Source organism: Theropithecus gelada, chromosome 1 (genome assembly GCF_003255815.1).
Source record: "Theropithecus gelada isolate Dixy chromosome 1, Tgel_1.0, whole genome shotgun sequence".
In the NCBI taxonomy this organism is placed as follows: Eukaryota; Metazoa; Chordata; class Mammalia; order Primates; family Cercopithecidae; genus Theropithecus; species Theropithecus gelada.
In genome coordinates this window covers 222,569,339-222,630,695 of record NC_037668.1, presented here as the reverse complement: position 1 = coordinate 222,630,695, position 61,357 = coordinate 222,569,339, and the positions used below count along the sequence as shown (strand labels likewise).

Sequence of the window (61,357 nt, the reverse complement as noted above, 5' to 3'; positions counted from 1 at the left end):
GAAAATGTGGCACATATACACCATGGAATACTATGCAGCCATAAAAAAGGATGAGTTTGCGTCCTTTGTAGGGACATGGATGCAGCTGGAAACCATCATTCTTAGCAAACTATCACAAGAACAGAAAACCAAACACCGCATGTTCTCACTCATAGGTGGGAACTGAACAATGAGATCACTTGGACTCAGGAAGGGGAACATCACACACCGGGGCCTATCATGGGGAGGGGGGAGGGGGGAGGGATTGCATTGGGAGTTATACCTGATGTAAATGACGAGTTGATGGGTGCTGACGAGTTGATGGGTGCAGCACAGCAACATGGCACAAGTATACATATGTAACAAACCTGCACGTTATGCGTTATACCCTAGAACTTAAAGTATAATAAAAAATAAATAAATAAATAAATAAACAAAAACAATATTCCCTCTTTCTTGGAACATACAGGGCAAAGGACTGATGATAAATAAAAACATATACAATTATGAAGAATCTAACATTTTTTCTCAGTAAATGAGCCAGAGAAAAATACATTTTTGCCTATGACTCCAACACGGAGGCAACTGTAAGAATAAGAACGACTTTGAAAAAGATTAATGAAATCAGTTACTAGTATTAAAATGAGTTACAAGAATGTTTGTATGTGTATACATGTGTGTTTGGGTATGTATTAAAATGGCTTAAAATAATGAAACAAAAAAAAAGGTATAACAGCACAGGAAATTAAAACGAAGCATATAGTGAAATGAGATAGAAAACAAGTATGTTAATCATGGCTACAATATCATTCAGAGTAAACATCCCCTTTTAAAGTGTAGATTTACTCTTCAAAGAAAATAAAACAAAATGTACAAATGGAAACGAAAACTAAAAGATGCAAAAAGAAATGGCATAAGTATATATAAACTATGATATAAGGCAATATTATCAATGGAACAAAGAGAACAATCCTGTAATTTGAATTTTAAATGGAAATGCATTTTGTGCTTAATATATTCAGTTAGCTTCCATAGGACAATCTCTTTTTTTGTTGTTGTTATTTGTTTTTTGTTTTTTGTTTTTTTTTACTAAAATATATTAGAATTCTAAAATCATCATAACAGGTTCACATCTAAATCAGAGAATTTGAACTACTTTAACATATGCCTAAAACACTACTTAGGCCAAAGGAAGTTCAAACTCTCATTAAATTAACTATATTATGTATGGAAGCCTATAGGATATAGCTCAAGATGTATCCAGACAAAACTTTATAACCTCTAATAATGTAATTCTTATAAAAAATATGGATGTTAATAAAGATTCAACCCAATACATTAGAAAAATATCCACAGAGTACATTTAAATAAGAGAAAGAGCATTAAATACTTAAAGATATATTAATGGATTTTAAAATAAGCAGACTGAACATTTAAAGTTGATTCTTTAAAACTGAAACGAAATATACCTGTTTCTGGCCATGCTAATGACACTTGAGGGCAGAAAGGATGGCACAAAGCATCATTAAAAGTAAGAAAAATGATTCAACTACAGACATGAGAAGAGTGATAAAATATTTATAGTATGGGAAGTTATTTTAACATTATATGGATATAGTTTGAAATTTTAGGGATGAAGACGATTTTAAAGTATGGTTTTGTATGAGTGTGTGCATACACATAATATGCATATATAGTTATAAGTAGATATAATGCATACACACATAGTCAAAATTCTTAATATGCATCTGTCATTATAAGTAGATATAATGCATACACACACACATAGTCAAAATTCTAAGAGAATGCCAAAGAAGATCTCTAAATTTGGAACAATTTAAAAGTTTTAATGGAACTCTGCTTTCCCAAAATTCCTAGTTCAGAAAGCATCCCATAAAAATCTTCTAAGGACAGAAAATTTAAAAATCTTTGTATACAGAAAAATATGGAATTAATTAATCATTTATTTTAGAAATATATAAAGCCTTCAAGACAGAAAACTCTCATAATTATAAACCAAGTTCACATATATATATATTTCCCAAGTGAATATTAATTATTAAACTCAGAATTACATTAATAATAACACATCTTCAAACCCATTCATATAAACTCCCTCTTTTGCCATTCTAATACCCTTCAAAGATTGTTGGTTGTTTGTGAGCTGAAGATCAAGTTTTGATTGTGGTTCATATGTCCCTGAGTGACCTGGATACTCAGCTCTCTGCAGTGCTCTGTCAATTCCTGGCACCTCTCTCCCAGAAAATAGCCTGACTCAGGAGCTCTCTCCGCCTAGAGCACAATTGTCTCTTCATCTGGTTACTGTAGCCCCAGGTCTCAGGTCACTTATACTTCTTGCAGGAATCCACTCTGGTTTTAATAAGAATGTCAAATGCCCCAGCATACATGAACAAGTAGTTACTCATAATATCAACAACATATCAACAAAATATTTCTTATTCTTTTCCTTTTTGAGACAGGATCTTGCTCTGTTCCTCAGGCTGACGCACAGTGGCATGACCACAGCTCATTGCAGCCTCAACCTTCTGGGCTCAAGCAATTCTCCTACCTCAGCCTCCTGCATAGCTGGGGCTATAGGCACAGACCACCATATCCAGCTTACGTTTTTGTATTTTCTGTAGAGACAGGATCTTGCCATGTTGTCCAGGCTGGTCTTGAACTTCTGGCCTGAAGAAATCTTCCTGTCTTGGTCTCTCAAAGTGTTAGGATTACAGATATTGCTAAATTATTCTAGAGGAATTTGTCAAAATGATTACAAATTTTATCTGAAAGGACAAGCACATATTAATTGTCCAGCACATTTAATGTTAAAAATTGACTTTGACCTCTGTAGGACCAATGTGAAATGTAAAGGATAAGTAACTGAACAGAAAAAAACAAGGCTCAACAACTGAGAGATATTAAACAGAAGAGTATCTAGAAATAAACCCTGCTATCTCCCCCCAAAATACAAAAAACCCACATACATGCCAATGTTTCATATAAGTAAGATGAGAATTCAGAGAACTGGGAAAGGTAGTGTTTATATATATGAAGAAAACAAAATTGTAACTTAGAGAGTTAGACTTTAAAATGCACACTCCAGATCAAGTGGCTCAAAAAACTTGAGAAATAAATACATTTCTTTATGAAAACTTTTTTATGATGTTTGAGTCTCTTTAATGAAGAGGTATGTTATTTGTATTCTGAAAAAATGCTGAAGTAATGATAATAAATTAGGATTTTCATTGTGAAGAAGTGGGCAACATCACACACTGCTAGTGTAAGTACAGACTGAAACCATTTTTTTTTCTGGAAGTGTCTGGCATTTAGCAAACTTAAAAAATCCGTGTGTTAGCCATTTTCATCAGTTTATTCTGAGGAAATAAATAGTGTGAAGTGGGAGTCATATGTGAAGACCTTAAATAAATTATTGCTATTGATTGTGAAAATAAACTGGAAACAATCTTAATGATCAACATAAATAGGTTGAGTAAATCAAACATTGCTCAATTTACAGTATACACATTGATAATGATGTAGGTTAGCTGTCTTTTCATGTAAAGATATGCATAATATATTTTTAAGTAGGAAACATAGCACTGCCTGTTTACAAACATATATGTGCATAGATAAATTACAATCACTTGTAGTTGGCCTGGAAAGTTTTGGATTGGGCTAGGAAAAAAATATGCCCAAAGACAGAAATAAAGCTCAAGGTAGAGCAATCAGGAGATTTTGCTGAATTGCATGGAGATTGAAGAATCAGGAATACACTTGACCAGAGCATCCTAGAACCTGATGATTTATTTCACTCATCACGTACTATGAACTTTGTATTTTGTGCCTTTCCGAATAACATGGACCACACTCGGATGGTTATCAGAGTTTAAGGAAGACTTCCTGAGTCTTTCTGTGATGCGCTCTGACACGGGCTAGCCTCATGCTGCCCTTGCCCTCATGACACCTCTTCAACTTGTTTCTACAACTCTCTTTGTTGTTTTTATTTGCTGCACGCTTCTGCCTTCTCAAATATAATATGAGCTGTTTGAGGGTAGAGTCATCCTCTAAATAGTCCTTATATCCACAGCCATTGGCACAGCCTTGTATATATTGGGTGGTCTATACATCAATTGATTACTCCTAGAACACTTTATCTTTTCCCATTCCAAACTCGTACTATTAATTTGAGAGCACAAATGGTAGAAAGATTTGCTTTGATATCTTCTATGATATTGCATTGTGACAAGTGGCTAACTTTGAAGACCACTCAAATGTGAATAAAACTGATCTTTGGAAAAGAAAGCAAGCTAATGACGCAGTCCAGAAGGCAATGGGAATACGTAGGCCACTTGGTTCCTTCTAACCTCACAGGAAGTGTTACGCCCGTGCCTTCAACAGAGCCTGACTGACGACATCTGACCCACCAACCACCACACGATAGCAAGAATGTTCCTGTCAGAGACTGTCTCTTAGTATGTCCAAAATGGGTCATAAAAAGCAATCAATAAAGTAAGTTCACAAAAGAGTGACTGAATCTATCAAAATGCGAGCAGGGTAGTTGACCATTGTTAAACATTTTTTCAAGAAAGTGATGTTTGCTTTAAGTAAGTGAGTGGCACTTATGAATAGGAGCTCAACATTTATATACTCATGGAATAAAGACAGCAGCAATAGAAAATAGAGGTGGCTGGAAGAAGGAAGATAGAGGGGCAAGGATCAAAACTAACTATTGGGTATATGCTAGGTGCCTGGGTGACGGGACCATTTACACCCCAAACCTCGCCATCACTTATGAATAGGAGCTCAACATTTATATACTCATGGAATAAAGACAGCAGCAATAGAAAATAGAGGTGGCTGGAAGAAGGAAGATAGAGGGGCAAGGATCAAAACTAACTATTGGGTATATGCTAGGTGCCTGGGTGACGGGACCATTTACACCCCAAACCTTGCCATCAGAAAATATTACCAGGTAACAAACCTGCACATGTACCACCGGAATCTAAAATAAAAGTAGAAGAAAAATTAAAAATTTTAAAAAATTAAATACATACATAAGTGGGTATTTTATAGATGAAACAACAGAAAATGGACAGCCTTCCTCAAGTGTTTCCATGGTTATTTATGCCAAACTGGTGACTCCATTTAATTGTAAAGGTTCCACTTTTCCCTGAAAAATGAATCTTTAAGTGTGCTGAATGAAGAGTTTGACGGTACTCAGGAATAGTTCAACAGTAACCTGTTTTTAGTTTTGACAACTAGGTTTTTGTCTAGTTTTTCCTTCGTTAGTTCAGTAAAAGTATTTGCCTCTGTACTCCTGGATTATGCTTATTTCATTTTCTTCAATCCAATCCTCTTAAAGTAAACATGCCAGTTACTCATACCTCTACCAAAATTCCTACTTTCCAATCTCATTTGATTTAATTATTTTGATCATCTTACCTAATTCCCTGTCACTTAGAAGATATCACGTTTGTGGGAACTGAACACGCACAAAACATCTGAATTATCTCAAATGAGTGAACTTCCCTGTTTTTCTCCAATCACACACATTATCTGAGAGAGCCAAATGGCTTTCTTCCCCTGAGAATGGAGATAGCAGTTGATGATAGTGGATCACTTACAGATATAATATATATCCAGAGAGAAGAATATTAGGTAAAGACAAAATGGGTTATAAACAACTTCACAAGAGGTGAGACCTTAGAAACAAGAGATAAAAGGGAACCTTCTTGATCTTCTTGTTTTCTGTCTTCATATTAGTGTCTTTCCTTGAAAAGATGAGAGGAGATCCAGGTTAAACGGCCCAAGCTTCCAAAAAAGAGAGTGCCAGTTAGAGGTATTTGGAGATGACCATTTAACTGAAGGCATGGATTTCACACTTCAGCACCGTGCACACAGCTCCAGGAACCAAAGAGAGAAGAGTTTAAGTAATCTAGCATATGACATCATAAACGTCCTGAGATTTCTCACGGAGAAAACTCCTTCTAATAATCCAGAAGGAATATCAATTAAACTGGTTCTGGTTGGTACTGAAAACTTTACTCAAAACATGTAAATGGCAAGCAGAGAATGTGTTCCAAAACCAAGGCTTGGGCTGCCTCCTCTGCAGTTTGTTTGTTTGTTTTGTTTTTAATTAACAGCTTGAGAACAGCTGTTTAATGCATGTTTCATCACCAAACTCTGTTGTTTGTTTCCCTAGAGGGCAAATGAGTAAAAATTACCCAAGGAAGAGAAGAGAAGTTTTTCATGTGGTCATTTAATTTCTCACTTTTCCTAACAATAGTCATGATCTAATCCTTTCATTTTTCTCTTCCATTAAGCAGCTTCCCAATAAACATCACTCATTTACTAAATGTCACTAAGAAAAACTTTTAAATTGCCAATTCAGTAAAGGTACTAAACAATCTGTTAAGAACATTGTCAGGCAGGCTTTTGCAGAACAGTTTGGTGTAAAAATCCAACTTATGGAAACTGTTGCTACAAAACCCTTTTGGACACATGATGGGAGATGAAGTTGATGAAAATCACTTTATACTCGATGGGTGGTTCTCATTCTCCTGAGCTCAGGTGCCCTGCCGGGCTCGGCCCCCGAATCTGCTGGCATTACAGGCGTCAGCCACTGTGCCCGGCCTGGCGGCATTCTCTTGATCCACAAGGTGCACTGTTATGAATCATTTTTGTTTAGTCTTCTCATAGAAATATATATGAATGCAAATTATGTTGTATTACCTGATGTATCAACTTTAAATGACAAATCTATGCCTGGCTCAAAAGATGAAATTAACATGTACAGATGTGTTGTTTTCCAACATTCTATTTCTTCGCCTGCTAAGTTTTGTTGGTTATATTTTGCTACTTATATTGTGACACATCATAACATACATATTCAATTTTTAACTGTAAAGACATCAACTGGGCTTTAAATGCATTTAATTGTAATACCTAAAGAAAACTAAACAGTGTGTAAAATAGCTTGTGTAAACGTTAGTTCCAAGAAAAGGAAACAATGTGATTAAAGGTTTAATGGATTATTAACTCTTTTCTATTTCAGATTGCTTCTCTCTGCCCCTTTCACCACCCACCTCAGGTTTCTTTATTCATATACATGCCAACTTCTATCAGTTTTTTTATGGGATACTACTCATGCGAAAATGCCTACATCTTAGTTTTAGCACACACACACACATATATATGTAACAAGTATTTATATGTACATAAATGTATATTTGTGTGTGTGTATAGAGAGAAAGAGAGAATATGAGTTGTAAAGTAAAAATAAATGCCAACATAGACAATGACAATTTTAGGTAGCCATAAACTGGAAATACTTTGTACGTACAAAAGACAATCATTACAGGCATAATAAGCCCAGTTATGTTATTTTAAAGAAATCAAAATTTGGAAGGAGGAGGAAGAAGATGGCAGAATAGAAGGCTCCACCAATTGTTCCCATGGCAAGGACACCAATTTATTAACTGCCCACACACAAAAGCACCTTTATACACACAAAAATCAGATGAGCACTCACTGTACCTGACCTTAGCTTTATATTGCTGAGAGAGGCACTGACGTGACAGAAAAATAATTGTGAGTTGCAAATGCACCCTTGCTTCATCCCCCAGCCGCATCAGCTCGGTGCAGAGAGCAGTTCTGTGCTCTGGGGAGAGGGAGCGCAGTAATTGGGAGGCATCGAACTCAGCCCTGCTAGAGCGGAAAACAAAGCTGGACCAAACTCAGCCAATGCCCATCCGTGGAGGGAGCATTTAACCTAGCCCTAGCCCAAGGGCAGTTGCCAATCCCAGCAGTTTGAACTTGGGTTCCTGCAAACCTTTCCACCATGGACTAAAGTGCTCTGGGGCCTTAAAAGAAAACCATGAAAAAGAAACCAGGTCACAGTGACCGCAACTCCTGAGTGAGTCCGAGTGCTGACCTGGCCCAGAGCCTGTGGACTATGGGGGGACACAACCTACTGAGACACCAGCCAGGACAACTAAGGGAGTGCTGGAACAACTGCCCTAGCCCCAGGCTGCACAGTTTGTGGCTCCAAAAACCCCCTTCCCTCCGATGGGAAGATAAGAAAGAGTGAGGACTTTTTCTTGCATCTTGGAATCAACCCAGCCATAGCAGGAGAGGGCACCAATCAGAGTCATCAGAAATCGCTACAAGTAATCAGTACCACTGTGCCAAGGCTTTGAGACTTTCATCATTGATCTAATCATTGCCCCACCCCCCAGTTCCAGGCCCTAGATTGTGGACATTTCTAGACACTCCATGGGCCATGTGGACATTTCTAGACACTCTGTGGGCCAGGAGGGAACCTGCTGTCATGAAGGGAAGGACCCAATCCTGGCAGCATTCATCACCTGCTAACTGAAAGGCCCTTGGGCCCTGAATAACCAGCAGTGATACCCAGGTACCATGCTGAGGACCTTAGGTGAGCCTGAGATTACTGGCTCACAGACGAGACTTAACATATTCCCAGATGTGGTGGCTATGGGGGTGAAATTCCTTCTGCTTTAAAAAAAAAGGTGGAGAAAAGAGTAAAGGAGACTTTGTAGTATGTGGTGTGTTAGTGTGGTGATTGCCACGGGGGTGCTTGTGTAACTCCACTCTTAGCTCCAAGTGGCTCAGAACACAGACAAAGATTTTGTTTGTTTGGGAGAAAGTAAGGGAAGAAAACAAGAGTCTTTGTCTGGTAATCTGTATAATTCATCCAGATCTTGTTCAAGAATATCAAGGTGATACCTCAATGAATCTACAAGAACTACAGCATTACTGGGCTTGGTGTGCCCCCTAAAGTAGACACAGCTTAGATCACAACACACGTGTACTTTTGAATATCTTGAATGCTTTCCCAAGTAGGATGTGTACAAAAAGCCCAGATAGTGAAGACTACAATAAATACGTAACTCTTCAATGCCCAGACACTAAACATCTACTAGCATCAATACCATTCAACAAAACATGACCTCACCAAATAAACTAAATAGCCAACAGGTAACAGTCCTGGAGATAGAGATACGTGACCTTTCAGACAGGGAATTCAAAGTAGCTGTTTTGAGGAAACTCAGAGAAATCGAAGATAACACAGAGAGGGTATTCAGAATTAGATAAATTTAACAAAGAGATTGAAATCATTAAAAAGAATCAAGCAGAAATTCTAGAGCTGGAGAATACAATTGGCATGCAATACATTAGAAAGATCACTCATCATGACCAAGTGGGATTTATCCCTGAGATGCAAGAATGGTTCAACATATGCAAATTTATCAATGTGATGAATCATATTAACAGATGAAGGACAAAAGCCATATGATCATTTAAATTGATGCTAAACAAAGCACTTGATAAAATTCAACATCCTGTCATGATAAAAACCACTAAAAAACTGAAGATAGAAGGAACATAACTCAACATAATAAAAACTATATATGACAGACACACAGCTAGTATACTGAATGGGGAAAAACTAAAGCCCTTTCCTCTAAGATACAGATCATGACAAAGATGCCCACTTTCTCTACTGTTATTTAATATAGCACTGGAAGTCCTAGCTGGAGTAATTAGACAAGAGAATGAGATAAAGGGCATCCAAATTGGAATGGAAGAAGTAAAATTATTCTTGTTTGCCAATGATATCACCTTATATTTGGAAAAACCTAAAGATGTGACCAAAACCTCTTGGAATTGATGAACAAATTCAGTAAAGTTGCAGGATGCAAAATTAACATTTAAAAGTCAGAAACATTTCTATATGTCAACAGTGAACTGTTGGGGTCCGTGCCGGGGGTGGTGGAGAATGAAAGAACACACAAAAGACAAAGACACACAGAGAACATGGCGGCCGCGCTCAGAGCCTCTGCCTCACTTTATTTATACTCCATAAACCCCATGTCAGCAGAAAGAATGCAATGCAAAACAAACTTTCTTTTCCCAGATGTAACCTTCTACTCAGTTCCTTGTTTCTATGCTCTTCCTTATCTACCCACCTTCTTGGCGCCTACGGGAGTTCATTAAAAGTTCAATTGGAGATACTGTCCTTGAGCCCTATCTATTCTCAGCATACTGTTTTCAAAAGCCCCTGCATTTCCCCCTTTTTTTTTTGTTTTGCCTCAATCCTAAAAAGGTAGCCCATATTTGTTCCTGTGTTTTCTTTTGTTTTTGGAGGCGACGGAAGGAGCATCGAATCACCAAAAGAAGTAGACCCAATCCAAGTGCCCAAAGCAATATACTTCCAGAGATTGTAGAAATCCATGTTTTCATCTGGGTCCATGGGTTAAAGGCAGCAAGGCGTTGACCCAGCTCCTGAAGGGTTACAGTTCCGGACAACACATGTAATTGTTGTCGAAATGCTTCGGAAATGTTCTGAGTGAGCTCTTGGATGTCCAAACTAATATTTTTATGGCCTATTAATAATTTTTGGATTACGGTCCAATTTTGAGAGATATTAAAAGGCACAGGCGTTACACAAAATTGAGTGGCGTTCCAATCACATTGTAATGTTATCCGAGTACTGAGTACAGTGAGCTGATCTCCAAGCCATATCAAGGCTTGCTCCATGTTGTCCAATCTTTCAGCAAGTTGAGAATCAATGTTTCGTTGTTGAAGCCATAACCGGTGAGATTGTTCGTGCCATTGCTGCACAAATTCAGCATTTTGTATGCTTTGATGAAGAGCGAGCCCTGCTACGGCCGCAGTGGAGATGATGGCGACAAGGCTCATCACCGAGGCAATTATAAGTCCAAGGGCACAGAGGGTTCGCTGGAGAGAAGTCCAAATATAAGTCTCAAGAGGTGATGCCCTCCACGGTCGCGTAAGATTAACAGGTAGCCAAATTTCTTTGCGAGCCCTGAGGATATAAATATCCCTGGTAAAGTTGTGCCACCAGGAATGATTGAGGCAAGACAAAAATGTACATGTATCTGTACAATTAACAATCCCCATATCATTATCCCATGTCAAATTCCCTGCTAATAATAGGTAGGGCTTACGGACATAAGCAATAATATATCAGGAGTTATTTCGATATAACTGAATATGAAAGGAGTTATTTGGGTTAGAAAGATTAAGGGACATATTCCCCACAAAAATGCTAATGGCATCGCCTGCAGCTAACAACTTCCAAAGATGACTCTGTACTTCAGGCCTCCTTCATGCCATACCAAGGTTTCATTATTGTTAGCGGCAATACTTTTATTTACCTGGTGCCATTTCAAAGGTATGTGACTAAATTTTGTTTGAAAATCACCGTGTACACTCCAATCAGTTATTTGCATCTCACTGCATTCTAATGAAATCCGGGGTTTAGTTCCCCGACATTGTTGCCACTCCAGCACCTCAATATTAGGAGAAACCTCTGGAATAGGACAAAAAGGTAAAGAACTAGGAATAGTTTCATTACTATATACAGTATGATTATAATAACAGTATTAGCAGCCACATGACTATGATTATAGCGAACAGCTCAGGCTTCATGTGATTTTCGGAGACAATGAGAACTATTTCCCATGCATATTGGAAGTTCTTCCACTCCAAATTGATATGTGCTGTTTATGATTCCTGTTTCCCGTTCTATGTTGTCCTTGTCCATATAGGGGGATGGCATCCAAGTAGTGTCATTGGTGAAAACCTTAATTTCTGCCTCCCCCCAGGTGATTCCCTGATACAAGGGTGGAAAGGGAATATAAGTCCAATATTCATACAAAGCCTCACTAAGGGAAATAAGTCCCCCGCCGAGGCACATCCAACAAAGGAAGAAATGCATGCTGAATCCAGTTTTCTTTTCAACAGGGTTTCAATCATCTTGTAGAAAACCACTCAGGTCCGCTCCCTATAAGGACAAGAGCATAGCCCCGTCCCTGTTTTAGAACTTGCCCTTGAACATACTTACCTTCTTCATTAGGATACCAAACCTTTAAATTGTCAGCGGGGACTATCACCGAGGGAGGTGAGGAAAGATGGGTTACGACAGCGGAGTCTTGCAATTGTCTCCATTGATTCAAAAAATAATTAAGGTAAAAAGAACCTTCAAAATCTGGTTTCTGGGGGGCTCATTTCCCCCCCCTTTTTTTTGTTTTAGCAGTTGAGTTTTTAAGGTTAAATTTGCGCGCTTAATGATGGCTTGACCTTGATTGTTGCCCGGGATACCGGTGACATGTTGAATATTGTAGTGCTGTAAGAAAACTTGTAATTTATGAGAGACATAGGCAGGGGCATTATTAGTTTTAAGTATAAGAGGAATGCCCATGATGGCGAAACAAGCTAAGAGATGAGTAACAACAGAATCAGTTTTTTTAGATTGAAAATTAGAAAAGGTATCAATGGTATGATGAACATACTTTAATCATCCAAAAGAAGGGACATCTCATGGATTAAACCCAGGATGGAAGGATGGAATGTTCAAAGGAGCACAGGAAAGACAAGCTCGAATAAGAGAACGAGCTTGTTTATGAGTTAAATGAAACCGTCGTTGAAGGCCAGAACTATTAGTGTGATGTAGAGTATATTTTTGTTCTGCAGCATGTAGGTGGCCGATTAAAAGCAAATCAATCTGAGTATTACCATGAACTAATGGTCCAGAAAGTTGAGAATGAGAACGAAGATGAGTGATGAATAAAGGAGCTCGACGTTGGCTCAAAGTAAAGGATAACAAAGAAAAGAATTTCTGAAGAGAAGAAGTAGCACAAAGAGGTAAAGTGGCCTGAGAAATATAAGAAGTAACATAAACGGCGTATTGAGAATCACTAACAATGTTACAACCAGTAGTAGGGAAATCAAGTAAGACCATGAGAATAGCAAACAATTCTCCCTGTTGCACCGAGGGATAAGGGTAAACTGTAACTCGAGATTGATAAACACTCCAACATCCAGCCTTACCATTGCTACTAGCATCAGTAAAAAAGGTAGGACCTTGAACAGGAAATATAGAAGTTGGTGAGAAAGACAACACAGAATGTTGTCTAAAAAATGAAAAGATCGGAGACTTAGGATATTGGGTAGAAAATTGACCAACAAATGAAGCACAAGCAACTTGTCAAGAATCAGAAGTTGCAAGAAGATAAGTAATCTGACTATGAGTGAATTGAGAGATAATTAAGGAAAGATCTCCTCCCCAAAGTTGTCGACAACGATGTCGTCCTTTGATGATCAGTTTAGCTAAACGATCGATATAAGTAGCCAAGCGTTTAGATATTTTATTGGACAAAAAGATCCATTCTAGCGGCCGATTGGTCTGATGAATCATTCCTGTAGGAGAATGTAAAGTATGAAATAAACAAAAGGAAAGGGGAACATCAGGAAGGGGCCTTTTGAAGTTGCTCTTCTACAAGCTGGAGTTCCTGTAAAGCCAAAGGAGTTAAATGGCATGAGTTGTCCAAGTGACTGTCTCCTTCTAGAATAGAAAAAAGATGTTATATTCCTAAAACAGGACGCATCTTTTGAAAGTCATTTAATATTTTGAAATGATCACGTCGAATTTGAGGGGTTTTTTGTTGTTGTTGTTGTTGTTTTGTTTTGTTTTTTTTTTTTGGTCGAATATTTTGTGCTCCTAAGGTATAACTTAAATATTGAATAGGAAAATCCAGTTGAATTTTTTCTGGGGCAATATTAAGTGAATAGAAAGAAAGCTGAGTTTGTAATGATGCAAAAGGACAAGTTCTTGACACAAGGTAGGGCTGTTTAACATACCTTGAGGTAAAACTTTCCATTGATATCGAGAAAGTGGCTGAGAATTATTAAAAACAGGGACAGAGAAGATCCATACAATAATAAATTAACACAGTTGGAAACTGATTTTTTACAGGATTTAAAGTCCTATGTACGAATTTTTGAAATATAGTAGGGCTATTAAGTATACCCTGAGGAAGAAGCTTCTGCTGATATTTTTGAATGGGTTGTCCACTATTATATTTAGGAATAATAAAGGCAAACTTTTTACAATCTTAAGGTTGTAACGGAATAGAGAAAAAACAATTTTTGAGATCTATGACCATTAATTTTTAACTTTGTGGGATAAGGGCAGGATTAGGAAGACCAGGCTGTAAACTTCCCCTAGGTTTAATGTAAACATTTATAGTTTTAAGACAAGACAAAGACGGGAATTCCATGCAGAAATACGTGGCTTTATATTCCTCTCGGCCATTTGTTTTTTGACTTACTGTTTTAGAGTCCTAAGTATTTTTTTAGATAATGGTCACTGTTTCACCTAAATAGGAGTGGTGGCTATGAGTTTAAAGGATTGTAGCCCATTTTGAACATCATTTTTTTGGCAGCTGAGGAAATATGAGGAATGTTTTAAAAAGCAGCAAATTGTTGTGAAAGATCTTGTTCCCAAAAATTAATATTGATAGGAACAATATAAAAAAACACTTGACCTTGTTGACCTTTAGGACCGACACAGGTTAAAGGTTCTACATCTTGATAAACCACAGAAGCAGCACCCAAGCCAATGAGTATAACTGAAACTTGTCTTTTTTCCCATTGTATAGGCCACTAATTTAAACAAATAATAGACATATTCACCACCGTATCAATTAACCCTTTAAAAACTATTTCATTAATGTGCAATGAACATAAGGGCTTTTGATTAGAAACTAAAGTTTCCCAAAAAACAGTTTTTTCTGTGCTACCAAACCCTCCCTATTGAGAATACGTTCCCCTGCCTCTAGGCATATAAATTGTAAGACTTGAACCATAATAAGAATTTTATTAGTAACATCATGTCCTTTTGGCAAAGGGCCACACACTCTAATAGCTAATTTATATACTCCTCTATTAGGAGACAAAGTATAAGGCTGAGTAATAGCTAAGTCAGCAGCGGCGCTCTGCTTAGTTGCCACATAAAGCTGAGAAACTGGGGTAAGGTGTGAGATCCTTAAGGAGGACTTGAATTTATTCCTTGATGTTGTAGGCCATTGCTCACTAGGTATTGTATGCAGATTCAGTCAATAACAAATATTTGTAAACAAATAAAGTGATTACAGGTACAGAAATTCAGTTCGTAGCTTACTATTCACTAGAGTATCTGCTTTGTAAAAGATGGTGGACCACAAAATACTCAACGGATTTTGGTTTTCAAAACACAGTGATGCTATCCAAGGCTAAATGGATACTTGAAATTGGGATTGGATCTGGTGCTGAGATACAACTTTTACTTAGTTATTTATTTTTCTTTCCTCCGATTATTCCAAGGAGGGTGACTACCATTTTTGTACTTTATAGAGCAGTCTAGAGGAAAGGGTTAAGCATGTAAGCTCTGGGGACAGAAAGTCATATTTTCAAAATATAATAGCTATATGACCTTGGATACATTTATAAAACTGTCTTAACTCTGTTTTCCTGTCTACAAAATGGTAATAATTATAAAATTTGTCAGTCTTAAAGGGATGTTGGAAGAACTAAATGCAAGTGAAGATTTTTTCACAGTAGTAGACACATAGTAAGTACTCAGTATACTATGGCTATTATTACTGTTATTATTGTTAATATTACGTCTATTTATTTTAGCTCTTTAATGTAACAAGTGCAGAACCATAATCTCACATCCCTCAGAGTCACGCTGATCTTGTATTTTTTGGTCCTTTGACTAGTTTAGTGATTTATTACAAGAAACCTAGTTAGTTTGTGCATTCTTTTCCTTTCTTATATTTATCATTTGTAAAGACTGATAAACCAACTACACTTTCAGACCTGGTGACATAAATTGTTGGGGCCCCAAGCCTGTGGGCCCCGGCTCCTGTTTCCCAGGAGAGGAGACAATAAATTTCCACTTTTATCAGTTTTGGAACGACATTTATTTGTCCAATGTCGACCTTTACCACAACATCTGTACACCTCTGAAGGCAGCTTTCGGCCTTGAGGGATAAAAGTGTTCAATTTTTATGACATTCTTTTTGAAATGTCTAGGTTTACCACACTGAAAGCAAACACCTTGTTTGTTATTTCCTTGTAAGCCTTTAGACAAAGCTCCAGCAAATAATTGAGCATTATAAATAGCCCCTCCAACACTAACACAAGTTTTAATATATTTATCTAAATTGGCCCCATTGGCCTTTAACGATTATAACAATTTTTGACAGCAAAAGCATTTTTAAAAGACAATGTTTGTAACAAAATTTTTGAAGCAAGGTCAGCACCCACAATTTTCAAGACAGCATCCTGAAGATGGGCTACGAAATCTGGATATTGTTCATTTGTGCCCTGTAAAATCTTCATAGAGGAAAGGGAAGATTTTCCTGTTATCTCTACCTTATTTTAGGCCCTTAAAAACAAAGTCTTGATTTGAGTAAAGGCAACATCATCTAGACCAGCCTGAGCATTAAGAGTAGCATATTGGCCCGTGCCTGTGAGTTGTTCCTCAGTGGGTCCTGGGGGATCACACATAACATTTTTTCTAGCCTGTACATGCACCTTGTTCATTTACCAGCTGTGCAATTGTAACCACTGAGAACAATCAAGAAAAGCCTTCCCCAAAGTCTTCCAGTCTATAGGAATTATCAAATTTTCTGATGAAAAAATATCAAGAAGACCAAGGATAGGGGTCCATAGTTAGAAATGGCAGCTTTCATTTCTTTTAAAAATTTAATTTGTAAGACATTAAATTGGACATTATTGCCACCATTTGAAAACTGAGCATTAGGAGCAAAAGAAGCACAAATAATTGGAAACAGATCCAGCTCCTTAAATTTTTTTAATCTTTTCCTTTTCTCCCTCCCCCAATGGCGGGCAAGGCACTGAGAAAACTTTGCCAAACAAAGGTAAAGATAAGGAAGCCGGGGGGTTGGAGGCACTGGAAAATCCTCTTTTAACAGGGCAGAAGGAAAAGAAACAGAGAAAGCTCGCAAAGGTGAATTAGAAGAATGTATCTGTAATATTTGTTGAAGCATTTCCATAATACACTGCATGTCAGAATTTCCCTTAGAAGAAGGAAGAGCTGGCTTTTTCTCTTCTTCCCCTTTTGCTACCCCCCCAACCTCTGTTACCTGGGCACAAATGGGCTCCATCTCAGATTTATTTTTTCCCAAGTCCTCAGATACCTTTGTTCCTGTGGCTACATTACCACACTCTGAATCAGTCTCAAGTAACTCTAATGTCTGAGTGATAGAGTTACACAAGGTCCACAATTTTAGAGGCATAATATCCCCTAACTGGAGAGCTCTAAGCAGAGCTTTTACAACCTGTAACCATTTTATCCCATTCAGCTGCGCTTTAGTCTGATACTGAAACCAGTAACAATGTTGTTCAACATGGGCAAACAATCGCTTCAAAGTCTTTTTCTTTCACTTCTACTCCTATAGACAGCAACAGTCCTTGAAACAGCCATAAATATTCTGAGGCCAGAGAGATGGAATTCCCATAATGAAAGCTTAAGAGGCTTAACCTTAACAATATCCGAGCCTTACCTGCTCCTAGGGGGTTCCCCTTCTTGTTCTCCCCTACTCACCCGTGCTGACCCTGCTCGCTGCGCCACTTGTTGGGGTCCGTGCCGGGGGATGGTGGAGAATGAAAGAACACACAAAAGACAAAGACACACAGAGAACATGGCGGCCGCACTCAGAGCCTCCGCCTCACTTTATTTATACTCCATAAACCCCACGTCAGCAGAAAGAATGCAATGCAAAACAAACTTTCTTTTCCCAGATGTAACCTTCTACTCAGTTCCTTGTTTCTATGCTCTTCCTATCTACCCGCCTTCTTGGCGCCTACGGGAGTTCTTTAAAAGTTCAATTGGAGATACTGTCCTTGAGCCCTATCTATTCTCAGCATACTGTTTTCAAAGGCCCCTGCAGTGAACAATATGAAAAAAAATGTAGTCTCATTTATAGTAGCCATGAATAACATTAAATACCCAGGAGTTAATGTCAGAAGAGAAAGATCTCTGTAATAAAAACTATAAAACACTGATAAAACCAATTGAAGAGGAAACAAAAAAATGGAAAGAAATTCCACGTTCATGAATGGGAAAAATGAATATTCTTAAAATGTCCATACTATCGAAAGCAGTATACAGAGTCAATGCAGTCCCTATCAATATCCCAATGCCATTCTTTACAGGAATAGAAAAAACAACCCTAAAATTTATAAGGAACCATAAAAGACCCTGAATAGACAAAGCTATCCTTAGCAAAAACCAGAACTGGAGGAATCACATTAATTGACTTCAAATTATACCACAGAGCTATGCAACCAAAATAGCAAGATCCTGGCACAAAAACAGACACATAGACCAATGGAACAGCATAAAGAACCCCAAAACAAATCCACACACCTACAGTGAGCTCATTTGCAACCAAAGGTGCCAAATCACACACTGGGGAAAAGACAGTCTCTTCTATACATTTTCTGGGAAAACTGGATATTCACATGCAGGAGAATGAAAGCACACCCCTATCTCTTGCCATATACAAAAATCAAATCAAAATGGATTAAAGACTTAAATCTAACACCTTAAATTATGAAACTACTACAAGAAAACATTGGGAAAAGTCTCCAGGACATTGGTCTGGGCAAAGATGTCTTAAGTAACACCCCACAAGCACAGACAACAGAGCAAAAATGAACAAATGGGATCACATCAAGTTGAAAAGCTGTACAGCAAAGGAAACAATCAATCAACGAAATGAATAAACAATCCACAGAATGGGAGAAAATATTTGCAAACTACCCATCTGACAAGGATTAATAACCAGAATATATAAGGAGCTCAAACAACTGTCTAGAAAAAAATCTAATAATTATAAAATGGGCAAAAAATCTGAATACACATTTCTCCAAAGAAGACATACAAATTGCAAACATGCATAAAAAAGGTGCTCAACATCATTGATTATAAAAGAAATGCAAATAAAAATTACAATGAGATATAATCTCACCCCAGTTAAAATGCCTTATATCCAAAAGACAACAACAAATGCTGGCAAGGATGTGGAGAAAAGAAAACCATGGTGCACTCTTGGTGAAAATGTAAATTAGAACAACCACTATGAAGAATGGTTTGGAGGTTCCTTAAGAAACTAAAAACAAGGAACCTTGGCAACGCGAGGCATGCTAACCCCCAAAGGGAAGGCTGTTTCTATAAAAACTAAATCACACACACACACACACACACACAAAGAAACTAAAAACAGAGCCATCATATGATCCATCAATCCCCCTGGATATACCCAAAATAAAGGAAAACAGTATCAAAAGATATCTGCACTCCTAATAGGTCTGTTGTGGACCTTTTCACAATGGCTGAGATTTTGAAGCAACCTAAGTATCCATCAACAGATAAATGGATAAAGAAAATGTGGTGCTTATACACAATGGAGCACTATTCAGCTCTAAAAAGTAATGAGGTCCTTTAATTTGCAGCAACATGGGTGGAACTGGAGGTCACTACGTTAAGTGAAGTAAGTCAGCCACAGAAAGATAACCATTGCTTGCTCTCACTTATTTGTGAGATCTAAAAGGATAATTAATTTGTTTCAGAATGGAAGAGCAGTTTCTTCTTCCATTTAATAAACCCTGACATTGAGATGCACTCAAGGGCCTGGGGTAGAAGTGGAGAAATGACCCTCATGACCTCTGCCCCCCCAAAGCCTGGAGCCCGCAGAGCAGGTCACTCTAGGTGCAAAGAACACTCAGGAGTGGATGGAGCAGGCAATGTGCCCTTTAAGAGGAGCATGGCAGAAGGCTTCAAGGAATGATAAAATGATTGATCAAAAGTTATGAATTTCCTATACAATATAAAATGTTCTTAGCCACATAAGAAAACTCAAGAGAATTCTACAAAGTTTGAAATATGCAGCCCATATCCCTAAGCCATATTGAATTAAACCAAGAAAACAACTTAACAAAAATGTATACATTAATGACCACAGTGATGATCAATAATTACAGCAATAGGCCAGACTCAGCGGCTCACACCTGTAATCCTAACACTTTTGGAAGCCGAGGTGGGTGGATCACTTGAGACTAGGAATTCAAGACCAGCCTGGCCAACACAGAAAAACCCTGTCTCTACTGAAAATACAGAAATTAGCTGGGTGTGGTGGCCCACGCCTGTAATCCCAGCTACTCTGAAAACTGATGGATGAGAATCCCTTGAAGCCAGGAGGTGGAGGTTGCAGTGAGCTGAGACGCATCACTGCACTCCAGCCTGGGCAACAGAGCAAGACCCTGTTAAAAAAAATCACAGCAATGTCCAGATGCACAGGTTCCTTGTACAGTCTCTCTAGTTCAAGAAAATTGTATTAGCATTCATATATTCTGATTTGAAACTTTTATTTAAATTCATTTCACTTATGTTTTACAAATGATTTTCTTTTTTTTTTTTCTGAGACAGAGTCGTACTCTGTTGCCCAGGCTGGAATGTAGTGGTGTGATCATGGCTCACTACACCCTCAACCTTCTGGGCTCAACTGATCCTCCCACATCAGCCTCCCAAGTAGCTTGGACTATAGATACATGCTACCATGCGAGGATAATTTTTTTATTTTTTGTAGAGATGGGGTCTCAGTATGTTGCCCAGGTTAGTCTTGAACTCCTGGACTTAAGCAATACTTCCACCTCTGCCTCCCAGAGTGTTGGGATTACAGGTGTGATCCACCATGCCTGGCCCCAAATGATTCTGATTTCCCTTTTCCTCTGTGTTAGTTTACCTCACTGTCCTTATTCTTCCATGTAATTTTTATTCCACTAGCCATTCCCTAAGTTTTTCTTTTCAATATTAAATGGTGTTTTCAAAATATAAATTTCACTGTTAAGTATTTTGGACAAATCTTATCTGTATGACTTTATGGTAGACATTTACTTAATATAATTTTTCCTATTTCCCTCCCACCCCCATAAGGCAGGGAGTGATCCTTCACTTGGTGAGGACCCTACAAGACCCATTCTCATTTGTTTTAAAAATACATGGTGGGGATTGGGTTCCAGGACACCTTGTAGGTACCAAAATCTGAGGATCCTTAAGTGCCTTATATAAAATGCTGTAGTATGTGCATGTAAGCTATGCACATCCTGTCACATACTTTAAATCATCTTTTGATTACTTACTATACCTCATGCAAGGTCTATATATCGCTTCATTGGAATTGATTCAACATAGCGCTCAGAACACGGCAAGTTTTGCTTTTTGGAACTTTGCAACATTTTTTTTGGAATATTTTTCATTTGCAGTTGATTGAATCCACAGATGCAGAACTTGGATAAAGAGGGCTGACCGTATTTACTAAAAGCTTTTGTAATTCATCTCTGCTTACTTGACCACTGACGTAATCCATTCTCAACATATCTTATTGTGAAATTTGTTGATCAGTATCTGTGGAATGGGAATAGCCATAGCTATTAGAACGTGTACCTTCCACACCCCGGTAGCTCTGTTACCATCAGAGGAGTCATTGGTTTACTGGAGGTACGTGTCTCCTGTTGCACTCGAATGATCATTGTTCTTTTTCCTTCCTTTACCGAAATATAATTGCAAAATTAAATAAATATGTTTTGAAGCAATTAAGCCTAAATTGAACAAGTATTCTGAAAAACAAAATAAGAGGTAAGTTTTACAAAAACTGAGTAAAATGCAGATGGTAACAACATTCTTAAAAATTATCATGCAGGCTGCGCATGGTGGGTCATGCCTGTAATCCCAGCACTTTGGGAGGTCAAGGTGGGTGGATCACCTGAGGTCAAGTGTTCGAGACCAGCCTGGCCAACATGGTGACGCCCGATCTCTACTAAAAATGCAAAAAATTATCCGGGCATTGTGGCAGGCGCCTAAAATCCCAGCTACTGAGGAGGATGAGGCAGGAGAATCGCTTGAACCCAGGAGGCAGAGGTTGCAGTGAGCCGAGATTGTGCCATTGTACTCGAGCCTGGGTAACAAGAGTAAAACTCAAAAAAAGATATAGTTTTTAAAATTATCATGCAATTTTATTATAATAGGAACTCTAAATGATTTTTAAACATTTTTGAATTTACAGGTCACATTTTAAAACTGTAAATCTTTTGACTATTTATTTTAGTACATAAGAGAGCTAATGAAAATCTTCTATGAAAAGAAACTGACTCTAAATAAAATGTATGATTCTTTTTAACATACACACACACACACACACTGCCCTGTGGAAATATTTTGAAGCACATTTAAAATGTTATTTCATAAAAATAAAATTTAGAAATAAAGAGGACTTATAACTAATAAAATAAATTATACACTTACCCTATGAAAAATGAGCTAAAATTATTCTCAAATGAACATGCATGCTATTCAAAGCTTTTTTTTTAATTGTTTATTTTTTATTATACTTTAAGTTTTAGGGTACATGTGTATAACATGCAGGTTTGTTACATATGTATACTTGTGCCATGTTGGTGTGCTACACCCATCAACTCGTCAGCACAATGCAAATATGTTGGAAACAGACAACTAAAAATTCTTTTAAGTCAAAGACAATTTCATCAATTAAAAAGCAAGAGTCTGAAATACAGCTTTAGACAGGACATTTTCTCCCAGCCAAAAATGAAACTTAAAATCATGTTTTAAAATAAGAAACACTGAAAGAGTCAAAGCATCAACCAAGAACAGACCAGGCTCATTATGTTACATGTTTTTAGAGAAGTTGTCTTCTTGGAATAAGTTGAAAAGTTACTGTGAATTATTTGGAAATACTATTTCTCAAGATTTGCCTAGTTCCATGGGATAACCCTATGTTAAAATAAATTTCTCTCATAGTCTGCCAGACAAAAAGTGCCACTTAAAAATAATTTATTCAAGTGAACTTCATGCAACATAAAAGTAACCATTTTAAAGTGAACAATTCAATGGAATCTGATACATTCACAATATTGGGCAACAACAATCTCTAGTTCCAAAACATTTCCATGATCCCAAGTTGTAAAACCTCTTACTCATTAAGCAGTAATAAGTGTTGGTGAGAAGACGGAGAAATTAAGCCTCATGCATTGCTGGTGGAAATGCAAAATGGTTCAGCCATAGTTGAAAACAGTCTGACAGCTTTTCAAAAAACAAAGTATAGAATTATTATATTACCCTGCTATTCCACTCCTAGTTATATATGTAAAAAGTACCACTTTTAAATTAATACTCCGATATTCAACCCAATAGATATACATTTATAGAAATTATACATTCACAACAGTTAGCAATTGTAACAGTAAGTTAAAATGTGTACATGAATTATTTTCAGAGTAAATGCAAGTTAACATTTTGAAGTCCCCAGATAGAAAGAACCAGTTATATAAAACCAATTTTTAAAAAATCTAAGCAGTAACTGACTCATCAGCAAATTTGTTGGAAGCTGAAAGACAAAAATTTTTCAACTATTGACAAAGGAGTGTAACTCAAGAAGTTGATATGCAGCAAAGTGTCAAGAGAAATACAATTATAAGTTGCAGGAAAGAATAAATCAATCAAATAAAGAAGAAAAGAAACTATAGAGGGCACACACCTTTGTCATGTCTGTTTACCATAGAGATGGTCTGTATATGTGTATACTATTTCCAAAGAGCAAATGTCTTCAAGTTACAGGCAGAAAAGAACTTTGAGGTTTCATTCAAATACCTATTCAAGCCATGAGGTTTTTTCAACCTTCCTAGACTTTCAAATGACCTCCCAGCACATTCAGTTCAGAATCAGTCATTACTAACATGCCTAGATCCCACTCACAGCTAAAGCTCTCAATCAAGGTAAAGCTTCGTGGCCTCATCTGCTCTGCCTGTGTCAGGTCAAGGAGTCTGCCTGGAGAATGGGGAGTCAGGACCCAATGTCCTCTGCCTCCACCAGCTCATGCATTCTTCAGTTCAGCCCATTGTACCCTCAAAGTTGGAGGTGGGAGGGAGGGAAGTTGTCTCCATGTCCTCATCAACATTTGTTATCTTTTGTGTCTTTGATAACAGCTATTCTAACAAGAGTGAAGTGATATCTCATTGTGGTTTTGTTTTGTGTTTCCCTGATGATTAGTGATAATAAGCATTATTTTTCATATACCTGTTGGCCATCTGTCTGTCTTCTTTCCAGAAATGTCTATTCAGGTCTTATGCCCATTTTTAAATTGTGTTATTTATTTTCTTACTATTGAGTTTTTTGAGGTCCTGATATATTTTTTTCTATTAATCCCTTATCAGATATATAGTTTGCAAATACTTTATTTGATTCTGTGGGTTGTCTCTTCACTCTATTGATTGTTTCCTTTACTGTGCAGAACCTTTTCAGTTTTGCATAATCTCATTTGTTTATTTGTGTTTTTGTTCCATGGGAGTTTGAGTTTATATCCACAAAAACATTGCCCAAACCAATGTCATGGAGCTTTTCCCTATATTTTCTTCTAGTAGCTTTACAGTTTCAGGTCTTATATCCAAGTTTAATTCATTTTGAATTGATTTTTGTATATGGTGTGAGAAAAGGGTTCAATTTTGTTCTTTTGCATGTGGATATCCAATTTTTCCAATATCATTTATTGAAGGGACAGTCCTTTCCTCAGGTGTCTTTTTGGCACATTTGTCAAAAATCAATTGACTGTAAATGTGTGGGTTTATTTCTGGGCTCTAAATCCTGTTCCACAGGTCAGTGTGGCTTGTATAATGCCTGTACCATGCTGTTTTGAGTGTCATAGCTTTGTAATATATTTAGAAAAAGGTAGTGTAAAGCTCCCCTTTTATTCTTACTGTTCATATAAATCATTTTATCTCTAGTTCTGGTAAAAATGACATTGAAATTTGACAGGAATGCATTAAATGTGTAAACCCCTTTGGCTAATATGAAAATTTTAACAATGTTAATTCTTCCAATTCATGAATATGGGATAGCTTTCCATTTATTGGTGTCTTCTTTAGTTTCCTACATCAATATTTTATGTTTTTCAGTGTAGATATTTAACTCTTTTGGTCAAATTTATTCCAAAGATTTGTTTGTTTGATTTGACACTGTTATAAATAAAATTATTTTAAAATTTCTTTTTCAGGTAGTTAGTTGTTAGTGCATATAGAAATTACTGATGTATGTTGATTTTGATTTCTGTGACTTCATGTGAAGTCTTTCATTTGTTCTAACACAGTTTTTGTGGAGATTTTAGGTTTTACATGTTTAGGATCATATTGTCAAGAGGAAAGCAGAATCTGTAAATTTGAAGCCACTTGATTCTTCACAAGTTGGACACAACCAATTGGAAAATGATACACCTGCAACCAGGTCTGCAATTATAATCCAACTGGTTTGACAAAGCCTCACATCCCTGCATACCCCAAACATTTCCTCTCCCTAAGTCTCTCCTGGTGGTAGGGTACACGTCATTCCACTTAGATCAACACCATGCCGTTCACCATCCTCACTCATCTGGTCTCCTTGCCACCAGGTTTGCACTTCTCCAATCTATTTTCACCAAAGTAATATTTCTAAAATGCAAGACTGATCATTTTCTACTGTTTGTGAAAATCTGGGTCACAGAAAGCAAGGAATTATTCTACAAAATAAAACAGGAAAGAAGACATGATTAGAATATTTACCACTCCTGCTTGGTCAATTGTCTGACCTTTGCTCTTACTGTGCTATTTCCCTGGCATCATCGCATCCCTGACAAAGTCCCTCCCCCTTTGCTAGCCACATGTAGTTATCTGAGGGTAACAGCTAGTCACCATTTAACACTGAGCTCCCAGGGCTGCTCTCAGCATCTTCTGCTTGATTCAATGTGCACAGTACAGGAAGAAGTGAGGTATCAAAATGAGCTATATCCTTTCCACATGTGCATCAAGGCATATCATACACTTTATAGCACCTATTTGCACACATAATTACTAGTTCAAATTCCTTGGGGAAAGCAGTGTGTAGTATTCATATTTGAATTTTATTTAGTGAATATTTTAGATGTAATATAGCATAACAAGTATTCACTGGATAAATGAACAATTGAATATTTGATACTCTACCTCTTCTTATTTGTCTAATAAATTACATACTTCAAAACTCAGCTCAGATGTCACTTTGTGCTGGAAATTTTCCCTAAAGCTTCTTTTCATCCCAGGCTAATATGTTTTCCACAGTCTCTTATGGAATTCTGGATTCAAAACCTACCACTTGGTGGAGACTGTTAATCCTCAATAACAGACCTTAGTCTTTCAGGAACCAACCATGTGGGCCAGGACAGCTTCCAATAAGGGTGGACAAATGGCTGGACTGTCTCAGCAGTGAATAGCTACGTTGAAATCAGCAAGTTTTCTAAGATATTATATCGTGTACTGCTCAAAAAAGGTGGGAGAGAGGGGACATATTTTAATTATTTATTTAAAATTAATTTCAATTTTACAGAAAACTGGCATAAATAAAAGTAGTACAAAGAATGTCTATATAACTATGAACCTTTTTCTTACTCATTTCTCCGTCTCTCTCAATTTTATATCTTATACCATTTATCCTCTAAGTGGTATCATTATTTATTTCCAGAATATGAAAATCTCCTATAGAATTAGAAAGTAGTTATGAACTTCAGTAACTGTAACATCAATATAATATGACTGAATAATGCATTTTGAAGCGAGATGGAGTATAAATTGAAAAACTTTCTAGTACAGGGAAGCGGTTTCTAAAAGAGGTGTGAAAATGAGATCAAACACCATGGCAGTCTTGGAGTCTGGGAAAGAACACTGGTATAACATTCCCACATCTGATGAGCTAGGGAAGGAGGAGTAAATTACTCTCAAAATGGTCTACTCCATAGTTTTTTGAAAGGCAGGTCCCACTGTTAACATTTTCTTCAGAGCCCCCATGACATCCTTATTCCTAAGACTATAGATTAAAGGGTTCAGCACTGGAGTGAGGATGGTATAGAAGACAGATACCATCATGTCCTTCTCAGGGGTGTGGTAGGAGCTGGGGAGCATGTAGGTGTAGATGGCAGCCCCGTAGAAGAGGATGACCACAGTCAGGTGGGAGAAGCAGGTGGCAAAGGCCTTCTTCCGGCCCTCTGCTGAGTTCATCCTGTGGATGGTGAGGAGGATGAGTAAATAGGAGCTTGAAATGACTGTCACAGGGATGAGGAGCATGAGGATACAGCATAGGTACATGAGGGTCTCATAGAGGGAGGTGTCTGAGCAGGAGAGTTTCAATACAGCAGGGACTTCACAGAAGAAATGATGAATCTCCGGGGATCTGCAGAACGGAAAGGTCATGGTGATGGGAGTGAGCATGAAGCCATCCGCTGAGCCCAGGAACCAGCAGCCTGATGCCAGGAACAAACACGCCTTATAGGTCATGAGGACAGGGTAACGAAGAGGATGGCAGATGGCCACGTAGCGGTCATAGGCCATGGCGGCTAGAAGGAAACATTCTGAACCTGCTAGTGTCACATAGAGGAACATCTGCATCCCACACTCAGGGGCTGAGATCTGATTCACACCCATGACCTGGTCCAGGAGCATCTTGGGCACAGTGACAGAAATGTACACCATGTCCATGAGAGACAATTGACTGATGAAAAAGTACATGGGGGTGTGGAGGTGGGCGTCACAGTGTATCAGAAGGAGCAGGACAGCATTTTCAGACAATGCCATCAGGAAAACCACAAAAATGACCACACAAAGTACAGCTGGATGTTTGGATTGTCTGAAGAGTCCCATCAGGATGAAATCCGACCATCCAGTGTGGTTGGCCATCCAGGTGGTGTTGGCCATGAGGTTTCACCTAGGCCACCAAGGAGAGTTTTGGAGTTAGTGTAATGCATCCCTTTGTAACGAGTGTTTAGTGAGTACTCACATTCATGTATGCTGATTGTGCTAACCTAAGTCCCGTGGGTTTGGGGAGTTGAGTATATAAATGATATGTAACATAACAAATTTACAAAAGAAACTAAGAATTCACAACTATAGGCCAAAAGAATTGGTAACTGATAGTAAGGTTGTCACGGTTCAAATTCATAAACTTTGCTGATAGTGTCATTTATCAACAAGTACTGCAAATTTGCAGAACCACCCTCCTCTGCTAACACAAATGTGACTCATTGAAAGATAAATCAAACTCGTTATTTCTAGAGTTTTTGTCGTAGAAGGCTGGATTGAATGAACATCTCTGGTTTAAGAAAATAGGCATCTTCAAAATACTCTGAGGTATAGTTGATATAAGAAAGATGTAGCAAGTAACTAAAGCGTAACTTGGAAAAGTTATACCAGATGTTTGAAACTCCCCCCCCACAGGATCGGGCCATGCTGTGAGGCTCTGTGATTGCATGAAGCGAGCCTCACATTCTCGTGAGCAGGGAAGGATCCTCACACACGACTGACCCTTTAGACATTGAGGGATATGAGTAAGGAGCACACACACAGACCCCAGCCATAGGTCCATCTTTTTCTCTATCTGCCATTCCTTTCTCCAGTCTACATCAAAAAGAAAAAATACCATGTTTGAGCTCAGGTGTGATGAGGGTAAAATGAGGAAACGTAATGAAAGTGCTTAGAATAGTACAGTTTCTGATGAACACATATACTCTTAGCTTACAGAGTTAATATCTACATTATTCTGCACAACCTACCTAAGATGGTTGCTACTATGATTATTATATAAGATGCATTAACTTCCATTCTCCAGATGTAGTACCTGTTCATACATTTAAGAAGTTGATTTTCAAAATAAAAATGGCAGGTCTGCAAAATAAAGCATATGACCCACTTGAAGAAAACAACTTTGGTTTTTATATTTGTGTGTTTATGTGTAAATATTCTGGTTTTATGTAAATGTAAACATATTTATGTAAACATACATAGGTGAATATATAACTATATTCTACATTTATTTTAACCTTGGTTATGCAGAGCTTTTCGGAGAATCCCATGTCCTTCCTGTCTAGTATGTGGTCCTCCAACCTCATCTCCTTAAAGTTCCCCTCATTTTAAAGCTCATTAAATCTCAGCAAGGAAGAACTAGAATTTGGAGGGTCACTGCTGTTTATTCAGACAAAGCTTTAGTTGGTTTTGCAAACATCATGTGCTTCACTGCCTGCCACAATCAATCTTTCATACACACTGAGAGGCAGGGAGAAATATCAAACACTGAGATGCCTCTGACTTCAACTCACTGTTTCCTTCTCTACCGTGACACTCACAGCCTGTCTGTGTTATATGCTGAAGATGAATCAAAGATGAATTGAACTTCAGTGCACTTAAGGAGGTCACAGTGAGTCTATTCAGGGAAAAATGATTTTGTAAATGTGATTTAAAGCGGAATTTTTAAATAGCTACAAAATAAATAAGGGCAATAGACACAAAATATATCCGGCCTTTCTGAAATAGTCCATAACAGCTTCTTCCACGTTTTCTCCGAAAGAAATTAAACCTTTCCAACTTTTCAACTTCTGACATGTTAAATGTTAAATTTTGCTAGCCCTAGTCAAGAATAAGGACAGAATAACTCCTCTTTCTGGGAAGACTTTAGCTGTGGTTATGATGCAGGGACATTTTAGAATGAATTTACAAGTTTCAAATACATTTTGTATTCTTATAATTATAAAAACTAGTTAATACATTCAATTCACCAAAAGTTCCAATATGCCGGGATGCTTTGATGCCTTAATAGAAATACCCAACAAATCTGAGACATTTTGTGTGTCTATATATTTCTATATATATGAATAGATAGGTAGGTAGGTGAGTAGATGATTTGTGTCAAACACGGTCCCCACTGGCAAATGGTGGCTGAGATCTGTGTACAATTTTAAAACATTCCAATAAACTGCAAAACACAACTGCTGATCTCGTCTGTATTTGTGGCCAAAGTGAAGCAAGGACCAGGGGAGTGACCAGCACATGTGAAGACCTAAAAGGTGTTTGCTCAGTAAATTCAGAGGGAACAGGAAGGCAGGGAGATGCAGGGTTTGCTAAGCAAATCTTTGCGCTGCACTTTGGTAAATGGGGATCACTATCATGAAGCCACTCAGAAAGCTCACCCAGGACACGGGACAGATATGGAAACACTGTGTCCACACGTAGTGACTGGTCCCCTGTTCATTCTTATTCTTCTCTATCCGCTTGTTTGAATTTTATGTAAATTGCTTAATGCATGTTTAACTTGGGGATTTATTATAAGTATAAATGGAGTCATATCAAATCTTTATTTGAAGCAAACACCATCCCAGGAATTGTTCTAATACCAATATTAAAATTGTTTAATACTTTACATTTCTTCTTTCCCAAGAGCCTACGAGTTACTTCATGTTATTTTCTCTTTATACATATTATAAAAATTCAGGTTCTCAGGGTACCTGCCTAATATCACACACCTAACCTGAGAAAGAACGCATGTCTCAGCCCAAGAGTGGGACCCAGAGCACGTGACTCTGCCTCAGTCTCTAACGGACACCATCCTCCCTCCGCAGTCTACACTTGGGTTTAGGCCACGCTCTGTGGGTTTCATTAGGGAAATATAAAATGATTGAGACATTGTTTCTAGAGTTTTGTAACCCTCAGAAATCATCCCCACTCAAAAGCAAATCAGTCACTTTTCCTCTATAAAACTTCAGTGACAGGAAAATAAATGCATCTTTGTATAAAAATCCAAAAATATAGAAAAAGGTTTTTTCCATAAATAAACGGAAATTAAAAATCCATTTACAATTATGTCACACTAAATAAGTGTTATATAGAAGTTTTAAGAAAGAATCACATGTGTTTTTCTCCATTAAAAAATTAAGACAAAATTAGGAAATACTGTGAGGAACTAACAGAATGTTTCAGAAGCAGAACAAGTGGAGAGTCGTGATTACCCTTTTGTTCCTAATAGAATGTTTCAGAAGCAGAACAAGTCGAGAGCAGTGCTTACCCTTTTGTTTCTACCAGTACTGCCTGTCTTCTGGCAGAACTCACCATCAGACGCTGTCTTGAACCTCACCTAGACGAGCTAGTGGTGTGTGGTCAGGTTAAGAGCACAAAGAGAAGAAGGTGACATCATGCCTGGTTTTACTATGTCCACTAGGGGAGTGGATGAAAGCTTTCCGTTGACACATCACCTCTGGGATTTGAAGAAGAATGCAATTAAGAGAGCTAAAGAAGTCAGTAGGTAGCTCTCCTGAACCATTCTGGTTTTCTTCTAATTTTTACCTCTGTTTTTAAATGCAAACTCTTAACCAATATTTATAATAATCTCAGATCTCATCATCAAAATCTTATCTATGAAACATATGAGTTAGTTAATAGACTTAGCCTTTTCCACTTTACAAAATATATTCTATATGTATGTATAGAATAATAAGATGTATATATTCTATATGTATGTATAGAATAATAAGAGCTAGTCCTGAGAGATACGGTGTCTGGGCAAGGGGTTTGTGGTGGAGGAGGTGAAGGTGGATTGCTATTTATACACACAGGAATTTGGGGGCTGGGCAGGTTGGCATGGAACGCTGAAATAAATTTGGGACTCCAGTTGCCCAGTACACATCGACCATGAAGATTATGCAAGGCTAGTGCATCCATGAATCCAGAGTTCGTAAGAGAAGGTGGTCCTGAAATCATGGGTGTGAGAACCAGTGTGTCTGGAGGAAACAATGGGATTGCACAAGGAAGGAGGGTCAACATCCTATCCCAGAAGCCAGAGCAGGGGAGGCTAAGTTTCCACATGAACTCTTTTCCATTGGTCTTCCACTGGATTCCTTTAAAATACCTTGTTTTATTGGGTGTTCCCCTCATGACGATTTTAAACATCTAGTGAAACAATTCTTGTCTTCCTGTATGTTCATGTTCAAAATAGTCAAGCTTTTAACAGTTATTTTTTCCTTTCAGTTGATCTATTTGGCTAGGTTCAAAAGATCTAACTAATCGTACTGATTGGAATACAATAAAATATATTTGGAAAGAGCCGATATTGTTAAAATGTTGCAGATTTTTATGAACAAGCATGATAGGTCTCCCAGGCATCCAAACACTTAGAGGTCGAGTATGGATTTTAAAATAATTTTAATAAAATTCTTCCACAATAATTCAGATTTATTGAGATATTTTTATATTTTTTGAAGAGAACATTTTTATTTAAAAATACTTAAAATGTATTAACAATGACAAGAGCTATTGATATATATTTTTTCAACAGTAATATTTATGGTGGAAACCCTGCTTAAGTTTTACCTTTTTTACATTTTAAATGTAAACTGAGAAAATATTTATAAAAGCAAAAATAAAATGTGAAGAGTTATAAACATATAAAACATGTCAAAAATGTTGTAATCGATCCTGAAGACGCCACCAGAGATATAAAGAAATGGAAAGACACGTGCCCAGAACGAAGGAGGAGGGGCCACCACCTTCATGGACTGGAGGTCAGGAGATCAAGCCAAATCTCATGAAACTTGCCCTGACAGGTTTCAGGCTTGCTTTGGCTCCAAGATTTCTTTATTACTTCCAATTTCTCTTTTTCAGAATAGGAATGTCCATCCTACACGTCAGTGTCACTGTTGTATCTTGACAGCAGATAACTTGCTGTCTGGTTTCACAGGTTTTAAATTAACTTACTGAGTAAAATCCAAGTTGAATAATGTGCTAGAGAACTATTCTTAATACAAAGATTAAAAATATTAGCATGATGGTAGAAGAGGAGCCCCTATAATCGTATCCCCTCAAAGCAGCAATAATATAGCAGCCAACCAGGCACAAAAGTCCCTTGCCGGGAACTTCTGGATCTTGGTAGGAAGTGTCAAAACTGTGGTGAATCCCAGCACTGAAAAGAGCTATTTTGAGAAGGCAGGACCTCACAAGAAAAAAACAAACCCTCAAAAGTGGGTGAAGGATACGGACAGACACTTCTCAAAAGACATTTATGCAGCTAACAAACATGAAAAAAAGCTCATCATCACTGGTCTTTAGAGAAATGCAAATCAAAACCACAATGAGATACCATCTCACACCAGTTAGAATGGCGATCACTAAAAATTCAGGAAACAGATGCTGGAGAGGTGGTGGAGAAATAGGAATGCTTTCACAAAATCAGTTTTTAAAAGTAAGTGAAAAGACCAAGAAAAATTCCATAGCTCTGTGTGGAGTGCAGAGTGCTTCCCTACCTTCTGAAGTCACAAAAGATGATGCCAAATCAGGCGTTTTAATTGTGTGTAACTTTAGTAGCAGGGGAGAAAGAGAAACTGAACAAATATTAAGCTAATAGGTAACTTACATTCTATGATTTTTGTAACTTTCCAATATGTTTATGTTTTTGTGTTTGTGTGTACATGATATAATTAGGGGGCAATTCGGAGATTGCGTTATTTCTGTAACTACATATAGATTTGAGGCCAGATGTTGTGGAATTTAAGACTTTCTTTTCCTTAAGAGAATGAAGCTATACAAAAACCCTCTGTGATGAGGAATTGTGTAAAACCATCGTCATTTGAGCTAGAATTATTTAGGGGAAAGACAAAGAAATCATTTGATCCTCAAAGCACTTTGTTCATTTTCTGACTTTTTAATGATTGCCATTCTAACTGGTGTGAGATGGTATCTCATTGTGGTTTTGATTTGCATTTCTCTGATGGCCAGTGATGACGAGCATTTTTTCATGTGTCTGTTGGCTGTATGCATGTCTTCTTTTGAGAAATGTCTGTTCATATCCTTTGCCCACTTTTTGATAGGGTTGTTTTTTTCTTGTAAATTTGATTGAGTTCTTTCTAGGTTCTGAATATTAGCCCTTTGTCAGATGAGTAGATTGCAAAAATTTTCTCCCATTTTGTAGGTTGCCTGTTCACTCTGATGGTAGTTTCTTTTGCTGTGCAGAAGCTGTTTAGTTTAATTAGATCCTGTTTGTCAATTTTGGCTTTTGTTGCCATTGCTTTTGGTGTTTCAGACATGAAGTCCTTGCCCATGCCTATGTCCTGAATGGTAATTACCTAGGTTTTCTTCTAGGGTTTTTATGGTATTAGGTCTAACATTTAAGTCTCTAATCCATCTTGAATTAATTTTCGTATAAGGAGTAAGGAAAGGATCCAGTTTCAGCTTTCTACTTATTTTTAACTTTATTAGCAACAATAGTAACAGAGGGAATGAACTTACTTCAACACAACCTATCATGTGTGAAAAGCCCACAGTTAACATAATAAAAAATGAAAATGTTTCTCCTATCATCTGGTACAAAATGAGGATGTCCATTGTCACCACTTCTATTTAACACGCTACTGAAAGTCCTAGCCAAAGCAATTAGACAAAAAAGCATCAAAATTAGAAAAATATTAAAATCATTTCTATTTGCAGATGACATGGCCTTAGGGGTTTTATATATAAGATTACACCAAAAAACTATTCGAACTAATAAACAAATTCAGTAAAGTTGCAGAACATAAAATAGCACACAAAAATCAGTGACACTTCTGCAAACAATGAGTTATTTGGAAGGAAAATAAGAAAGCAATCCCATTTAAAATAGCAAAAAATAATATATTTAGGAATACTTATCCAATGACAGAAGACTTCTACACTAAGAATCATAATACATTAGAGTCAAAGATATTGAAGGAGACAAATAACATGGAAAGGCACCGTATTCACTGATTTGAAAATTAACAAATCTTCAAATTTGTAGATTTGAAGAATTAACACTGTTAAAAATGTCCTTATTAAGCAAAACAATCTATAAATAGCAATTTCTATAAAATATCCGTGGTATTTCTTTACAGAAATAAAAAACCAATAAGAAAATACATCTAGAACCATAAAAGATCTCAAATAGCCAAATCAATCTTGAACAAGAGCAAAATTAGAGGCATCATATTTATTTCAAAATATACCACACAAAGATATGGGAATTATCACAGTAAAGAACTGTCATAAAAGAAAAATGGACATATAGACCAATGAAACAACAATAGGGAGAACAGAAAGCAACCTGAGCATAATTGGCCAACTGATCAACAAAGTGAAAAGACAACCTACAGAATGGGAGAAAATATCTGCAAACCATGTATCTGTAAAGGGGGTAATATCCAAAACTTATAAGGAGCTCAAACGACTCAATAGCAAAAACCAATTACCTTGATTTAAAATAAGTAAATGACCTGGGTAGGCATTTCTCAAAAGACATAAAAATGGCCATCAGGTAAATAAAAAGAGCTCAACATCACTAAGCATCAGGCAAATGCAAACTAAAACCACAACGAGGTATCACCTCCCACCTGTTAGAATAGCCCTCATTACAGATGAAACAAGAGAGGGAAAGTGGGGAAAAAGAAACCTTTGAACATCGTTGGTGAGAATGAAAATTGGCACAGCAATTATAAGCAAACAGTATAGTGTTTCTTCAAAGAGTTAAAAATAGTACTATCCTATGATCTAGCAATCATGCTTCTAGGTCATGGTTCACCCAAAGAAGTGAAATCGGGATCTCAAAGAGGTAGCAGCACACCAGTGTTTATTGCAGTATTCACAATAGCAAAAATAGAAAAATAACTCTAAATGAATGAATGAAAATACACATACACATATTAGCACAACGAAATATTCTTTATTTCTTAGCCCCAAAGTTAGTCCTGCCATTTGGGACACGAATGAACCTGAACGATACTATGCTAAGTGAAAAATACACAGAAAGACGAATACCATATATTCTCACTTATCTAAAATAGTAGACTAGCCCATAGAAACAGAGTAGCATGTTGGTGCCCAGTGATTAGGAGTTTAGGGAAATGAAGAAGGATTGGTCAAATGGTACAAAGTTCAGTCACGCAAAAATGAAAAATTTCTAGAGGGATAATGTACAGCATGGTGACTACAGTTAGCAATAGTCTTGTAGACTTGACATCTGTTAAGAGAATAAATCTTGTATACTTGACATTTGTTGAGAGGATATCTTAGGTGTTCTAACCTCACCCTCCCCCCTCCCCCCTCCCCCCCAAAAAAATAACTAAGGTGATGGAAATGTTAACGAGCTTGATGGCGGTCATGATTTCATAACATATATATATATATAAATCAATATGTACAGCTTTCATCTGTACAATTTCTATTCATCAACCGTACCTCAATCAGGTTGAAAATAAGCCAGATAAATCACATGCCAAAAAAAATCTGCCATTGTGATTACGGATTTCCATTTTTTCATTTTTTTATGTATCGTGAAGATTTGGTATCAGTTCTATGCAAGATTAGACTTGCAATATTTTCCTGGTTGTTGGTTCCAGTCATCACTATCTCTACTAGTGCTTGTTGTCTCAAATGCTGCATTATTTCACATTAATTGCATTTTTTTTAAAAAACATTTTTCATTCTTTGGTTAGTTATTGTCTGCTACATCTTTCATTCTTTTTTTCCCCCCTTGGGCCAAAGAATTTTATTGGCAGGTCAGGGGAAGAGCCCTTCCTTCCTGTCCCCCTAACCCAGGAGACACCCTCTGAAGGAGGGCAGAAGCCCCGGAGCCTGCCGCCTCAGAGGCCCTTGGAGGTGGAGAGGTTTTTGGAGTGATCTCCCTGGCTCTTGAGCAGGCTGCGGTAGGTGGCGACCTCCTGCCCCAGCCGCCGTCAGCTCGCACAGTGGCCAACCGGCCCTTCAATACGTCTCCTCAGCGCCCGGATCTGCGCCAGCTGGGCCCCAAAGCGCGCCGGGCTTTCCACCAGTGTGGCTTCCAAGGCAGCTTTCAGGCCGAGCTGCAACTGCAGCTCAATCTCAAGACCCTGGAGGGTGCCCCGCAGGTCGGTGACATTGGACCTGCTCATCTGGAGCTGCTTCGTGTGGCCAGCGACCTCCCGGTTCAGCTCCTCAGGCCCGCTGGTGAACCCGACGTCAGCTCCTTCCGGTTCCGCTCCACCATGACCTCACATTGGCTTCGCAGGTCACTCGGGATCTGGCCAGATCGGTGCCAGGAGCCGAATCCACCTCCACACTGACCTGGCCTCCCGCTTGGCACCTCAGCCACCCACTTCCTCCTCGTGGTTCTTTTTCAGGGAGGCCAGCTCCTCTTTCAGGCCTTGGATCTGCATCTCCAGGCGCCTCCTGCCTAGGTCAGCTCGTCCCGCACCTGCGCACTTTGATGGCGCCCTCCAAGCGCATGCGCAGAGTTTTCTGTCTCAGGCTTGGCCCGGAAGTGCTCTGCGGCCACACGGGCGTTGTCGATCTGCAGGACAGTCCTGCGGTTCTCAGTGGTGGCCCCAAGAATATCTTTTCCCGCAGGTCCTCGATGGCCTTGTAGGAGCGGCTGGAGTCGCGGGAGGGCCCGGGCCCAGGCCCCTGCTTCTGGTACCAGTCATGGATCTTCGCCTCCGTCACCATGGGCGGCGCCTTCAGGGCGCACACCTTGTCCAGGCGGGAGCCAAGCGGTGCTGAGGTTCTGCGTGAGCTTCTCATTCCCCGCCACCAGCCCGTCAGATCCAGCCAGGACGCCGCTGTAGCCCCAGGAGAAGGATGAGGACACCAAGCAGGCGGAAGACGCCTACACATCGCGGCCACTGGAGCCCCCGAGCATGCACTTTTCTGATAATACTCCATGTATTCTTCTCAATTACCAAATTTATATTCTGTATATACCCTTTAAGTGCTAAAAAGATGAAGATTTTTCTGTTTTGCTCATTGATATAACCTCAGTTTGTAGAACAGGGCCTGGCAAACTACAGGGGGGTCAGTAGTTACTTGTTGAATGAATGAATGACTGAATGACTTGGGGCCTAAAGGAAGATAACAGAGTCATGGAAAGTTATCTTTGTATCCTTGTACTTACAGATGAAAAAGAACATTCCGAAGAGAGGGAAAGCTATGTGAAAAACATTGGGTATGGAAAGAACGATAGTGTTTCCAGCATTGGAGTATGGCCCTCCCAGATGGAGAGGCAACGCAGTGTGGAAAAGGCCACAGACTCCACAAGAGGTGGCACATGCAGTGGTCAGGGGCAGGGACTCCAGCCTGCTTGCCTGGGCTTAAATCCCTGTTGAGCACTTTATAAGCTGCATACCCTTGTTCAAGTTTCTCAAACCCACGGAATCTCAGTTAAATCAACTAGAATAAGGCTAATAATAGGCTGTGAAAATAAAAGTGTTCCATACATGTCACACACTAAAAATGGTGCCAGATCATGATAATCACACAAGAGGTTATAATTATTTGTTAAATAAATACAAATACAACCATGCACATACATAAAACTGATTTGAAATTATATTCTAAGTATGTGTCACCTTTGGCTTGAACAGGGAGAAGTGTGAGATACTTCCATAGTTCTCTGGTTAAGGAAGTCTATGAATGAACCAATTCTACTCCAAATAGATGTGTTCTGGATAGCCCATGTGTCTGGTCTAATTTGAGGCTGGACTTCTCATATGCTCACAGAAAGTAACTTGATTGAGAACATTCTAAAAATTCTGATGGAAGAAAAATCTCAACTGTACATTTAGCATCTCTGAGGTCTTGAATGTGTTTAGACCCAAATGCCTATAGATGAATGAACCTCCTTCCCCTGAGGATCTCCTGCTTGGGGCAAGTCGGGAAGCCTCGAAGGCTGTTTTGTCACTTGTGAAATGTGGATGACCTTAGCTTCAACCACAGAGGGTGAGGGTCTAATGAGGTGGTGAATGACAAGTGTTTAGCAAAGAGTAGATACTGAGGAACAATCTGAATATGGTGTTATTTCATACTCAATGAGCCCATGATATCAAAACAAATTTTCTCTCTGGTACAAGGTGCTCAAGGGTCATAAACACATTTCTTTTCGTATTTATCAACTGCAATCTAAAAAAGGACTATTGGCCCGGAAGGACTGGACTAGAGATCAGTGCTATGAGGGAAGAGGGGGATAAGTGAACATCATCTCTAGTGTGATTATAGGAGAGAAGAACAGTGGGCTGAAACCCCCTGAACGGCAACTCAGGGAGCCAGACACTACCACGATGTGCTGATTGTTTATAGGAAGGACACCTAAAGTGAAGAGAGAGACCCTGAGAGGACCAACTTAAGTTCTTTCACACTTTAATATGGAGCTTTCTGCATTCTTAGCATTTTTTTCAAAGCCCCTGTGACATCCTTATTCCTGAAACTGTAAATGATAGGATTCAACACAGGTGTAAGGATAGTGTAGAAAAAGGACACCATCATATCTTTCTTCGGGTGTAGTGGGAGCTGGGGAGCATGTAGTTGTAAATAGCAGCTCCATAGAAGAGGCTGACCACTGTCATGTGGGAGGAGCAGGTGGTGAAGGCCTTCTTCCGACCCTCAGCTGAGTTCATCTTATGGATGGTGAGGATGATAAAGTAGTAAGACGCTGAAATGACTGTCACAGGGATCAAGAGCATGATGACACAGCACAAGTACATGAAAATCTTGTAAAGTGAGGTGTCTGAGCAAGAGAGCTTCAAAACAGCAGGGACCTCACAGAAGAAGTGGTGAATCTCATGGGATCTGCAGAAGGGGAAGGTCATGGTGATGGGAGTGAGCATGAAGCCATCCCCTGAGCCCACGAACCAGCAACCTGATGCCAGGAGGAGACACACCCTCTGGCTCATGAGCACAGAGTAACGGAGAGGATGACAGATGGCCACGTAGCGGTCATAGGCCATGGCAGCTAGAAGGCAGTACTCTGCACCTCCCAACTGCAGGTAGAAGTACATCTGGGTCCCACACCCAAGGACATCCACACTTCCCTATGAAATCACTTGAGTCTAGGCACTGCTGGGGGTGCGGAAGTGAGTAGCGTGATAGGCACTGAACAATTCCAACTTCACCAGTGACAGAAAGGGCTTGAAAGTCCTTTCAAAGGGCGCCCACCAAGTCCCTAAGAAGGTTGGGCAGCCAGTGACATGAATACGATTATTGTAATAGAGCAAGGACTGAGATGGTCTTCTCTTTGGCCAGCTGGTTCACCAGCATTTTGGGGACAGTGACAAATATATGTCAAGTCTATGAGGGAGAGCTGGCTTATAAAGAAGTACATGGGAGTATGCAGAGAGGAGTCAATGTGGATCAGAAGTATCAGTGTAATATTCCAAGTCACAGCCATCAAAAATATACTGAAGATAAGCAAGCAGAGGCGGCCAGGGTGTGAGATCTGGCTAAAGATTCCCAACAGGAAAAAGTCACCACCCAGGGTCTGGTTGGCCAGCCACATGTGGTATGATCACTTGAAGTGGCTTTACCTGGAGGACAAAAGTAAACGTTATTTTATAATCCTGTGTGCACCACATCAAAGTATGTTTGCTTCACTTCAACTTTTAAAATTCCATGTAAAAATCAGTTTATTTCCGACATCAGCTGTGAGTTTGCACTAAAAAGAGCACGTTAGATTGTGAATCTGATTCCCATCTAGAGTAGGAATGAGATATTTATATTCTCAGTGAAGAGGTCCATACAGCTGACATTAAAATATTTCCTACAGGAAATGATATAGTCACTAATATTTGTTATTTTTACTGGTATATGTTCACATTGGTTATTTTTTTGTGTTAGTGTCTTACAGTTGCATGTGCCTGTATTGCCCGAATTCCATTCTCATGGGATTTTACAGAGCTAATAATCAATATAAGTATTTCTATATATTTGACCCTCAAGAGTCATTTCTGCAAAAAAGGATTAGTAATACTTGTGGTTTCTTATTAAATATCTTGTTAAAAATCTATGAACATACAATTTTTCAATATATAAAAGCAATATATTAAGCAATATATTAAGCATACAATTTTTCAATATATAAAAGCAATATATTAAGCAACCAGTAATTGTAGACATTTTAAACATAAAATTCCAAACCTTTATATAACAGGTACAAATGTAGTCAAATTTCTTTAAATGTATTAAAGACACTAGTACAACTTGTCGATTTTTCTAAAATTAAATACTTTTACACACATTATTTGTAAAATACATTTTTATACTTCCACTTATCCTATTACAAAGACATTAATCTTGTGAGTTATTTATTCATATTTTCATGATTTCCATCAAGATGTTCTGATCTGTTGTGGTTCTGCCAGTCTTTCAAGATATCAAAAAAATTATGGCTATATCTTCAGGGGTCCCCTGAAGTTGCAATTTTTAAAAGACTTCTCAAACGTACTAGTGAGAGGGGAGGAAAACATAGAACAAGGAATTCTACCTGTAACTGGCTGTACAATCGAGATAACTATCTTCAGATCATCCAAGTTCCAATTTCTTCTCAGAGCATCTAGTCAATTAATTACCTTGTAATAGACTGTAGAATTCTTCTATCTGGTTATTTTTGGGGATCAGTGGTGCTGGTCAGCCCTTTTCAGTTGATAGCACTCTTTCTCTCGTTCAGAATTATGTGATTTACATGTGGATGCTATTATTATTCTCTGAAGAAAATGCTTATATCTATCCTTTATAAAATGAAGTTTTAGATACTAATGTTCAATATATTAATAACGTGTAAAATGTTTATTTAAATCAAACACATTCGTCCTTTCTATATTGTAACTTCTCTTATGTAACCTTTACATTGTAACTTACACTTTATATTATTCTTTATCATTAACTTAAAATTTATAAATAAGAATTATTGCAATTAGTACTATTATTTCCTTTTTTATTTCAAATATCTTGCCCTGGCCAAGACTAATCTCGCGGGTTTTCATTTTGTTTTGGAGATACTTAGCACAAAGGACACAGAAAGCATGAGAGTAAAGTAGTGTCAGCTTTTAACAAATTCCTGTCTTACGTTAAGAGATTTAAAACCAAAGGGACTGAAGGTATTTTCAGTGAACATCGTATCATTGGCCATAACAAATGGTAGATTTTAGTCAATAAATTACTAGACTAAATAAATTACTAGACTAAATAAATTACTAGACTAATAAACTATTTTTTTCCTGGAGCAGAAGGTAATTTTCTAAATATAAAGGCAAAATAAAGAATTCCCAATAAACTTCAAAAATTCAGTGGAATCGTTTAGTAGATTCCAAAAGACAATGAAGCAACATCTAGAAAAATTTGAAAAAACAATTATGGTCCACGAATGAAGCATATATCCAGCAGTGAAACAGGATAGAGGCCCTGTCTCAGATATCCAAGAACTGAGAAAGCAGAGAATCAGGTAAACCGTTTCAGAAATTCACTATCAGCCCTGCTCCAGCCAATGTCAGTCAGCATCTGTCCCGTCAAATGAGACAAAACAACTGTAAAATGTGAGTGTCATGGTACACCTGGACTGAAGGCAAAACCTGAGACAAATAAAACACACACGTGCCAAATTGAATGATAATGATTATCTGTATCACATCATGTCTCAAAGAAAAATCAGGAAGTAGATGGAAAAGGTGTAAGGAAAAGACTCAACGGAATTTCCACAATATAGAAGATAAGCATTTTCACTTGTTGCCCAGCTTCTCAGTGAAATAAGTATATTTAATGTCCACTCCCAAAAATGGAGTCCATGTAGGGACAGTGTCCATGGTAAGATTGGTGCCTGTCAGAGCTAATTAACTCTAGGTCTACGTAAGGAGGCCCTTTCCCAAATTGAACAGGTGGTTTACAATGAGTAGAGTTATGCAAATCAGTAGTGAGATGGACATGAGCTAGTCAGGGTGAGTATGTCTCAGGTTTATTCGGGAGAACAAAAGTGAGAGTGGATATTGCATTTCTTGGCCATGTAGTTCAATCTACTGTTCTTCCACAGACTCTGAAACACGGGGAACTCAGTCCATAAAGCTGCAGAGCAAAAACTCTCCTTAACCAAACCAATTAATTTGTCCACTTGTAGGAAACAAATGACACCAGCACAGACAGCCATGCAAGGCAAAGAACAGCAATTAGGTTCCTTCAAAGCAATAAAATATTTTAAAGAAGAATTGCTCTTGCCCAAAGTAAACCTTCATAACAAAGCAGACCAGTTGTGACAGGCTTCCCAGTAGTAACATCTGCACTGTAGGAAGGAGAACACGCCTCCTTCTTGAGCGGGCATTCATATTCCAAAGTGATGGTCATGCTTCACCCAGGAAGGAGAGTTACGTTGCTCACCATGAAGCTTAAACCTCTATCAGACATCTTCCACTCATCCATGTGTTCCTCTTTCAGGGTCTTCGAGATCAGTGGGGTTTTTTGTTGTTTTTTTTTTTTGGTTTTTTTTTTTTTTTTTTTTTTTTAATAAAGGGAAAAAGGCAAAAAAGAAAGGAAGGAGGAAGAAAAAGGAACACTAATATTCAACATTGCTCCAAATTTTCAGAGAAAAAAATGTTAAGTCAGATTTGCCTGGAAAAATATATCACCAGGAGGAAAAGCCTCAAGATCTGAGTTACTGAGTTTCGTTCTTTTCTGAGGTACGTTGCGAGTCACCTAAAACTTTTGAATATCTTTTTTTCCCATTTATACCTGTAGGGATACTCACTACTTATTTCTACAGCCTGATAGGATTGCAGAGAGTTTCAGATACAATATGCACAGCAAGTACTTTCTAAGTTCTAGCGTCGTGTGTAGTATTAGGTTAAATATGCTTATAATAAATACAAGTTATTTTATGTGATCTGTAACAATATATAACACAATATTAGTATATTTTACCAATTATATTTGCTGTAATATATGTTATATTGGTGATTAATATCAACTGATAATTCTATAATGCATATATTTATGGATTAAAAGTTAAAATAACCTTTTATTTAATAAATTATTTTTCTTACTGGAGCAAAGGAAGAAATGTGATACCCTGAGGAATTCTATTTCCAAGAAGGTACCTCCAAGTACAGTCGTCTTGATGAGTTACAGCCTTGTCATTTTCACTGTGATCTGTCCACTTTGTCAGTGAAACACCAGCCTGCTTTTCTGCGAAGGAAACACTTACAAACTCGATGACTCTCCCTGAAGAGCAGCTGATGCTGCCGCGTCTCCCATGTGCGGTCCTGGGTCGACAAACTCAAAGAACGACGCTCTCCTCAGGGACCCTCCCAGGGCTGTGGTGGCCTCCATGGGAGCAGCCCTGGAGGAGACTCCTTGGCCTTTGTTGAGTTGTCGGGCCTGATTCTCTAGACTTTTCTAATTGCCTAACTCCTGTAACCCTCCAAAGGAAAATAAGCATCTACTAATGGCACACAGACTGCACCAGAACGTTTCCTTGAAGACCACTCCTCTCACAGCTCGAATCATTGCATCATGTTGCCCTGAGGGAAAAACAGTGACACAAACCCGAACTAGACAATTGTTAACACATTTAATAGAGTATATTCTTCCGTGTTTATTGGTTTTCATAGTAATCACTGTAGAAAGTTTAAAAACTAAGTATTATAAAAAGGAGAAATAATATATACTCTAGAAAGCCAAAGATAACTAGTTTGAATTTTCCTTGCTTTTAGGCATTTTCATATGATTTTCTCTATAGAATTTTGTATCCATTTGTCTTTGAAAATATGACAATTTAAACCAAAGTGTGTATTTGAGTGTCCATAAAATGTAAAACTATTAGAGATTTGTGTTATTTCTAATTTTCTTATTTAACCCAAATAATTGCACATAAGAAACTTTTTAAGTTATGAAAATGGACATTTATAATAGAAATTGCTTTGTTAAACGTATAAACCCTTTTAACTGAAATTTTCATGAGAGGGTTATTTCTGAGAATTTGAAAAGCATAGAATTATGTAGATAATACAAAATGACATTTTTTGCTTTTAACCCTTAGAGGCACCAATTTAGGAATAACGTAGCATTTCCCTCCAGGACGTGTTTAGAGACAACTGATATATCCAAAACTTTGGTTTTTGCATTTCAAGCAGATTATAGAATGGTCTTTACACTGTAGCATATGACTTTGAAATAATTCATGTAGAACATTGGCTGAGTAAACAAATTATGACCTCCCCGTGTCTTAAGTCTTCAGAGTGTGTCAGATTTTGTAACCTGAGTGATATTTCAATAAACAGTTCTCTGTTCAATGTATTTTGGTGGCGTTCCAAATTTGAAATTCCAGGTGTGATGATCAGAGGATCTATACCTCTTAGAACACTCCACTAAACAACTTTCCAAAATGTAACCACTATTAAGTTTTATGTTTATGGTCCCAAAACACCACATTCGTTCTAAAAAATTTACAAATACAAACTTCAAGGAAGGAATAATCTACAGAAATTGAATGTGCCATTGAAGTGTTCTGTTTTATACTGAAAAGTTTATCAAGCATACTTTACTGTGTCAGTGTTAACATAAATCCACCTCCAAAAAGTATGTGCATGTCACATGCAGATACATTCCAAGTACACGGAATGTGTTCAGTGATTGATCCAATCAGGAGTCACGCAGAGTAGGTGCTAATCAACCCTACCCCGAGTGAGGATGCAGACACAGAGACGCCAGGGGCATCAGGGAATTTCCCCAAGTCAGACAGATGAGTGACAGGACAGCTGGACTCAAGAACATGCCCCTAGAACCACAATGACACACTAACTCCCTAATTGCACTTCCTGGTAACAGCTGAAGGATATTCTGATTATACTGTAGTCTGTATTTAGTAAACTTTTCAGAAAATAAACAGACCCAAAATGCAAAAGTCACTAGTGTACAGCTCAAGTAGTTCTTGCGAACTCAAACTCACCACGGCCTGCCCAAAGATACACAATCAGAAGTGGGTTAGCCCCCAAGTAGACCCCAGCCTGCATCCTAATACCCTCCCCAAGAAAACTGACTCTGCCTTCCTATAAATTAGTTGTGTCTGGATTTGTAGTTTATGTAAATAAAGTCACAAAACATGCACTCTTTCATGCCTAGCTTTTACTAAACATTATGTAAGATTCAACCACATTTACATGTAGTTATGGTGGTGGTTCGTTCATTCTTACTCTGTATTGTATGTATGCTACTATAAGAATAAAGACCAATTTGTTTTGTTGTTCACGGCAGCTTGTTTTCTATTTATGGTTATTATAAATAATACCCTATGATCATTTTTAAGTTGAAACTCAACCTAATGAAATAGTCAGCACATCTTTACATCCATTAATAAAACACAAATTGCATAGTACAAGCTAAAAGGATAATACACAAAAATACAGCAGCTAAATTGACCATTTTAATTTTTATTAATTGGAGAAATTTATTGCAATCATTTAAATTTTATAAAACTATATGTTTTTAAAAATATATATTAACCACCACAACAAATTCGTTCAGTAAAATATTTCACCCACATTTTAAAACATGTAGTTTGGTAAACACACATTTGCATTTCTGTTGCATATATAACCAGGAGTGGGATATCTGGGTCATAGATGGGCACATGTTCAGCTCTATCAGATACTATGAAACTGTTTTCCAGAGGTTTTATCAATTTATAGTCCCATTAGCAGTTATTTTAATCATCATAACCACAGTGACAGATGTGATATTTCGTTGTGGTTTTAAAGTGTCATTTTTTGACAACTAGCCAAGTTGAGCACCTTTTTGTGCATTTATGGGAATTTATTGGAATCATGGCTATCATATTGGTAAATGCCCATTCTACTCTTTTGTCATTTGTAAGTGGATTTTCTGCTTCCGTATTGATTTGTAGGAGTTTCTCCTCTATGTTCTATATGAATCCTTCATAGATATATCTATTGTAAATATTTCCTTATTTTCTATGGGTTACTTTTTTACAATGTGAGTATTTTTAAAAATAAATTCTGATTTAATGAAGTCCAATTTGCTGTTTTCCTTTAGGGTTAGCACTTTTCTGTTTAAGAAATACTTGCTTACCTCACGATTATAATGTGTTATTCTACATTTTCTTCTAAGATTATTTTACCTTTTATATTTCAATCTACAGCCCATCTGAACTATATTTTCTTATCCTGTAATATAGGGATCAATATTCATTTTTTCCATGTGGATGTGCACAGTGGAGTCAGAACTATTTATTAAAAACATACTCCATTTCCCACTCTGAATGGCTGCCCTTGTCATAAACCCAATGTACATGTAGGTGCTGATCCATTTCTAGGCTTTTTCTATTCCATCTGTTCATTTGACCATTTGCAGACACCATCCCATATAAATCGGTATAGTTTTAACGTCAAGCAAACGGGAATTGGCTGTGGTGGCCACCAGCAAGGAATGGTGGTATCTGTGAGGGGAGCTGGCATTTGAAGAGGAGGAACTCCCAGGGCTGTGTTTGAGAGTGCTAATTTAGAAGAGTACAAACAATGGCTGGAAATGTGTTAATATCCACCACTGGGGACACTAACTTGGCTGACTCTTCCATTTTCAATTCTAAAATTTACTGAAACCTCCAAGGAAAACTCTTACTTCATATTTTGAAGAATAAATGCCTCAGATGGAAGTGAGTGATATTGATTCAAAAACCTGGAAAACAAGAATAATTTATAAGAGGTTTAAAGACTTAATATAATGGAAGTCTTTGTTAGGAAGATAAAGTTGTCCTGGAAATTCACATGAAAAAAATCATACAAAGTGTTATTAATATGGAAATTAAAGTGTGCTTTGTGAAGGAGTCAGTGGATGAATTTGAAGGTTTGGATTCTCCAGAATTTGAAAATGTATTCATACTCATGAAATTTAGGGTTTCGCTTTTAATGACCTGTGCAAGGCTGAGTGTAGACTTGTTGGACCACCAGTCATATTCAATTGTTCACACAAAGGAGTGAATGTTCTGAAAGCAGTGACATCACAGCAGCAATGAATGAGCACATGGAGTGCCTAGATCTTGGTTTCTAAATGTTAATGGTAGTTTGTATTTTTGTGGGATCAGTGGTGATATCCCCTTTATCATTTTCCATTGTGTCTATTTGATTCTTCTCTCTTATTAGTCTAGCTAGTGGTCCATCTATTTTGTTAATCTTTTTAAAAAAGTAGCTCCTGGATTCATTGGTTTTTGAAGGGATTTTCGTGTTTCTATTTCATTCAAGTCTTGCTCTCATCTTATTTCTTGTCTTCTGCTAGCTTTTGAATGTGTTTGCTCTTGCTCCTCTAGTTCTATTAATTGTGATGTTAGGGTGTTAATTTTAAATCTTTCCAGCTTTCTGTTGTGGGCCTTTAGTGCTATAAATTTCCCTCTTAGCAGTGCTTGAGCTGTGTCCTGGAGATTCCGGTATGTTGTGTTTTGTACTCATTGGTTTCAAATAAGTTATTTCTGCCTTAATTTCGTTACTCAGTCATTCAAGAGCAGGTTGTTCGTTTCCATGTAGGTGTGCGGTTTTGAGTGCGTTTCTTAATCCTGAGTTCTAATTTGATTGTACTGCGATTTGAGAGACTTATGGTTTCTGTTCTTTTGGAATTGCTGAGGAGTGTTTTACATCCAGTTATGTGGCCAATTTTAGCATACGTGCTATGTGGCACTGAGAATGTATATTCTGTTCATTGGGGGTGGAGAGTTCTGTAGGCGTCCATTCAGTCCGCTTGGTCCAGCCTCTCTTACCACTCCTATTCTACATAGTATTGGATGTTCTGGTCAGGACAATCAGGCAAGAGAAAGACTATTCAAATAGAAAGAGAAAGTCAAATTGTCTGTTTGCAGAGGACATGATTGAATATTTGGAAAACCCATCGACTCAGCCCCAGCTTAAAAGAGACTTTTAAGCCTCTTTCTGGTCTTTCACTATTTTAATAAGCTGTTTCTCTTCATTTGTTCTTAACATTTTTTAATTTTGCTTTTATCTTCTATTTATTACCTAACATCTGTCACCTCAATATTAATTTCTATTTTTGCTTGATACTGATTCCTTTGACCCTAATACGTAGCATTTGAATTCTATTACAAAGAAATATCAGATTTCATTGCAACTTTATTTCAATGGAACCAACTTTTCATAATTTTAGTAGATTTGTACATTGTTTTCTTTTTACTTTTGATATGTTGCCTAAAATGAAATACTTTATCTACATGCTTTTCCATTACTAGCTACCTGTTTTAGGCAGATATGAGTTTTGAAATGTGTTTAAAGCCTTTTGGATCCTTTATGTATCCTCTGTAGCTTTCATAGGACAGTAAGTGATGAAATGTTTTAAAGCCTTGTATATTCTGTCCTATACATCATTACATGTCTGAGACCAAATTTGGCTGTTTTTATCATTTCTCTTATACTTAAACATCAGAACCTCATCCTCATCTCCATAATTCCTTTTCTGCAGACCTTGCTTTGAATTCTTCAGTGTCCCCTGTGTTTAGTTATCTAATAACACATGCAATTTAATTCAGACTGATAAAGGACATTGTCTTTAATCTTTTTGCCTCTTTTGTCCTTACTGTGCCCCCAGTGACAAGCATAGGAAGGGGCACAAAGCAGGCACTTGACTGGAGTGAATAAACCAATGCCTGGCAACATCTAGAATTTATAACGGGCAAATCGACTACTTCCTTATATTAAGAGGATTAAAACAATCACCTGAAAACAGTTAAAATGATAGCTCAGTTCATTTACTGAAAACAAAGGAAGCATTAAAAAAAATTCTCTTGGTCTTTATAACCTTTCAGGACTAGCCCCTAATTACCTGCAAGGAAGCCCAAATTTCTGTGTGTTCCTTATGCTTTTTCCTGTTGTGGAAAAAAAGTGATTGCACTTTTCTTTCCATTTCCTAACCCTCCATAATGCCTTGTATTTGGCTGGAGACTCAGAGTGGGAGAGCCTGAGATAAGAGATTGAGACAAGCAAGGTGTGCAGGGGATTTCAGGGCAGGCCGGCCCACGACCTGGCCAGCCCTGCCACTGACCTGCTTTCCCATCCAGGTAAGCTACTTACAACTTCCAAGGTGAAACTATTAGAAAATTAAGAAAAAAAAATAGACTTGTATAAATTTAGGAGGCACAACATTTCCCTGGAGTTGAAGGGAACTATACTAAGTTCTACAGAACTTGAGTATTTTAAGATGCTTAAGTTATCATTGTGCTCTATTCAGCCACAAGGATCTTGTGCTATAAATTTATTGTAGAATTTGCATGTTAAAACACACCCACACTCAAGCCACCACATTACTGTATTTGTGACTTTTATTGCAGAAATGTTACTATACACTTTTTTTCATATTTGAGCTGTGAATTTTTAAAATATCTCAACATTCAAAGGCATGAAGAGTTAGGTAGTGAATTGTCTACTAAAGTATCATTTTTAAAAGACATTCAAAAGTGTATTTTACAAGTTTGAACATCTCATATATACTAATCAGGGTCAGCCTTAATGAAGCTCTGGTCTACTTAGAACAGAAACCTGCATATTAAGCTATTAAATGTTACTCAGCGAAATCACTGAAGATTTCTAGCGCCACAATCTGATGAAAACAGGAGAGATGTTTCTCCTCAATAGATTGTCAATGGTTATGGTAAAAAAAAAAAAAAATTAACCAATGAAATGTGTTGTTCCTTGGCACGATTGCAACACAATTCTGGGAAAATACAAGTCTCAGAATTTCCACTGTGATTCAGTGAACTAAAGCAGCATTACTCAGTAAATTATGAAAATTTAGTAAAAAGTTAGGTGAAACTAGATCCTGTTATCACAATATTTAAAGTATCAAATGTTTACATATGGAAAATGAAAATATAAAACAAGACATGAATGGGTAAAGATCTAGCTAAACTATGAGCAAAGGCAATGAAGAAAACATGGAAAATAAAATTAGCTTTTGAAAAATGAAAACAATCTCTGAATAAAACAATTTTTTTCTAATTAGGAAACATGGTTCATATGACAAATGAAAGGCTAAGGATCGGTAATGTGTAAGATTCTCTTGCATATTAATCAGAAGAGAGACATGTCAATTTTTAAAACACAAACATGTTAGTAAAGAATTTGTGGAAGACTTGTATGTACAAAGTAAGACAATGATAAAAAGCACAAAAATGTCCATTTTTAATTTGTTGAACAACAGAGGCAAAAAGTGTATGATTATCAGTGTTGCTGTGAGTACAGTGGAAACACCAGTGCCGCCTTTTGTGGTATGTCAGGGTCATTCCCTGGTGAGTACAACCCGAATATATGAATATGAGAGGGACACTGTTTAATAAAAATGTAACAACTGATAAAGGAATTTCTTATACAGATTCATTATAGTATTGTTTTAGATTAGTAAAAGAAAATCCGAAGAAATCTACACTGGAAATAAGAAAACTCTTAGATTCTGTTAAGGTAAAATATTATGAAGTTATATTCAAAACAATATTTCTAAAAGTATGTAAACACTGAAAATATGGATAACAAGCATAATATTTATGCAGATGTAGAGCTATATACAGCATGACTTCTATAGTATTTTTGTATCTATGTATCCATCTATGTATTAAAAATATGTTCTCCCACAAAAGATGAGTATGTGAGATGATGGATATGTTAATTATTATGACATGGTCATTCCACAATGTGTACATGTAATGAAACATCTGTCACCAAATATTACATGTCAGTTAAAGACTATTCAAGAATCCTGTCTTTTAGCTATTTTGAAAATTTTATTTTAATTATTCTGATTTGATTATACAATGTATATATGTATCAAAACATCACCCATACCCTGTAAAAATATACAATTGTTATGAGTTGATTAAAAACAAAAACTAAAATTTTACAAAGAAAACAAAACTTTACAGTAAAATGTGATGGGATTAGAGATATCTTTTAGTTACGTCTATGTCTTAAATTATCTATGGCACTCACAAATGTATAGACTGAAAAAGATGTTTTAAAAGATGAAAACTATGACAAGAGAACTATGTGACAAATGCACAAGCTTCAGTAACCAACTCAATCAACTGGAAGAAAGTATCAGTAATTGAAGATCAAATGAATGAAATGATGTGAGAAGAGAAATGTAGAGAAAAAAGAGTAAAAAGAAATGAACAAAGCCTCCAAGAAATATGGGATTATGTGAAAAGACCAAATCTACGTCTGATTGGTGTGCCTGAAAGTGACTAGGAGAATGGAACCAAGCTGGAAAACACTCTGCAGGATATTATCCAGGAGAACTTCCCCAACCTAGCAAGGCAGGATAACATTCAAATTCAGGAAATACAGAGAATGCCACAAAGATACCCCTGGAGAAGAGCAACTCCAAGACACAATCGTCAGATTCAAAGTTGTAATGAAGGAAAAAATGTTAAGGGCAGCCAGAGAGAAAGGTTGGGTCACCCACAAAGGGAAGCCCCATCAGACTAACAGCAGATCTCTCAGCAGAAACTCTCCAAGCCAGAAGAGAGTGGGGGCCAATATTCAACATTCTTAAAGAATTTTCAACCCAGAATTTCATATCCAGGCAAACTAAGTTTCATAAGTGAAAGAGAAATAAAATCCTTTACAGACAAGCAAATGCTTAGAGATTTTGTAACCACCAGGCCTGCCCTAGAAGAGATCCTGAAGGAAGGACTAAACATGGAAAGGAACAACTGGTACCAGCCATTGCAAAACACATGCCAAAATGTAAAGATCATTGATGCTAGGAAGAAACTGCATCAACTAACAAGCAAAATAACCAGCTAATATCATAATGACAGGATCAAGTTCACACATAATATTAACCTCCTTAAATGTAAATGGGCTAAAGGGTCCAATTAAAAGACACAGACTGGCAAATTGGATAAAGAGTCAACACCCATCAGTTTGCTGTATTCAGGAGACCCATGTCACTTGCAGACACACAAATAGGCTCAAAATAAAGGGATGGGTGAAGATGTACCAAACAAATGGAAAACAAAAAGGCAGGGGTTATAATCCTAGTCTCTGATAAAACAGACTTTAAACCATCAAAGATCAAAAGAGACAAAGAAGGCCATTACATAATGGTAAAGGGATCAATTCAACAAGAAGAGCTAACTATCCTAAATATATATGCACCCAATACAGGAGCACCCAGATTCATAAAGCAAGTCCTTAGAGACTTACAAAGAGACTTAGACTCCTATATAATAATAATGGGAGACTAACACCCCACTGTCAACATTAGACAGATCAACAAGACAGAAAGTTAACAGGATATCCAGGAAGTGAACTCAACTCTGTACCAAGCAGACCTAATAGAACTCTCCACCCTCAAAATCAACAGAATATACATTCTTCTCAGCACCACATCACACTTATTCCAAAATTGAACACATAGTTGGAAGTAAAGCACTCCTCAGCAAATGTAAAAGAACAGAAATTATAACAAACTGTCTCTCAGACCACAGTGCAATCAAACTAGAACTCAGGACTAAGGAACTCACTCAAAACCCCTCAACTACATGGAAACTGAACAACCTGCTCCTGGAATGACTACTGGGTACATAATGAAATTAAAGGCAGAAATAAAGATACAACATACCAGAATCTATGGGACACATTTAAAGCAGTGTGTAGAGGGAAATTTATAGCACTAAATGTCCACAAGAAAAAGCAGGAAAGATCTAAAATTGACACCCTACATCACAATGAAAAGAACTAGAAAAGCAAAAGCAAACACATTCAAATACTAGCAAAAGGCAAGAAATAACTAAGATCAGAGCAGAACTGAAGGAGATAGACACAACCCTTCAAAGAAAAAAAAAAGTGAATCCAGGAGCTGGTTTTTTATTGAAAAGATTAACAAAATTGATAAACTGCTAGCAAGACTAAGAAGATAGAAGAATCAAATAGACACAATAAAAAAGGATAAAGGGGATATGGCCACCGACCCCACAGAAATACAAACTACCATCACAGAATACTATAAACACCTCTACACAAACTAGAAAACCTAGAAGAAATGGGTAATTTCCTGAACACATACACTCTCCCAAGACTAAACCAGGAAGAAGTTGAATCCCTGAATAGACCAATAGCAGGCTTTGAAATGGAGGCAATAATTAATAGCCTACCAACCAAAAAAAGTCCAGAAACAGAAGGATTCACAGCCGAATTCTACCAGAGGTACAATGAGGAGCTGGTACCATTCCTTCTGAAACTATTCCAATGAATAGAAAAAGAGGGAATCCTCCCTAACTCATTTTATGAGGACAACATCATCCTGATACCAAAGCCTGGCAGAAAACAAAAAAGAATTTTAGACCAATATCTGTGATGAACATCGATGCAAAAATCCTCAATAAAATACTGGCAAACCGAATCCAACAGCACATCAAAAGGCTTATCCACCATGATCAAGTGGGCTTCACCCCTGGGATGCAAGGCTGGTTCAACATATGCAAATCAATAAATCTAATCCAGCATATAAACAGAACCAAAGACAAAAGCCACATGATTATCAACAGATGCAGAAAAGGCCTTTGACAAAATTCAACAGCCCTTCATGCTAAAAACACTCAATAAATTTGGTATTGATGGAACATATCTCAAAATAATAACAGCTATTTATGACAAACCCACAGCTGATATCATACTGAATGGGCAAAAACTGGAAGCATTCCCTTTGAAAACTGGCACAAGACAGGGATGCCCTCTCACCACTCCTATTCAACATAGTGTTGGAAGTTCTGACTAGGGCAATCAGGCAAGAGAAAGAAAGGGTAATTCATTTAAGAAAAGAAGTCAAATTCTCCCTGTTAGCAGATGACATGATTGTATATTTAGAAAACCCCATTGTCTCAGCCCAAAATCTCCTTAAGCTGATAAGCAACTTCAGCAGAGTCTCAGGATACAAAATCAATGTGCAAAAATCACAAGCATTCTTATATACCAGTAACAGACAACCAAATCATGAATGAACTCCCATTCACAATAGCTTCAAAGAGAATAAAATACCTAGGAATCCAAAGTTAAAAGGAATGTGAAGGGCCTCTTCATGGAGAACTACAAACCACTGTTCAGTGAAATAAAAGAGGACACAAACAAATGGAAGAACATATCATGCTCATGGATAGGAACAATCAATATTGTGAAAATGGCCATACTGCCCAAGGTAATTTACAGATTCAATGCCATCCCCGTTAAGCTACCAATGACTTTCTTCACAGAATTGGAAAAAAAAACTGCTTTACATTTCATATGGAACCAAAAAAGACCCTGCATTGTCAAGACAATCCTCAGCCAAAAGAACAAAGCTGGAGGCATCATGCTACCTGACTTCAAACTATACTACAAGGCTACAGTAACGAAAACAGCATGGTACTGCTACCAAAACAGAGATAAAGACCAATGGAACAGAACAGAGCCCTCAGAAATAATACCACACATCTACAGCCATCTGATCTTTGACAAACCTGAGAGAAACAAGAAATGGGGAAAGGATTCCCTATTTAATAAATGGTGCTGGGAAAATTGCCTAGCCATATGTAGAAAGCTGAAACTGGATCCTTTCCTTACTCCTTATACAAAAATTAATTCAAGATGGATTAGAGACTTAAATATTAGACCTAAAACCATAAAAACCCTAGAAGAAAACCTAGGTAATACTATTCAGGACATAGGCATGGGCAAAGACTTCATGTCTAAAACACCAAAAGCAATGGCAACAAAAGACAATTGACAAATGGGATCTAATTAAACTAAAGAGCTTCTGCACAGCAAAAGAAACTACCATCAGAGTGAACAGGCAACCTACAAAATGGGAGAATATTTTTGCAATGTACTCATCTGACAAAGGGCTAATATCCAGAACCTACAAAGAACTCAAACCAATTTACAAGAAAAACAAAAACAACCCCATCAAAAAGTGGGCAAAAGATATGAACACTTCTCAAAAGTAGACATTTATACAACCAACAGACATGAAAAAATGCTCATCATTCGCCAGAGAAATGCAAATCAAAACCACAATGAGATACCATCTCACACCAGTTAAAATGGCAATCATTAAAAAGTCAGGAAACAACAGGTGCTGGAGAAACACTTTTACACCATTGGTGGGACTGTAAACTAGTTCATCCACTGTGGAAAACAGTGTGGCGATTCCTCAAGGATCTAGAGCTAGAAATACTATTTGACCCAGCCATCCCATTACCGGGTATATACCCAAAGGATTATAAATCATGCTGCTATAAAGACACATGCACACATATGTTTATTGCGGCACTATTCACAATAGCAAAGACTTGGAATCAACCCAAATGTCCTTCAGTGACAGACTGGATTAAGAAAATGTGGCACATCTACATCATGGAAGAACTATACAGCCATAAAAAGGATGAGTGTGTGTCCTTTTTTTAGGGACATGGATGCAACTGGAAACCATCATTCTCAGCAAACTATTGCAAGGACAGAAAACCAAACACTGCATGTTCTCACTCATAGGTGGGAATTGAACAATGAGATCACTTGGACACAGGAAGGGGAACATCACACACCAGGGCCTATTGTGGGGAGGGGACGCGGGGAGGAATAGCATTAGGAGATATACCTAATGTAAATGACAAGTTAATGGGTGCAGCACACCAACATGGCACATGTAAACATATGTAACAAACTTGCATGTTTTGCACATGTACCCTAGAACTTAAGATAAAAAATCACACACACACAAAATGACTTCATACCGTATGATTCCAGGTATATAAAGGAAAAAAAGCAAATAAACTAATCAATGCTATTAGTATTGGTGCCCAAGAGAGGTTTCAGAGATAGATGATGTATTGAGTCTTCATTTAGATGCGTTAAATTTGTAAAAATTCATAGAGATATGAATTTTTCTGAATGTTATACTTCAAAAATGACATTTTCTTGTCTGATAATCTTTATTTTCAATTAACAATAATTATACATATTTCTGGAGTACAATGTGGTGTTTTGACATGTTTATGCTGCAGAATTAAACCAATATAATGAATGAAAAAAGGTAATTTAATTTTAATCACAAGAATTATTGACATGAGTTTCTTTTTTTTTGGTCACCATGCAGGGCCTCCTGGTTTGGGCTGAAACACAGCTGCCCCTTCTCTGGGCTGACCACACCTATTGGTAGCAGCTCTGCATCTCTCTGGGCTGGGGTCCAAGAAACAAGTGAAAGCCCCTCATCTACAACCCTGCCAGGTCCCTCCCCCCCACGCTGCCTCCAGGTTGAGGGAACAAAGCCTGAGTCACCCCAGAGGTGTGGCCTCTAGCCCAGGAAAAGGAGCCCACACTTTCAGACCACTGAGAGGGAGCATGGCTGCAATGGTGAGGAAACACAGAGGAGCCGCGGGGCTGAACAAGGGCCTATCTACTGGCCATTATGCTTAAGCACCATCTACTGGATCACAGCCCAAACTTCAACATCAAAAATACTCTAATATACCTCCCTGTGAAACCAAGGCCAAGAACTCAGCTATGAATAAAGACCCTGCACAAAGCCTCGGCCCTCTGAAAACATCTAGAAGTCAACTGACTGTACTCAAGTTGCACCACGGTGAAGGGGACATGAGCCCACACAGATGAGAAGGAACTAGTACAAGAACTCTGGCAACTCAAAAAACCAGAACATCTTTTCTCCAAACAACTGCCCTAGTCCCCAGCTAGGGCTCTTAAGTAGTCTAAAATGGTTGAAATGACAAATAGGATTCAGAATATAAATAGGAATGAAGATCATCAATATTCGGGAGAGTTGAGACCCAATCCAAAGAATCTAAGAATTACAATAGAGGAGTGATAGATGAAATGGTTATTTTAGGAAAGAAACAAACTGATCTGTGAGAGCTGACAAACACAAGAATTTCTTAATACAGTCACAAATATTAACAGATTAAACTAAGCTGAAGAAAGAGTCTCAGAGCTTGAAGACGTACTCCCAACTCAGAAAAAATAAAAATTAAAGAGTGAAGAAAACATCTGAGAAATATGGAATTATGTAAAGAGACCAGATCTATGATTTATATGGTATCTCTGGAAGAGGGGGAGAAGACAAGCAATTTAGGAGACATATTTCAGGAAATTGCCCATGAAGATTTCCCCCACATTGTTAGAGAGGCCAATATTCAAATTGAGAGCACTGAGGGAGAACACATTTGGTCTCCCCTGTGAGGCCTTTGGTCCCCTGCTCATCACCAGGAAGGGCCCCTGGTGTAGGCCCATGACACAGCTGGAACACTCTGGGTCAGTCACACCTATTGGTAGCAGCTCCGCATTTCTCCATATTCGTGTGGGGTAAAGTGTGGTTGGTTGGAGGAAAGAAGATACTCTGGCTTTTTGAGTTGCCAGAGTTCTTGCACTGGTTTGTTCTCATCTGTGTGGGCTCATATCCCTTTAACTGTGGTGTCATTTCGGCACATTTCAGTACTTTTTTGCAAGACACAACACAAGAAGTCCATCACTAAGATACATACTCATCAGATTCTCAAAGATGGAAAACAAGAAAAATGTTAAAGGCAGCTAGAGAAAAGAGGCAAGTCACCTGCCAAGGAAACCCCATCAGGCTAACAGCAGATCCTTCAGCAGAAACCCTACAAACCAGAAGAGGTTGGGGGCCTATGTTCAGCATTCCTAAAGAATATTCAAACCAAGTATTTTATATCCAGCCAAACTAAGCTTCATAAGCAAAGGAAAGATAAGTTTCTTTTCAGACAAGCAAATGCTAAGGGAGTTCATTACAACCAGACCTGCCTTACAAGAGGTCCTGAAAGGAGTGTTAAATGTGGAAAGAAAAGACCATTACCAGGCACTACCAAAAGACACTTAAATACGTAGACCATTGACACCATAAAGCAACCACACAAACAAGCCTGCGGAAAAACCACCTAGGAATGGGATGACAGGATCAAATCTACATGTATCAATGTTAATCTTGAATGTAAACAAGCTAAATGCCTCGTTTAAAGGGCACAGAGTGGGAAGCTGGATAAAGAAGATTCAAAGATATGCTGTCATCAAAGGACCCATTTAATGTGCAATGACACCAATAGGCTCAAAGGGATGGAAAAAAATCTACCAAGCAAATGGAAACAAAGCAGGGGTTTCAATTCTAATTTCAGGCAAAACAGACTTCCAACCAACTAAGGTCACAAAAGACAAAGATGGCCATAATATAATGGTACAGGTTTCCATTCCACAAGATCTAACTATCCTAGATATCTATGCATACAACACAGAAGCACCCAGGTCCATGAAGCCAGTTATACAGAGACCTACAAAGATACTTAGACTCCCACACAATAAGAATGGGAGATTTCAGCATCCCACTGACAGTTTTGAGGCAAAATAACAAAGATACTTGAGACCTAACCTCAACACTTGGCCAAATGGACCTAACAGACATCTTCACAACTCTGAACCCCAAAACAGACATTCTTCTCACCTGTACGTGGCATATACTCCAAAATTGACCACACAATCTCACACAAAACCACCCTCAGCAACTGAATTATAGCAACCATACTCTTGGATCACAGTGCAATAAAAATAGAGACCAATACTAAGAAAATCACTCAAAACAGTTATATGAAAATTAAACAATATGCTAATGGTGACCTTTGTAGACAACCAAATTAAAGCAGAGATCAATAAATTATTTGAAACTAATAAGAAGATAAAACACACCAGAATCTCTAGGATGTAGCTAAAGCAGTGTTAAGAGGAGTTTGCAGCACTAACTATCCACATGAAAAGTCAGAAAGACCTAAAATTAACAACCTAACATCACACTTAGAAGTAGAGAAACAAGAGTAAACCAACTCCAAAACTAGCAAAGAGTAATCAAAATCAGAGCTTCATGGGAGGAAATTGAGATGTGAAAAACCATATAAAAATAACAAATCCAGAAGTATTTGAAAAAAATAAAGACTAAAAATAGACCACTAGATAAAGAAAAGCTACAAATAAGTACAATCAGGATTGACAAAGGGTTCGTTACCACCAACCCCACAGAAAAACAAAGAAAACCCTCAGAGACCACTATCAACAGCTTTATGCACACAAACTAGAAAATCTAGAAGTCAATTTCTGGACACATACAACCTCCCAAGATTGAATCAGGATGAAGCTGAGTCCTTGAACAAATAAAAAGTTCTGAAATTAAATTAGTAATAGAAAGCCTACCGACAACAAATAGCCCAGGACCAGACAGATTCATAGCTAAATCCTACAAGATGTAGAGAAAGAGCTCATGTCATTCCTAATGAAAGTATTCCAAAGAATTGAGGAGGAGAGACCCCCTCCCCTAACTTATTCTATAAGGCCAGCAACATCCTGATACCAAAGCCTGGCAGACACACACACACACACACACACACACACACAAAGGAAAACTTCAGGCCAATATCTTTGATTAACATAGATGCAAAAATCTTCAAAATACAATCTAACAACACATCAAAAAGCTTATCCACCATGATCAAAGTAGGCTTCATCCCTGGGATGCAAGGTTGGTTCAACATCACATCACATAGACAGGGGTAAAAACAAAAACCGCATGATTATCTCAATGCATTCAGAAAAGGCTTTTGATAAATTTCAACTCCCATTTGTGTTAAAAACTCTCAATTAAACTAGGTATTGAAGAAATATACCTCAAAATAACAAGACCCTTCTATGAAAACTCCAGTGAACATCATACTGGAATGGGCAAAAGCTGGAAGCATTTCCTTAAAAACCAGCACAAGACAAGGATGCCTTCTCTCACCACTCCTACTCAATATAGTATTGGAAGTTCTTGCCAGAGCAATCAGGCAAGAGAAGGAAATAAAAGGCATCCAAATAGGAAGAAAAAACCTCAAACTATCCCTGTTTGCAGACATGATACTATAAGCTAGCAAACTCCATGGTCTCTGTCCCAAAGCTCCTTGATCTGATAAATTCAGCAAAGTTTCAGGGTAGAAAATCAAGGTACAAAACTCAGACTTCCTATGCACCAATAGCATTCATGCTGAGAGCCAAATAAAAAATGCAGTCTCCTTGATAATAGCCACAAAAATAAGATATCTAGGAATACAGCTAACCAGAGAGGTGAAAGATCGGTACAGTGAAAATTACAAAACACTACTCAAAGAAATGAAATGAAACATCAAATAGAAAAACATTACATGCTCATGAATAGGAAGAGTCAATATCATGAAAATAGTCATCCTGCCCAAGGCAATTTAGAGATGCAATGCTATTCATTTAACACTACCTATGGAATTCTTCACAGAATTAGAAAAAAGTGTTTTAAAATTCACATGGAACCAAAAAAGAGCCCAAATAACCAAGGCGATCCTAAGCAAAAAGAACAAAGCTGGAGGCATCACACTACCCAACTTTAAATCATACAACTAGGGCTACAGCTACCAAAACAGCATGGTACTGGTACAAAGACAGACCAATGGGACAAAGTAGAGAGCCCAGAAATAATGACACATCTAAAACCATCTGACATTCAACAAGGTGAACAAAAACAAGCAATAGGGAAAGAACTCCCTGTTCAGTAAATGCTAAAATAACTGTGTAGCCGTAATGCAAAAGACTGAAACTAGAACTCTTATTTTTTTTTTAATTTATTTATTATTATTATACTGTAAGTTGTAGGGTACATGTGCATAACGTGCAGGTTTGTTACATATGTATACTTGTGCCTTGTTGGTGTGCTGCACCCATCAACTCGTCATTTACATCAGGTATAACTCCCAATGCAATCCCTCCCCCCTCCCCCCTCCCCATGATAGGCCCCG

General features: G+C 37.8%; 2 protein-coding genes across 2 annotated transcripts; both read right to left on the bottom strand.

Annotated features, from left to right (window-relative positions):
- Window positions 1-26,685: 26,685 nt before the first annotated feature.
- On the bottom strand, window positions 26,686-27,649 carry LOC112607610 (olfactory receptor 2T29). The gene has a single exon (XM_025358658.1). It carries the CDS (start codon window positions 27,646-27,648, stop codon window positions 26,686-26,688), a length of 963 nt encoding a protein of 320 aa, XP_025214443.1. The 5' UTR covers window position 27,649.
- Window positions 27,650-38,886: 11,237 nt separating this feature from the next.
- On the bottom strand, window positions 38,887-40,021 carry LOC112611589 (olfactory receptor 2T10-like). The gene is given in 4 exon segments (XM_025365547.1): window positions 38,887-39,026; window positions 39,029-39,557; window positions 39,745-39,799; window positions 39,801-40,021. Coding segments are annotated over 4 exon segments (945 nt in total).
- Window positions 40,022-61,357: the final 21,336 nt, after the last annotated feature.

Bases quoted from the DNA above. Each gene is read 5' to 3' on its own strand.
- LOC112607610 (XM_025358658.1), bottom strand. From the start codon at position 27,648: ATGGCCAACACCACCTGGATGGCCAACCACACTGGATGGTCGGATTTC.